The sequence below is a fragment of the Pyrgilauda ruficollis genome, unplaced genomic scaffold, assembly GCF_017590135.1.
Source record: "Pyrgilauda ruficollis isolate IOZ18807 unplaced genomic scaffold, ASM1759013v1 scaffold24, whole genome shotgun sequence".
In the NCBI taxonomy this organism is placed as follows: Eukaryota; Metazoa; Chordata; class Aves; order Passeriformes; family Passeridae; genus Pyrgilauda; species Pyrgilauda ruficollis.
In genome coordinates, this window is record NW_024523648.1 from 7,611,415 (window position 1) to 7,669,244 (window position 57,830).

Here is a 57,830-nt window from a genome sequence, read left to right on the forward strand (position 1 = left end):
AGGAATGATTTTACCCTCTTGTCTAGCAGCAACACGATACAGTTGTCCCTCATGTGCAAAGACTTGTAGCACACTGTGCTAAGTGCTGGCTGTCAGATTCCCTATGGCTTTAATGCTCTCCACATCTCTATTAAAGGCAATTGCACAATCCCTGTATTTCCAAACACTTTTTCAGCAATGCAGAAACCTCACTAATTCTTAATTCATGTTAATTCTTTAGATCTTTCTGCTATAAAGGTGACACTTAGATTGCTCACTTCTAGCTTCTCATTTGTCTGACTTTATTCTGCTGGTTTCTTACATTTGGCAGCAGCCAGAACAAATGAACATTTTAGAGACAGAAGCTTTCACTACTGGAAAAACATCCTCTCTGTATCTCCTTATTGCCATTTTCCTTACCTTGGATCCATTAATATCTGTGGCCAGAAATCACAGAGATGAGTTTATCTACCAGATCTTCTGCCCTCTGTGTTCTTTCATGTGCAGAGCAAGGACAGAATTTATTTTTAACTTGGCTACCTTTCCTCCTCGCGAACTCCTCCCTACCTTACGGTCAGCAGCACCTGCTGTTAGAAGCCATGCACATTATCCATCTGGGGTTGCTGCCCAAAGTTCCCTCTGGCTCTGTGGATCAGGGCTAGCTATGTCTTACTTTTGTTACTTTCTCTGTTGGTGTTTGAAAAGAAAAAATACCTTCCTTGTTTCCCAGCTGCTCATGGCTCTGTGTTGTGGCATTGCTCCTTGGAGCAATTACATTAACTCCTTTACTTCATGCTCATCCCAGTCTTGTGGATGTGCAATACCTTAGAGATGCCTTTTGAAATTTTCCCTTCCTTTGAAGACATCTAAAGATAACAAAATCTTTCCTTTGATTCTTTCCTCTTAGCAAGTAAGTGATATCAGTGATATCATATTAGTGTCTGTTTTCTGACGTTTCCTGATTCTGAAATTTAGAGAATTTATGTTTAAGGGAATTTATTTTAAAAAAATTTGCTCTGTGTTCTGACATTGTTTGCAATTACTTTTGGGGTTTTTTTCTGAACTTACAGTAAACCCAATTTCAAGGGTCAACTTCTATTTAAAAAGCCTCCTACTGTTGTTTATATTTTAACCATTGTGCTAACCAATGTACCCTGAGTCTGAAATAAGATCTGATAAACTTCCACCTGTGGGTGATCCTCACAGTGATCAAATAAATGAGAACAAACACCACAAGATTAGAACTGGAGAGAGATTTAGATACTGTGTGCATCAATGAGGGGAAGGAGGGAAGAAGGAAAGGTACAAAAGGATAAATCAACAGTTTACAAGGATCCTGTCAAATGTAATGCCTTGACAAGTCACATCCTTGTCACAAGACAACAGTGAGGATTGCCAGTGTGGCAGACGAAAGACACCTCTGTTTTGTCATTTTCTTGTGGAAAACTTACAGAATGGCTGTTTTTATACCAGGAACAATTGCTAACAATATTCTCAAGTCCAGTTTTCCAAGATCAGACCCATTTAGACAGAAATCTTTCTTCAGAGCTGCACTGCCATCTTTGAATGAAATGGAACTATGAGTGTTCTTTGCTTTCTTCAGAGCATTCACACCAATGTAGGTGCATTTTAATCAGATTTGAGACAATGAGATTGAGAGAAGAACCAGACCCAAGCCTTAAACTGGCAACAACTGTAAGGAAGGAGTATAGATTTTGAAGGAATATATATAGACCTTTAACATGAGAAAAGCTTGCAAAAGAGTTTGCTGAACTGATGCATGCAAATTTTCCCAAACTGTCCTGGACATGTGTTAACAAACCTTTGTCTACCACAATTAGCTTCTTTGGTTTTGAAAACCAGTAGGAAAAGCTGATCTGATCAAAATCACATCAGATCTAACACATAGTGTTTATTGGTGAGTTTTACAAACTCAGTTAAGACTCACAGCCTTTCAAACCTCTCCATGCAGCAGAAACAGCTGCACTCACCCACTTAGGCATTTTTTTTGGTTAGACTTTTACCACGAGATGTGCACAGTAACCCAGTGACTACCTCAGTGGAAATGGGAGACACAGAAAAATGGGGAAGGTGCCAAAGATGCTGGAGAGGGCAGGGCTGAGCAAAAAACTAATTTTGCATTGGAATAAGGAGAAGACACACTATGTGATAATATCTGATGGGAAGGAGGCACAAGGATTGGTGAGGAGATGCTGTTTGTAGCCAGGGAGTCAGGGGGTATGGAGCAGGAGAGATGAAAACTAAGATCTAGAGCTAGAATGGAAAATGAGGTTAAGATTGTTAAAAATGTGGAGCTAAATCAGGCTCAAATAGCTCTCAAAAGCCTGCTTGCTAGTAAACCCTACTTGGTGTTCCTCTCCTTTGTTTTACCATTCTTTCCTAATCAGTAACTGGTCCTAAAACCTGATAAGCCTGATCCCACATGTAATTGCATTATATCCCACCCCTTCTCCCTGTCACTCTTCAAATGTTTCCCTGAGCTGAGTCCAGCTCCCATCAGCTACTGTCCTTGGCCCATCTGCTTTGTTTCCCTGGACTAACATCAGTGGTCAAGCCTCTTAGAGATATCCCGTGCTTTGCTGTTGTTCACAAGTTGCATTAAAACAGATTCAAGCACAGAAAACAGCCAAATAGCATGGTATTATACTACCTGACAGGAGAAAAACAGCATAGGACAAGCAGGATCAGCTTTAAATATTTCAGATAAACAGTAAAATATAAGCTAATCTGGTTCTCATGCTAGAATGCCTCTCTCACATATTTAGTCCTGCACTCCTAGCTTTATCCCAAACCTTCAATATACTGTAATTTCTACTTAAAGCAGGTAGGATGATGTAGACGTGGACAGCCTCATTAGTTTTTAGAAGCAACTCATGATTCTGTAAACTTTTGGCCTCCAATTGCAGAAGACTGAATTTCATGATCCAGCAGTATTCATTCAAGTCTGTTCTCTCCATCCAATATTCATCCTGCTCCTGCCTCTGGTGAGTCACTAGCACATTTGACTCAGTAATTTGTTTAGAAGAAACACCAGAGAGTTAACATACAAAAGAAGCCATGAAATGGTGCTGCAGTGCAACTTTTCCAAGGTAAAGGCTGCTTGGGAAATACAGAGTGAGCTGATGTTGAAATCAGGATAACACACAGATGAACAAAGTCTGACACCCTCGCTGGATGAGTTTGTGCATGCAGTGTGAGATTAAATGTCTGGCAAGGAAAAACACTGAATTGCTATCTATGATTCTTAAACCTAATGTTTAACATTCAGACTATCCTCTTAAAGCTAAAGTCTAAATGAAATTAAAATTAAGTCCTACTCCCAAATAAAAGAAAAAAAATAAAAAAGAAAACTCTAAGTCAAGGAGATAGCAGAAAAGGAATTCTTTTACAGAGTTAATATCTGAATCTTATAATCATGCTTACCATTAGATTAAATAGAAGTTGCTCCTTATAAATCAATACAAGTATGCATGGCTGAATTTACTATTGGGACTCTAATGTCAAAAGAAATTCAGATCCTGCCCGGACACATGGTTTTCCATGCTTTCCAGCAATATTATTCTTGCCTTTTCTCTAGTAGAGAAAGACCTAACCATTTGAGAACAAAACATATCCTGCAAAACAAGACAGTGCCTTTGCATTTAATAGCATCCAGTAGGAATGATTGAATCTGATTTGGTAATCCATCCAATTCAAGGTTGTTTGAACAGCCACACCAGGGCAAGGGGGGAGCAGCATGGGAGAATGATTAACTTAATCCTCCTGCCTTGTTTGTTTGATGCTGCCTCACTCCAGTGCTAGTCAATAAAACTTTGAGCACCGACACACACAACTTCCAGCGCCCTCCAAGCTGGCCCAAAATGGGGATTAGCAAAGCTGCCTTTCTCCTTCTCTTCTTTCTCAGCTCAGGTAAGAGTCCTTTGCCTTCTGCTTGCCTAGGTAAGGCTGGGATCAGACACTTGCAAGCTCCATGTGATGAAGGTAGGTCCCCAAATCCCTGTGTCTCAGCTCCCCTGGATGATGATGGGTTTGGGGCTTGCTGGGCAGCAAGAGCTGCTGATGAACAGAGTGAGAGCTGTCATTGCTCCAGGGTTGTGTTCCTTAGAGACACCAGAAAAGAATCAGCCTTGGTGTCTGCACGGGCAGCTAATGGCTCCCAGCAAATGTTCCCCATGGCCAGAGACAGGGGCACCCTTGGGAAGCAGCCTGTCAAAGGCTTGTGCAAAGGCGTGGCTCCCTCTGGTTTCAGCAGCCTTTTAGCTTAGGTTTGGGGATTTTTTTTCTGTTATTTCCAGCCACTGTGATCCTTATTCTGATTGCTCTAAAGTTTGTTAATGCTTGTGCAAAACAGAATGGTACAGGAGAGGAAAGCTTGTTCTACACACGTCTGTTTCAGTCTTTTTCATAACTACATTCTTAGCAGTGAATTTTTCATTCCATGTGATAGGGAGACCAAATCTGATCACTGTTAGTTTTTGCAACAGTCTTGGTACAAAAAGGTATTTTTGTGGGAGATGATGCAAAAGTTTTGGAACACATAAGAACTGAATTGGGTTCTTTAGATATATTTCTATGGATTTCATACATATGAATATTCTCTGTCCTGAAAACCTTAAACTCCAGTGAACTGTGAGATTCAGACCACACAGCTTCTTGCGGGCATCTGTATAACCACACTATATGTTATGATTGTAGTAAAAAATACAGTTATATGTGCTAATGCATATATAAAGACACAATAAAATAAATGAACATTTTTACATGTGCAGTTTTAAAACATAAGAAAAAGTAACAGTTAGGAAAATATATGGGTAGATTTTAGCTGGAAATATTAGAGACATGCCCCAGCATAAAAAAATCTGTTATTTAATGCTAAGAATTTTTATCTTGGTTTAAATTCTAGTTTCTAAACTTTGTTTTTGCAAAAGAACAGCCTCTGTAAAATCAAATACCTTCCTCAGTTGAGTAGGAATTTTATATGAGGGACAAAAAGATAAAATTAGGGCTTTTATCTGAAATATTATACTTTTGTTTGCAAATCCTTTATCAAATGGTAGCAAATATTTGCATTTCTGAATAAGATAGTAATACATCTTTCTGAGACTGTAAAACATCATAGGTATAGGGAAAATGGTAGCATGAAAATTTACTGCTTTTTTACTGATTGCATATTTTTCTTTTTATTTTCCTACAAGTAATGCCCTGCCATGTAAATATAACAGAAAATGGGGAAAATATTTTTATTATGCAAATCAATTATGACCCTGTCAATATTTCTAAAATCAAATGTTGTATTAAAAATGACAATATTGTTGCAAAATGTCAAAACAGAACAGAATTAAGTTTGCATGGAAGCTGTACCATAATAGGAATTCTTTACTTGTTTTTCTTTTCCTTGTGGAGAGCATTGCAGCATCCCTATGATATTGTCTTAACCTAGTTTAATGTTTTGTCTCAAAACTAATTTCTTCTCAATGTTTTTGTTTTGAAATAACTAGTAGAATTGTCATTGGACTCTTTTTCATTTATTCTTTTGTTTTCCAGCAGCTATCCTTTTCTTCCATGCATACTCGTGAAGTAACTGCCAACCCTTAGGGACGAGCTCTTCCCAGCGGTTTTTAAATGCAAAAAACCCCTGCAGTAACTTCTGTGCTTTTTGCAGTTGTGTGAGAGGAAGCATAATCTGGCTTTTATCCCTATTTTACCAGCTTCAACTTCAATGCAAAATGACATTTTAATTTATATCCAATTGCAGGTTAAGCTATGTCTCAGGTGAAGGAGTTTAATAGCAGGACACTTATGGGCCTGCTTCACAGTAAAGAGTGTTACTTGGGAAAGGGAGGAGCTGTTGCCTTTCTCAGCTGGAAAGGCATCACTAAACAACCCAGTGGAGCCCCCTCTCACGGGCCATGGGTCTGAGTGGGACAAAGAGGCTTTTTGTCCCTCCTGCTGGCATTGGGCCGTGGCTGAGACACACAGGGGTCAGAGAAAGTGAAAAAGTTTCTCTCTGCAGCATGGCTGTTATTCCTGAGATTCCAGTCATGGTCTGGTTCATCCCATGTCTGCCTTTTATTCAGCAATTGCATAAGGCCAGGCACAAAAGCACAGAGCAGGACTGAGATGTCCTGCAGTGACCAGGGGCCAGCGTGTCTGTTTGGGGTTGAAACCCTACAGAACAGGTAACTCCCAGAGCCAAATGTTCATTAGAAGAGTCATATGCTCTACTGATAAAGAAACTGTAAAAATCATAGGACTCATGCAACTCCATGACCCTGCAGCTGGAAGTCATGAAAGTCACTGTGCTGTGCACTAATTCTGAGATTGCAGAGCTGTTATAGGAAAATACTAAATGCCAAAGTCCTTTACAAGGAGAACTGCTCTGGAACACTTTTTGAGTTTACCATTAAACATAGCTGTACTTTTTAGTATCCTATATATTTGACATGCAGCTGTAGCCCAGAGGTTGTTAGGTGAATTTATTTACCTGTTTAGTGTCTTGCCTTAATTCATTGCAATGGAGCACAACAACTGCTACCTTTATTATTAATTAAGTTCAGTACAGGGTTATTATGAAAATTACAAACTGAACATCTGACAACCCCAGTGACTGAGGGTGGTTTGTTTCTTTTTAGAGTAGCAACCTTTGAAAGGAGGTGACTGGTAAGTCTGAAGTCATTCCATGTGGATAGATGGACAGCAATGGACAAACGTTCCACATCTTTCTTGAGCCCCATTTCTCTGCTTTGTCCAAAGGATGCATGGCCAGTATTTTCTTTCTGAAACACCTCACTTTTTTTGCTCCTTTTGCTCCTGTGCTCCCATTACCTTATACCATAGGTTTATGTTATCACTGTTCAAGCCATTTTTCTGTCCTGCCTTACACTGGGTTTTCAGTGATGCTGTCTTTTGCCATACCAGGAAGGCATTTTAGATTTAGCCCTATTTTGTCACCATTAACCAAACTATTCCATTAATATGGAATAGTTCATTACTAAATAGTTTATTATTAAATGGTGATGTCACATGACTAGGTTACAAAGAATTTAACATGGGAGTTTGAAATAAATCAGATTATCATTCCCATTTTCACGCCTTTCTCTTTTTTTCCTTTTAGTGCAAGGAAGCATTCTAGACCGCTATGTGAGAACAGAGGGAGCTTGGTTGCTCAACCCAATGAAGCAAGTTTATAGAGCAAATAGTGAGGAAGAATGTGCAGAGAAATGTGAAAATGAAGAAAAGTTTGCCTGCAGGTAATTTCCACTGGTTCCCACATATATCTTTCATTGCAGGTGATGGAACAATATGCCTGTTTTATCCACAGTCTGAACTTTCAAGGGTTTCCTTATGACTATGTGGGGGTTTGAGGTTTGCTGGAAAAACAAAAAAATGTGCACAAACAGAATGGCTGGGACATGTAGATGAAGACAGAAAAACAGAGAAATTAAGAAAGTTATGTTGAATTTTCATTGGAAAACATTACGATATCTTGATGCACAGCTTGACATGCTGCAAAACAACTTGACATAGTTTTATCAAGACTCTTGCACTCCTTCTGCAACAAGGAGTCATAATTAATTTCTTAGAAAATTAGGACAGCAGTAATAGCATTGCTTATTTTCATTGCATTGGCTACTTTGCAGATAAATCCATTATTCAGAATTTTACAAGAATTTGGACTTAGATAACTTCTATTTACTTTGAGAAGGAGATGGCCACCTAAACCTTAATGATTCTAAACACTTCTTTCAGCCAAGTCCTCTTGCTGCACTTGCATTAAGCAGGCTCAGGGGGCTGGAAAGCATGAAAGGTGTTGATGAACCAGTATTGTTGGTCTTTGCTCAGGCTTCTGCCTCACTGGAGCCCATTGCTCTGAGCCTAGGGCTTCTGGATCTCCTGTGCCAAAGCCTTGCAGCCATTTGAGCTCCAGCAGTATAGCAGGAAACTGGGGCAGTGAGGAGAGGTGTCCTTTGCTGCAGTGGGAGGCAGTCTGCACAGAGGGGGCAGAGGTGTTGTCTCTTCCAGTGTTCCACTTCTGCAGCATGCCTTTCTGAACTCAGCAGAGTGATTGCCTGCACTGCTGTTTCAAGCACTTGGTTCTACTTAATGCTTTTATTCAAGGCAGGGATACAATGCTGCTGACTTAGTAAATGTGCTTTGTAACTTTGTGTTTTAACTCAGATGAGAAAACGAGACTTTTTTAAAAAAGGTGTAACCCTGAAGGATGACAGAGGTCTGCTGACTGTATGAAATAACACCAATTCCCCTTGATCCAGCTTCACTCTGAAAACCACAAAGAGGGCAGACCTGCAGTAGCACGTGGTTCAGGAGAGTGGGGAGGAAGGCAGAGAGTGCAAGTCTGTATATTCAGATTATATATTTACAGTTTGCAGGGAATGAATGTTCTCTTTTGAGGTATATTCAGACACAGTATCATTCCTCAGCTTCTGCCCCAGGGTCTAAGCCTGCCATCACTTGGCACTGGAATGACATCAGCTTAATGCCGCCTTAATTACTTACTTACATGAGATCTATTACAATCAAGCAAGAACAGGTGCTGTCTGGCAGAAAGGATTTGAGGGATGACATCAGGTTAATGCCTCCTTAATTACTTACAAGAGATCTATTACAATCAAGCAAGAACAGGTGCTGTCTGGCAGGAAGGATTTGAGGGAAGAAAGATAAATGTTGGTTAGAGCTTAAGACCAGGCCAGCACTGCAGCATCCTCATATTAATGCTTCAGACCAATCTGTTCAGATCAATACTCCAGACTTATTATCTCTCCTTAGACGTGGATTGGGCCGTGCTCCTTAGTTACTTTCCTACTTGCAAATTTAACATTACTGACAGTTTAATTGGCTTAATTTGGCATAACAACTTTATTGTCACCCCCTGAAGCTATTGCTCTTTTCTTTTTGGTCCCGAAAAGCAAGCTGTAGGAACTATTTACCCTGTCAGAAGGTTTCCTTAGATGGTATTCTAGAGGCTACGCCATCTGCTTCAGTTTGCAGTTTACAGCCTAAGCACTTGCTGAAAAGACAAAAGGCTATGACTTACAAAGTGCTTACTCTCAGAAGAGTTACTACAAGATGAGTTAAGGTCCTGGACTGTGTTTGACTCCTTGAATGACCACTAATATTTTCAAAATAAGGTCAAGGTGCCTTGTGTATATATCACCTTCAGCATGGTCTCTTGAACCTCTGGCAAGTTATAAATCCCTTGTTATAATTTCTTATTGTTATAATCTTCTTCTATAATTCCTTTCTGCCTAGGTTTGTTATGAGCACTTAGAAGTGAGAATCACTGCTGAAAATGTGAGCTGTAATACTCAGTGATTTCAAAACATTTCATAGTCTTAAATATCACTGAACTCTAATGTTTGATAAAGTGACAACTGAATACTCAAAAATGTTTTCAGGAAAATAAGCACATATTCAGTATTGTTTCTTACATTGCTCTCTCCTCTTAAATTTAACAGGGCCTTCTTATTTACCAGTAAGGACCAACAGTGTTTAACATTGACAGAGAACACCAAAACAGCAATGATATTCAGAAGAGCAAATGCAGTTCTTTACGAAAAAAGAAGTATGTCTATATCTTTTTTGTATTATTGGACTGTGGTTCAGATTAAAGTTATCTATTTTTATAATATTTGTATATTGTTCTATGATGTTTATACTCTCCAGTTAATTAATTTGGTGGCGTTGTTATCCCATTCTTATTTTTATGATGTAATTAATTGATGTGGTGAATTTTTGTGTTCCCTTTTTTACATGTTTTATTAATATTTTTGTCATACATGAGGATTGTTTGACAGAAATGGTCTCTAATTCTTTCTGAAAATAGGAAGTGTGTCTCTGAGGAATGGCAGCAGCTATCCAATTTTTTATCCTGTTTCAAAAATTATCACCTTATGCCAGATGCAGGGAAACAGTTGGGTTTTAAGACTATTTTTGAATTACATTATTGAGCATAGAGCTCTTGCTGTATACAGGGAAGAAGGAATGTGGTTTATTTTTAATGTAGCATAAATTTCTTTGTGCTGTTCATTGACTTTAGTAATACAAAATGAACCAGGTTCTCAGCTGCTGAAGATCAGTAAGTGGTTTTGATGGGCCAGTTTCTAAGCAAAAGGCAAGAATCTCAATAACTTGACAGTAAATACCCGTGAGCTCCAGAGAAATTCGTCTTTACTTCTCTGTTGACCTTGGTGGCTTATCCCTCCCTGTGGGCTAAGACAATGCTGTTTGTGCAGCAGCTGCAAGGAGATGTCAGATAGTAGTTCAAGAGCTTTAGCTGGATTGCAGCTGAACATCCAAATGAGATTTTGTTCAGGCATTGTGGATAAGTGCCTGATAAGGAAGATAAGGAGGTAATTTTTCACAGAAAGGTGTGTAAGTACTGGGCCACATTGCCCAGAGAGGCTGAGGAGCCTTCACCCTTGCAGGTATTGGCTGGACGCAGCTCTGGGCAGTCTCACTCACCTTAGAACCTGAATGTGCTATTCTGGGGCTATGGACCAAAGACAACTGAGCGTCCTTTTCAACCTAATAGTTTCTGAAACCTTTGGCCAGCTGCTTTTTTTCTGTAGGTAATTTAAGGTTTAGAACATTAGTTCTTTCATTATACATAGAAGCAGGTGGGAATTTCTATAAATCACTATTAAGTAACGCTAAGAAATCTTCTGCAGTTCTTATTTAGAAGGAAAACTGAGTGGATCAATTAACAAGTAACAAAGCTAAAAGACTGAATGAGCAAGTTATATGTAAATAGTCATAGTGGTTTTTCTTATTGTGATCAGGAGCTAGATTCTGATTTTGGTTTATTTTTGAGACATCCCTTGGATTTACTGAAGTTAGAACCTGGTACTGCAATACTCATTGGGGATTTGTTACTACGTGTTTTGGGGCCATAGACATGTGTTTTAGTTTCTTGAAATAACAGAAACACACCACTAAAACAGTGAAAAACTGTTGTTTGACAAAATAAAATTTCTGAAAATTGCACCTCTGTCTGCAGAAACCAAGAGATGGACCTTGGTACATAAACATCAAAAACACAGCCTACTGTGTGTGTGAGATGGTGTCTCTGTTGCTAATTTTTGTATTTGCAGTAATTTTTTCAGTCTAAGCAATTACTTGATGAGACCTAGTTGCTATTTATCATTGCATTCAACAAAAAGGATGGCAATTACTATAAAACTGACAGTTTCAGAAGTTATTTTTTCTATAGTATGTGCTATAAAAGAGAAAGTTAATCTTCTCTGACTTACAGTAAAAAGTAGGAAGAATTAAAGCTGCATTTGGGAATTGTTACCTACATAACTGTTTGGAAATAGTTAACCCAAGGGACACGGGTTGAGTTTGGGGATCAAAGTTAGTAATTTGTCATCAGAAAGGAAAAGCCCTAAAGGTTATATAAACGGTCAAAAGTTTACACAAACAAGAAGAGTCAGCACTTGACTGATTCAATGTTCAGTGATTGAGGGGTTTAATGTTATTTTATTGCAAAATTGTTTGAGAGATCCAAATGGCTTCCAGCTAAAGTTTCTAGGGTAAACTTGCCTCTATATATACATTGAAATAAAAGCATTCCTAAGGGTGCATCTATAAATTCAGGTCTAAAATATCAGCCCTCAGAAATGCTGAACCATATTTTGGAATCAAATATTACTTCTTTTCACTGTGGGCAAGAAGGTCTGTGTAAAATGGCATTATTTCTCAAGATTTCTGTTAATCTTCTGCTTGTACATCAGCTTTGTTACAACTTTGATGCTGAGAAAAACTTGCAAAACTCTACTGAGTATTCAGTTTGGACACTACTTAAAAGACACTGAGACAAACCACATCACAACCTAAAAGACAGATTGCTTTCCCAGGGAAATAGTAAATGAGTTTCCTACTTAGATTTCTCAGCCAGAGGACTCGTTGCCTAACAGTGACTGTCCCTAAACTGCAGCTGTCTTGTCTTCAGCTGAATTCGGGCAACTGTCTTTAAAGAATAGATTTGAATTACTGTGCATAACTATAATCATCTCATAGGAGGTAAGAAAATAGAATGTGTTTTTATTTTTTATAGTATCTATTTAAATGTTTAAAGCATATTTTATTATTTAAATCTACTGTGGCCTGTTCTCAAAATAACTGGGTTGTGTTACACTTATTTCCCTGGAATGCTGGTGTAGAACTTCTTTTGCTTTCACATACGTTTTTCAGTCCCAATGAACTCAACTTAGACATCAGCTATCTAGCAGGTTTTTTACAATGTACAGTGTCTAGTTTTGAGAACATAAGAAAGTCAAAATATGATCAAACATATTTAAGTGTGCTGGCATGAAAATGGATTTTGTGTATGTTAGAATCCAATGGATGGGCCGTGATACTGATTAAGCACATATCATTTCAGTTTATCTTCTAGAATGCAAGGAGGGAAAAGGAGTGGATTACAGAGGAACAGAAGCCAAAACTCAGAAGGGTGTGCAGTGCCAAAAGTGGGCTGATAATTCCCCACATAAACCAAAGTAAGGTCTTTTTGTATCTGTTTATATGTTTTTCTGAAACTTTGTTAATCCATGCATATGTGCTAATTTGTCTTGTAAGCAATTTTTTTGATGTTAGAAAATCTCCTTATAAAATATTTTTCTATACCTATCTATAAAAAGACAAATCTCTAGTCTGAGTTGTTACTCAGAGACCTCTTAGTGGCGCTACATGATCAACAGAGACACTGTCAGCCTTGGGAGTCACATTTAAATTTTATGGGCTTTACATGAGCAAAACTCTAGACAGAGAAACATCTGGTTCTGCTGAAATCAGAATTTTTCAGTAATCTCACCAGAGCAAGAACTTTTTCTCTTGGCCAAAGGTATAACATGTGGCAGACAAGATAGAGGTGCATCATTTTATCAGTGAATTCACAATTAACAAGGCAGCATTTCTTGTATTTAGTAAAAAACACCAAACTGGGTTTATTTAGTAACCTTCTATTAAGAAGCTATAGCATTCATCTTACAGAGGACTCTCACATTTCAGCAAATACAGTCTCATTGCATCTCCCAGGGAACATATCCCAGAGGAAGCTGTTCACTACATGCCACATGGTACCCTGCCTGAGCAATAACTGCTGGAGACCAATAGTGAAAGAAAATGCAAGTATTAAAGGCATAACTGGCCATAGAGGCACTGTAATTCCTGAATTTATCATTGTAGCACTTCTAATGCTTCAGCAATGGCACACAGTAACTGTTAGGGGCCCTCTAAAGACCAACATCTACAAAATTGTCCTCAGATAAAGATTTTGTTTTTAGAGCCCTTAGCTGAATAATTGGGATGAGCCCTTAGCTGAGTAATTGGGATGCTTTCCTTATTTTGTAATCTCATTTAATTCTGTTCCAGTTACACACCTGAAAAATATCCCAGAGCAGGACTGGAGGAAAACTACTGCAGAAATCCTGATGCAGATGAAAAGGGACCCTGGTGTTACACAACAGATCCTGATACCAGATTTGACTACTGTAACATCCCTGAGTGTGAAGGTCAGGACACACATACCGGCTTCTTTCCAATTTTTACAAGACGTGTTCAAGAATGTGAAGTTATTCAGACACTTTTATTTTCAATTGAGCATTTGTTTCAAACTTGAATTTAGTTCAACGCGAAACTTTCCAAAGCATTTTCAACGTCAACAAGGAAGATATCAAAAGACCCTGAAAACAGCAATACAGTGTCCTCTTTTTCCCCCTAGATAAAAAAGGCATATGGGTGTATTCATATATCATAAAATTAGAATTGAACCAAATAACATTTGCTTGTGCAAAACTCAATAAAATGTGACAGTAGCAAAGAACAGATTTTAAATTATATCTTAATAGGTTCAATTTATCTGTTTTAAAGCCTGTAGTCTGTAATGTTGGTTTGGGGTTTCTTTTAATGGAATACTACAAATGTAATCAACTAGTTAAAGTCATCTTACCAAGGAAAATAAGATTTTACTTTGCCAAAAAAATGGCTGTACTTCAGCCTCGTGCTCTGATCAGGCTCTTGTGCTTCATGTGGGACAAGTGGGAATGTTTCTGGACCAGTTCATCAGGAGCTTTCTGTCTTTCTTGTCCTTATTCTGCCTTGTTCCTACAGTAGAGTGCATGCACTGCAGTGGAGAAAACTACCGTGGAGTAGTTGCAACAACAACATCTGGGCTTGAGTGCCAGCGCTGGGACTCCCAGGAACCTCACTCCCATGGATACCTCCCGGAAAAGTGAGTCAGGTTCTGTGATAGTATCACCAGTCATGGGCTGAAGACCACGCTGCACCAGACAGGATAATTGTTACAGCTATTAGCATATTTTAAAACCTAAAAATCTTATTTTTCTGGTTCAGTTTTCCAGAGAAGGATCTGAAGAATAATTATTGTCGTAATCCTGATGGAGAACCTCGGCCCTGGTGTTTCACTACCAGTCCAACTAAACGCTGGGAATATTGTGACATTCCTCGTTGCAGTGAGTCTGGCTTCTAGACTTCTCCCACTCAGAGTGGTGTGAGGGTCTAGAACAAACAGAAGAGATCCCAAAGATAAAGAAAAGTATAAAAGACAGCTGAATTTTATCTCAAATTAAAAAAAACAATCACTTTAAAATGAACTTCTGATGGCTTTATTGAGGCTAGACATTTCTGTCATAGGCATTTCTAATGGTTTTGTCTGGAGCACATCTCCCTTCCTTGATGGGTATTCCTATAACCAAGCATTTCTGGTGTTTCTTCTGATGTTCGTCTTTTGATACCAAGAAGTTTCACTCTTCCTGAAAATACTCGGGCTTTTGTTTTGCTCTTCCAAATGAATTTTCTACCTTTTCAGTTTTCTTTTCCCCTAAAGGTCTGTCCTTGCCATTATACTTTTCCTTGGGACTTCTCATTAGACCTCATCCTTGCTGTCTCTCACCAGTATGTCTATTTTACACGTGCACCTGTCTGTATCACTGATGGGCCAGACACTTTCACTCCAGTTTTCTTCACAGTATTACCACTTGCTCACTTTCCAGCTCTGTTCTGATGAGGCTGCTAGCATTTTCATATCATGACTTTTATATCCTGGATTGTATCCTGGCTGCTGTAAAGAGGCAGATGCAAGTGCCCTTCTGGCAGCCTGACTGCTTGTGAAAACTCAAAATGGGAGAAAGAAAAGTTAAGAAAGATATCTTTAGATCTTTTATCTGCCTTTTGGACTTTTCAAATATTTTTATATTTAGAACTTACCTGCAAAGAAATCTAAAAAAACCTGCCTAATTATAAAGACCAGAGTGGTTTGTTGGTTTAGTTTTTTACTGTATCTAGAAAGCAGTGATTAATTTCAGTTCCTTTTTCTGTAACAGCAACACCCCCACCACCTCCTGCACCAGGACGCCAGTGTCTCTCAGGAAGAGGAGAAGACTATCGAGGCACAATATCTGTTACTGAGTCAGGAAATACCTGTCAGCACTGGAGCTCTCAGTCTCCCCACAGACACGCTCGCACTCCTGAAAACTATCCCTGCCAGTAAGTGAAACCCCTCTGTTGTTCAGTGTCCACGAGAAATACCAAGTCTCAAAGTTACTTCCGTTTTCTTCATCTGTATTGCAAAGTTCTTCAGTTACACCAGCATCCATCATCTGCTGGATCTCATATTTTCAATTTTTTCATACATTTCTTTTTATTGACTTCTTTGTTCTTCAATACAGGTGTCTTCTCTTCTGACTTTCAAGCTCTTCTTGGCTGACTTTTTCCCTCCTTATGTAATCCTTTTACTGTATGGTTGCTCAGATGAAACCATGTGGAGTAAGAAGGGTACAGTTATGATATTTGCTTGGGGCTAGATTCTTTCACATTCTCTCTGCTGTGCTTCTCTTGACTTCAAAAGTATTACAGTCTCTTCATTCATCCATCAGTCGTGCAGGTATCTGGTTTAGCACATCCAAAACACCAGCAAATTGCAATTATTCGTGTAACAAATAGCATCAGTGAATACAACATTAAACTAGGCAGCAAGAGATTCTCCATTTATTCATAACTTTTAATAGATTTCCAAGGGAGACTTTTATCAGTCAAGTTTTCTGTTCTAGGGGCCTAGATGAAAACTACTGCAGAAATCCTGATGGTGAGAAGAGGCCGTGGTGTTACACCACCAACACAACTGCCCGGTGGGAATATTGCAACGTCCCCTCCTGTGATAGTGCCAAGCCAGAGGCCCCTGGTAAGAACAGGAGACAAGTGGAAGAGAAGGGTCATCATGGTTTATTTTGAAAAATCTCATGTGACTCTGTTCAGTTGCACTGTTGGCATTGCCGTGTCTAGTTGAACTCCTGGGTCTGATGTGGAGCCCAGGCTGGTGTGTTCAGTCTGGTGGCTAAGTGCAGAAGGTTTTTAGTCAGCTGCTGCCTCGGATCAGGAAATTTTGCAGTAAAAGAAGTCTTTTCATTTTGCCCAGTGGTGGTTACCTCCACTGATATATTTTTAAATGCTCCATGGAAAAGTTAGTTAGCTTTACATGCCAGTTCCTTAAAAACTGAATCTGTAGCAAAAACCTAAGATGACTTAGGAGCATTGAACCAAGACTCCATAGAAAACAATGAGAAGAAAACTCTCCTAACACAAGGTAGTCTTGTTCCACACATAGGTGTATGGCAAAGACACAGACAGCCCCCATCCTGAAAAAATTTTGATCCATATGTTAACTATTTGGCTCGCTGTCTGAAATAAATCCCCATGTGGAACCATAAAATTAAGTACAAGTGCTTTTAATCTAGCATATCATTAAATTTTTGCAAGCTCTTTTGAAATCTTCCTTTTGATCTACTGTCTGAGAAGGATTCTGTTACAGAGAGCGTGGTCAGTGAAGTACTTTGGCTTCTTGTTTTCTGTTGTCTTTCTATGCTCAAGTATAAATGTCAAAGTATCAAGATGCAAGCGATTGGTTTCTGTTATTCACTACAGCTGTTGATGTGCCTGAGCAGGCTGAAGTCACTGAGGAGTGCTATCGGGGCAATGGGGTGACTTACCGTGGTACAGCTTCTTTCACTCGCACGGGAAAGAAGTGCCAAGCCTGGAGCTCCATGTCACCTCACCGGCACAACAAAACGGCAGAGAACTTCCCCAATGCGTATGTGTATCTCCCATTTCCAGGTTTCACTGGGCAGTGGTCATTCATGAACTTGTTTTGATTTGCATCATCATTGCACAACAATGATTATAAAGCTGGGAGTGTACTAGATAAAAATAATCCCTTCCTTCTTCTTTTATCATGGAAATATTTTTTATTAATTTCATCTTGAAAGAAACCACAGGTGTCACTATTATACTTTAGACTAATTAACTGTGTGTTTCTACATTGCTCCTAAGGCAATTAATAGTTATAATAAATTTTCCCTTATGCTGAAATGAGCTGTTTCTATGCATTAATTTAATGTATGTGTCCTGATTTCTTTCTGCTGTAAAAACGATTTCAACTGGCCATGACAGAATATATATGATAAATGGCATATGCTAACTCCGAAGCAGATCTGCTTTCTAAAATGTTCTTTTGAGCTCTCCCCAGGGCAGTGGCATGGATAGGAATATAATATGCTTGCATTTGTAGGGGCCTGAGCCAAAACTACTGCAGAAACCCGGATGCCGACAGCCGTCCATGGTGCTACACCACCAACCCCAGGGTGAGGTGGGAATACTGTGACCTGAAGAAGTGTGATGACCAAGGGCCAGAGACTGTACCTAAGCCTCCTCAGACAACACCAGAAAGAAACCCTGGTAAGAATACTTTCAGCTTCCCCAGAAATGCTCATAACTAGGAAGCTGGTTTTTATGGAAACACCTTCAAGAATTTAATGAGGATGAAACACGGAATTTAATACAGTGTTGTATCCACGCTCTTAATTTTCTGAGCATTTTTGTAGAATTTTATAGCAGGATTTCTGCACTGGATTTTAGGCTAATGTCATATATTTTACTTGCTACTTCTGGCAATATTGGAAAAACAAGGAAGCAGGTGGCTACTAGTCTCCTCACTACTGTGGGAGGGCAACTAGCAATGACAGAAAATGGAGCAGTGATGGCATTTTGCTGACACCTGCTCCAAAAACTCTTTTCCTGTGCCATGCTTTCACATTTCTAGGGTTCCACTTACCATCAGAGGACAGCTGACTTTTTTTGATTCAGTTCAGATGCAACCCTGTTAGGCAGTAGATGGTTAGAGTGCTGCAGCTTTCTTTTTGTTTAATTTTTTTTTTTTTGCTGTGACATGTTTCACTGGTTAGAAGGTTGATAATTTTGGCTGAATATGTGTTACTGCATTTTACCTACTGTAAAATGTGGCACTGGACAGATATCAGTGTCTGCAAGGAAAATACTTTATGAATGCATGGTCTTTGTAGTCTTGATTTCTGGAGTCTTGAAGGATTGACTGAATGTAAGTTTCTTTTATTTATGACTTTTGTGATCATGAAGAAAATTTTTAAGATGCAAGGAAATTAAAATATCATTGTTAGTCATCCTTGACACTATGTAGCCCTTCTATCCTCATCTACATAATATGTAGGATGTGTAAATTGTAGTAGTATTTCCTCAAATTTATCTCTGCTTCACCACCATCAAGTATGGACATGGCCCAACAGCTCACAGCTAACAACCATTTCCTTTCCTTCATTTTTCACAGAGTGCATTATTGAAAATGGTGTAGACTACCGTGGCACAGTGGCAAAAACTGCAAGAGGCAGGACTTGTCAAGATTGGAGTTCTCAGAGACCTCATAGCCATGACTATTTCACTCCCACAACTCATCCAAGAGCAGGCCTGGAAAAAAATGTAAACAACTGTTCATTTAATACTTGTTGCCATTGAGCTTTGCCTGTCTTTTCAGGGTCCCTCAGCAAGCATTTGGTGACAGGTGTTTGTTAATTTCTTTCCCTCAGTTCAGTCCAAAAACCTGATCATGATATGACCACGCTGACATGACCAGTGTGGTCACTGTGGGACACAGAGATGCCCAGAAGCTCTAGTGAATGCTTCTGCAGCACATCCAAGGGGCTCCAGATGGGCCCTTTCTTCTCCTCACTACTGAGGGCTAACCAGAGTTGGTCTTTGGGCAGTGCCTCTGTCTCCTCTGACTGAAAGAACACTGGGGCTCACAGGTGTCAGTAGTACCAGGGACAGGTGACGTGGTGATGAATCCAATGTTTGGTGCAAGTTCCTTGAGATACACAGCTGATGGATTGTAGGCCCCCATGCCCCAGTAATTCCCCTTCAGCCCTCCAGCTTCTGCCACGGCCCAGTTTTCAGGGCTATACGTGTACCTGACCATCCTGGAAGGCAATCTCCCTTTCTAACCTTCACCTCCCTAGTCCTAACAAATGTACTCATCACCAGTTCTTTAGACTTGTAACATCCCATTTACAGTGTTTGCCTGATTTGTGACAAGCTTTGTATGTGATATAAAGAGCTTGTTTGATGTTGACAGCTTGAACTATTTTTTTACCAGGTAGAGGACTTTAGAACTTGCTTTAGTCAATTCTTTGATGGCATCACATACCCTGTATTGAATTCCAGATTGGGGAAACTCCCTCTAAAAAGCTGCCTGTCATAAATTCTTGGTTCTTGCATTTGTCAGGGGCTCTTGGTAGTAAATATTTTCTCCTTTTCTCTAAGACATGGTATATGTTTCAGGATAGGGAAGGGAGCTGGAAAAGGTACCTGGTAGCATGCAGTTGTGTGAAGTGTCTGTGCTGAGCAGGGATCAGTCAGTATGCCCAGGGAAAACCTAGAGAGCGATTCAGCTAACCAGCACCTGCGTGAGGGGGAACACTGCAGCCCTGCCAGGCATCACCAGGTTGAGCAAGAGCAGCTTACACAACACTCACTTGTCCCTGAGTCATGCAGCCAGAGTGGACGTGGAAAGACCTCAGGACTGATCCTACTGCTCCTATTAACTGCAGGGAAAGCAGGAGTAGATATTTTCTGTGCCTTAGAAAGCTTCATCCAAAGTCAAGATCTCCTAATTTTTGAGATCTCAGAGATCCAAGGTTGCCCTAGTGAAGCTTAATGTCTGAAGACAGTTGAAGAGGTGTGATTTTTATTATACTTTTCCAAACTCACAGAGCAAATGGAAAAATGAAATAAATTTTGACAAAAGGAATTGGAAATAATTTATAAGAATGGGAAATATTTTTTTTTATTTCCAAACTTTATTTTATTTTATTTTGAAATTTTAGTTAGTTGGCCTTTTTATTCCCTGTTTAATAGCTGGTGCCTTTGTTCTTTATTACAGTATTGCAGGAATCCTGATGGAGATGTGAATGGACCTTGGTGCTACACAACAGACCCAAGAAAAGCCTGGGAGTACTGTGACATTCCCAAGTGCCGTAATTATTCCTTTAAAGACTAGTCTCTCCCTTTCCCTTAAATTCTAGTGTCTCTCTTTCCTGTACCTTTTTATAACAGCTGAAGAATACTTGGTGTTTAGTCTGAAATACTGATCTAAGTGCAATAGATATAGATTAGAAATTCAGGCTCTTGGGAAGTGATGTTCTCAGGGTCTCTGTCTGAAGACTTAGGATTGGTCTTCCTTGAAAGCCCCAAATGCACCACAAGCTATGGAGGCCACTGAAGCTCATGGGGTTTTGCCATGTGTTTCAAAATGGGCAGTTCCAGCAGAAATTTTCCCTGCCCCAGCCTAATCTCCTGGCATAACTCTGTGTGTGGCCTTGCTGAACAAGGCACACTCTTATACCAGCAAAATCTTTGCAGTCCCTGCTCATGTGGCTCTGCTTCTGTTCTGGATGACAACCAGATTGTCCCTCCTCTGATATTGTACCATATCTGGTGTCTGCAAAATGCATCCGACCCTAAACATTTAACCAAATGCCCTTTGTCTTTGTTAGTAGTAATCAAGCTCTGAATGAGGTGTTGCAACAAAGTGTACAATGATAAAGCTTGATAACATTTTGGTTTCCAGTTCTTTCATGTCTATCAACTACAAAAGCTATGCTATGAAGGGAGGTAGCTCTCAAAAAAAGGGTGACTTTCTTGCTGCTTCCCCTCAGTGGTAAGCAGAAGAAAATATGCTCAGATCAAAACCCAAAAAAGGAGCAAAGAAGAAAAAGAAAATTGTTGTTGTAAACACACTGGACCTGTGAAAGTCATACTGCAGTGAACGTGTTGGGCTGGGACTCTTAAAGAAAAAAAGTCACATTTTCACATCACTATTGTATTGTATTTTGATGATCCATTTCTTCTTTAAGTTATTACTGAGGGTTTTTTTGTTGAGAAGGTAATCTAAAGAACAGAGGAAACATGGCTTTTTCCTTTCATTTCTTTAGTTAGCTCTTTTTGCTGACAAAATTCTACATTCTGTGTTGATAAGATTCAGTTCATCAAGGCCAAATAAGAACTACTTTTTTAATAACTCAGAGACATCTGAAATGCCAAATGATCCTGAAATAAGAGTTGACAAAATTTTGTTCCTCAGAGACAGCATTAGAATTTCACGTGCTGTACCACCAAGTTTAGCTTAAAACAACTGCCACTGCAGCTTCTGCATTGCTGACGTCCATAAGAGACATTTAAGAATGTTGGAAGAATTTATTTCTTTTTTGACTCTTTTCTTCTCCTTCCCCTTCTGTTTTTGTTTTGGGTTTGTTTGGGGTTTTTTTCTATCTGACTGTAGAACTACTCATGTATAATTTACTGGCCACTGAGAACTGTATGTGAAAAAAAAAATTTACTAGGCTTTTTTAGGTGTTCCAGATGAAGGTAACCTAACAAAATATATGTGATGTATGGTATAGAATTACTTGAAGAGAATCAGAAGCTGAAGTAGCAAATGTAACAGGTTCACCTTCTAGTTCACTGAGTTCATAGTGAATATATAGCAAATCACTTAAGTTCTTTACAGTGATGTTTTTTCCTTATTCTGAAGCTCCTCCTCAGTATGAATGTGGGAAATCCAAGTTCAGACCAAAACTGTGTGCTCAAAGGATTGTTGCAGGGTGTGTTTCACATCCACACTCCTGGCCCTGGCAGATCAGCCTCCGTACCAGGTATGGTTATTCCATTACATTGGACTCCACATGCAAGGAAACCTTGCCTCTCATACAGTGTTAAAGTGGTTCAGGCATTCTAAACTTGATTTTAATTTAAAAATAGCTCAAGGCTAAACATTGTGTGTGCTATTCTTAAAGAAGGTCATTTAGACAACTGAGAACACACTATTTTGTGACAAATCAATTGTTAATTGTTAATTTCAAAAGCACTTTCAGTAGAAGGCAGAATGACTTTAAATCTGTCACTATATTCTACAATAGAATCAGCTTCCAATGAATGAAAGCAACAGTATGGCTGGTACATTTCTTGATCAGTCCTTCCATGTAAATATTTGATGCTACGGCAAAATTATTAATAAAACTGGGAATCAGGGCCATTTGCAGAGCCTTATGACTGTGATTAGAGCTAGAAAAAGTCAAAATCTCTAAAATGGTGAACCTCACTGCACACAAGGTTTTCCAGTAATAGAAACACTGACCAAGAATGAAGATCTAGGTGTTTTCATACAAAGCCTCCTAAAAATGTCCACAGACTCTTACTGTCATTGCAAAAAGCATTATTCTAGGAAAGCAAAACATTTCTTAACGAAATTGTGGAGTAATGTCTTTAGTTTGTAAAGGCACACATATTAGAAATATTACCTGATAAAATAAAGTAGGATTAACTTCCCCATCTTAAACCACTGCCCTTTTCATGATATTTTGCTCTATTACAGTTATGGAATGCATTTCTGTGGGGGAACTCTGATAGATCCTCAGTGGGTTCTTACTGCTGCTCACTGCTTAGAAAAGTAAGTATCTGTTATAGTCTCCACCAGCAACTGCTTACGTGAAATAGAAAACAACAGGAGAAACAAGAGACCCAATAACCAACCCAGGCTGGTTGCAAACAGCTTGCAAGCAGTTGAGAATTGAGCCAAGTCTATTTGTCATTCATTAAAGCAGAATTTTGACTGTAAAGCAGAGTGACAGTGATAACTCCTGCCAGTTTGATTTCAAGTGCCATTATAAGGGGTTAAGTTTACTCCAAAGCCGGCTATCTGGCTTTGATAGAGCAAGGTGCTCAGTGACATTGTCAGTGGTCTCTGTTCTGGTTGTGTATTCATCAGCTCACCATGTGCAATCATTTCCAATAGGTCCTCACGACCAGCTGCATATAAAGTATACCTTGGATTACACAGAGAAGAAGCAACAGAGCCATCAGTACAAATTCGTGATGTAGAGAAGCTGATCAAGGAGCCACGCAGAGCAGATATTGCTCTGCTCAAATTGAGCAGGTACCTTTTTACCTGAAGCACTCCTTTGTTCTGGTGGGACAAGATAACTAAAAAGTGGTTGCTGGTGTTGTAGAAATTAGTGTTTCTGCATACTCTGTGTTCAGTTAGTGGTTTGAGACCCCCTCTTTCTTCCCTTTCTGCAGAGGCTCCTGGGTTTCAGAAAGGGAAAGGCTGCCTTTGGGAGGGGAGGAGGGCTAGGGACAGTTAGCCAGGCTGGAAATGCACTGGGTGTCGGCTGCTGCAAGGTCAGGCAGTGGCAGCAGAATAGGAGGAGGTAATGCCAAGAGGAGCCTCCAGTCTGTGTTTCTACATGCTTGTACCTTGATAAGGTAATGATCATTGAAACCTGCAACATTAGCATGATGCCACTCCATGCTGTTTCCATGCTGTGGTGGGGAGATTTCCTCTTCCAGCAGGGCTGGCTAGTGGGCAGGCAAAGAATTTGATGTAATGCCCAGTATCCATTTTCATTCATTGGAAATGCCCTCTGTGGAACTGTGCAATCCAAAGGAATTTGTTCATGCAGCTGCAAGTGGATGTGAATGTGTGGTGCTTGGGCTTTCAGTGCTGTGGCTGCAGTGCATGTCTGAAACAGATGCAGAATCAGCTTAAAAATGTGGTCTTCTTTGCTACACCCAAAGGCAAGTCAGATGGACTTAGGTTCTGCTGTGTGCTGTGTCCTGACAGAAAGCGATTTCAAATCAGACTGGATGCAGAAAGAGCAAGCTAACACCTAGGTGTTAAAGGCCACTAAATTATACCTTTTGTAATAGTTCTGTGATTAGGTTCTGTTTGCTGTGTATTAGCCTAAGTCAAAGCATTCTCCTGGATTATTGTTGGTTCTTTTTATGTCATTATCCATTTCAGACTTTTCTCGTGTGTATCACTTTCTGTGGGTTTAGAGCCTAAAAAGCAATTATGCATGTCAGAAAAAAACCTCAACTGAAACTAAGAATTTAAATGATAAAAGGCTAAATATATATAAAACCTTTTTAGAATCCTGAATTAGAACCTAGTATTAAGTATAATTGTGCTAAAGATTTTTCCCCTTTGTTCATTTCAGACCAGCTGTCATTAATAATCATGTAATCCCAGTTTGTTTACCAAAAGAAAACTCTGTGTTAGGAGGAAGAGAGGAGTGTTATGTGACAGGCTGGGGAGACACAAAAGGTGAGACAGCATTAACACATTTAAAAGCTCCATGTTTGCAGACTGGTATATACTTGTATCCAAAGTGTGCCTTCTCTTGTGTCCCACACAAGCTATTGATGAAAAAGTTGTTTCATCAAAATTCATCAGGTGCTCGCTGCCAAATTTCCCACTGTCTCTCTGACAGATTCTCCTAAATTGTTCAATGCCATGTAAACTGAAACCCTCAGTTACAGTCATGTAAACTGAAACCCTTTTTTTCTCATTTTCCTGAGTGATTCTTCCTCCCAGCCAGGATGGTTCTCATCTCACACGAATAAAACCCTCATTTTCAAAACCTCTCACTCTGTCTTGGTTCAAAAGTGCATTGGTACCTTCTCTGCCTCCTTGCCCATCATGCCATTTTCTACTGTTTGCTTCCTACCTAATTTCTTCCACACAAAATTCAGATATAGAGAAATAAAATGGCTTGGGAATGACTCCCAAGTATCTGTGGGTACTGGATCCACATGGATGTATTATGAGAACAGGAAGGTCAATAGTGGGTGGTAGAAGGTGATAAGCATACCATAATCCTGATAATGCTTACTGATTTTGATATATCTTCATATTGGGCCTGGGAAGTGTATACACAGTGCACACTATGCTGATTTTACTGCTTATCCATATCCTGATATTTGTGTGTTGTGAATATGATAATTACCTTTGTCATTCATTCTTTTTTCATTTCATTCTTTTCATTTCATTTTTATTTGCAAAGGTACCTCTGGTGGGGGCTACTTAAAGGAAACTGGCTTTCCTGTAATCGAGAATAAAATATGCAACCGCCCTGAATTTTTGAATGGTAGAGTTAAAAAGCACGAACTCTGTGCTGGGAATATTCATGGTGGCACAGATACCTGCCAGGTAAGAAAGTCTGTCAGCATGAGAGTCGGTTGTAAGCACATTCAGTTCAAATAGGGCATTGCTTTTTTTGGGCTTTAGAGGCCCAGAATTATCCTCAGGATGTTACCACACCACATGTATCTGAGCTGAAAAATGCCCATGTATTCTCTTTCCTTGCTCCCTTGTCTGCTACTGGGAAGTGGGGCAATTTTTCAGATGAGTCTGAACTCCAGAGTGCATGGTAACACACAGCTGCACAAGTCAGGTGTGTGGAAGCCAACTTAGAATGACAAAAGGTCTGGTTTTCTTTCCCCAGGCCCCCTTGCTAGCCTCAACCAGATTACGTCCAATGTCCAAGCTAGCTCAGTTAACAGCATCTCAGTTAGCAGTCGAGGAAGGATGCAGAGGAGCCTGCCATGCAGGCTAAGCAAGGGCCAAAGGAACTATGAACTTCCAAGTATCGGTGCCATTGGATCATCTAGTAACAACAGAAACCCATGAAGACCTCAGAAAAGAAACTGAGGGAGGAAGCACAGTTTAAGTTAACAAGGGTGACCAGATTATTTTTCAATAAATCCCCTTACTTCAGAAATAAATGTAATGCCTAAGTGACATGAAGAGGGCTTTTATTATAAAAGTGTTCAACAACATGCATAGAGAACTCTTACCTTGCTAGAATTACAATGTTTCTTTATAATTCCTGTGTCCTTTGCATGTTGGAGGTACTTCTATTTCTGTGCCTCCTGTGGGAAGGCCGCATGGGTCTGTCCAAGAAGGAATCATCCTGTTCTTTTGCTGTTTAGGGGGACAGTGGAGGACCTCTGGTATGTCTGGATCAAGATAAATTTGTCCAACATGGAGTCACCTCTTGGGGCCTTGGCTGTGCCCAACCCATGAAACCTGGTGTTTATGTTCGAGTCTCCAACTATATTCCTTGGATTAAAAGTGTGATGGAAAACAACTGATCCTGGGTATGGACTGCCCTCTCCTGGAAAGCAGCATGCACGGCAGAAATACAAGATTCCAAGTGCAATATTAAAGCTACAATCATTCATAAGAAAGCAAAACAAATATGATCATCCATTTTAAATTGCTATAAATTAGTAGTCGTTGCCAAGAAGCCCAGCTGCCAGTCTGTTACCCTCTTTCTATATGTTCTATAGTTTGTTTGCTATGTCTGACAATAGACTCTGAAATACATGTTGAAAATTCCAACCTTAACTGTAACTGGACACTTGCATTTTAAATTTTTTTTAGCTCTGCAATGACATTTTCTTTTAAGGTCATCATTTTCAAGATGTTCTGCTTCTAACATATGAAGAAATGAGAATACTTTTTATTTTCTATGAGTTGTCTGAACCTATTATCAATTTGATGCTACAAACCAAAGAAGAATCTCATAGTACATATCTTATACGCCTGTGAAGTTTTATTAGATATACCTGATAGCATTAAATACATGGGATGGGAAAAAAAAGGAAGGAAACACATTTGGTTTGTGTTTTTGTATTTTTTATCATCATGGAAATACATGTGTCACAAAAGAATAAATGTTGTATCAAAGATATAAAACAGTGAATAAAAAAACAGCCTCACCCTGAAGTTAGTCCCTAGTAAAGAAAATAAAATAGCTGTCAATAGGTACCACAAATAGTGACAATGCATCTACATATTATAAAATTGTGTACCCATAGTACCCTTATTTCTTTGTATAACATTATCTGACTACATAATTGTTAGATGTACATTTTTCTCCTCTAAAAGAAGATGATGTATACATGTGGTTATAGGGAGTCTAAGCTTATACCTTTCAAAATTCTTTCCAGGGAAAGCTTGACTGGTACTTGCCAAAGTGAAACAATTGCTGACTATGAACTCCTGCTCACATCCTGCCTCTGGCAGATAAAGCAGGGAGCTCCCCACAGGCATCTGGAGACCCCCAGCTCTGCACAGAGTCCTTCTGGCATCCCCAGGGTGTGCTGAGGCTGTTCCAAGTAACACAGCTTCTTCCTGGGGTGGGATTTGTCCTGTCCATTTTCCCCACTCCCAGACAAGCCAAACTGCACGTCATTTTAAAATTTACTTTATTTTTTTTTGTAAGCTTGCACATGCAGAAGGGATATGTTGCATCCTAGGAGTTTTGGTTTGGTTTGGTTTTTTTCTCCCAGTGCCTTAAAGGGAGATGAGAACTATTAAGCATAGTTAGGTAGCAGGGTGATTTCTGAAGCTTCTACATCTGGAGTCTGATTCTGGGAGATGAAATAATCTGAGGGCATTGCCTTCCTGAGCAGGAGCAGCTCTGATAAAGCACACACCACCCACCTGTCTGGTCAGAGGGATCCACTGAGCACAAATACCCTCCTGCATATTTCCCATATATATCCACTTTGGTCATTAAGCCAGGCAAGAGATTTGTACAGTTCTTCCCTGACAACAGAAATTCTGTGTTGCAGCTTGGACTTTGATTTGTTAAGTTCTTCAGATGTGAACTCTTGAAGGCATAGTTAATACCTGGCTTATAGACAGAGAAAGCATTGGCCCTGCGCTCCTTGCCAAGCTGGATAGAAATGCCTGAATATGCCTGAGGGGCCACAGAAGTCCCACCTCATAACGCTTCAAACAGTGCCAGTTGTGGTCTTTTCCTTCTGCAAGACTGTCAGGGGCAATAAAAATTGCCACTTTTTTTGGTAACCATTTGCACAGACTGGATAAAGTAACCCAGCACATGTGGTGGCAGTGGCACATTTGACCCAAAATAGCACTTCCATATGTTTGTTGGTCCAAGAAACCTCTTTGCCAACAGGAAAACCACAGCTGGCTTTCTGAGGTCACATTGTTTGCGTGCCTGTGGTGGTGGTATGGTGACCCTTTGTCTCTTGTGTACCCCACTTCTGTCACTGTGCCTCTGGGGGACACATGGGCAGGACAATTATAGCTGACAGGGTTCAGGCCATCACTGAAGAGGTGTCTCTCACTGAGTGAGCTGGGTCACAATGCCCATTTTAGTGTCAACACGTGCATCTTAGGAGAACACTGCTGTACCTCCTGAGAAGCTTGTAGGACTTTCCTGTAAATATTAAGCAGGCACATATGAATTTAGAATAACTTTTTTTTTAAACAAACAACCTGTCCTGTGGCCTGCATGCCCACATGCATCGAGCTCCATGCAGTTGGTTTTGCTTGGGGCTCTCTCACACTGAAGCTCATCCTCTGGTACCACCACCTCATCTGCCATCTCTCGCCCACAAGAGTGTAACCCCACCATTACCAGACCACTGGTCATGCACCACGTTACACACCCACTACACCTTCAGGAGGCAACACAAAGTCTCACAGAGATGGAAAGATTTTTCAATTTACAAAATCCCTTTTAGGGATAAGAGCACAAAAGTAATGACCAAATACAAACTCCACATGAAGTTGCTTAGCACTACTAGATTTGAAGTCAAAACATATGCATAGGCTTTTTTCTGCCATCCTTTACAAAACAAATTTTTAAGAAATAAATATATTCAAACTTCTGACACTGTCCCTAGCCATTTTACCTACCAAAATTTATCACTTACATTATCTTTTGAGCAACACATGCAAAACAAAGCATAATCTGAAAGGAGGAAACAAGTCTCTGCATCTCTCATTTCTCAACATGTTTTAGTTGTCCACAAACTGAAGAAGCTGTCAAATATTATTCACATTTATTTGGAAAGTCATAGCTTTAAAAGATCTCTGCGATCTTTCTCAAGCTGCTAAAGTGCTTAAGACACCAATTTTTAAAAAAATCACAAAGAAGAAACACTAAGTGGAAGAGGGTGGTTCAGCTCATCTAGCGTCACATGTGATCTCTTCACCCTGGTTCTCCAAGGTGCCTTCAGTAGGGGCTGGCTGGGCTGAGTTTTGGGCTGGGGAGACACAGCATCTGGCTAGTGCAAGCCCAGAGCTTCCAGTTCAGGGCTGGTGCCTGCCAGCCAGCCTTGGCCTATTGTCTTCAGCTATATACAGAAGATTGTATTGGTCTAGAAGTTTTCTCCTTGTAGCAGAAGCTCCACTTTTGTGTGGTGTCTTCTAGATTAGCTGTATATATTGTGAGATGTTAATTTCGTTTCATATCTCTAAGTCATTACTGACTTTTGCTGAGCATACCTTTGACCTCTACTGTGCCTCAAAGTTAGAAACAGCCTTGAAAGACAGGCCTTTATCACTAACTGCCTAAAGTGTGCAAACATTAAGCTGGGATTATTATTAAAGGTCCTGTTTTCCTCCAGAAGGGCTGGTGGTAAAGGCAGTTGCTGGGAAAAGGCAGGGAGACTTGGGAATTGCTGAAAAACACAGCATATTCCTCACCATAGGAAATCCTGCTGGGCTCCTAGGATGGTAAGACTGGAGCACTGGTCATTCATTTTCACTGGCTGTACCATAGTGCTACTGATTTGTGGTATGAACCTTCCAAACTCAGTCCTGTATTTGCTTGTGCCAAACATGTTTTTTGTGAGCTTACAAGGCTCTTTACAACATCTCGCTGACTTGCTTTTATTTATTTCTCTGTTAGTAACAGGATACCTTTTGAATGCCACATCTTTTAAAGTCCTTCCCTGCAAGAAGCGTATTGTTCACCAGTCAGTGACCAGGACACAATTCTTGACAAAGATCACACAGGAGAAAGGAAAGGCAGTCTGTCCCTGGAATCTGCTTACAGAGCCAGAGAGTTTTTCTGTTACATGTCAGCTTCAAAGGACCAATTAACACTTATTTCCCTTCATAACCAAAACTCCTGGCTCATCCCTGCCCAAGATAGCTGGACATCTCTGTCAAGAACCCACAAAAATTATCCCCAAGACAGAAAGATGACAAATAGTGATAATGAACAGAAGACAGAAATTGCAGGTCATCTTGGCAGTGGTGAGGGTGCAGGAATTTGGTTTGTAGAGATGGGCAGAGAGCATAATTTGCAAAGGAAAAAATCAGCATGCTCTTGAAAGAGGTGTTTGAAAAAGCATTCAACAGAGGAGAGCAGGCAGAAGCCCTTCCCTTGGAGAGATGAGGGGTGTCACATGAACCCCAGCTGTGCTGGGAAAGGCACTAATGGGCAGCAGGACAATCTGTCCTGCAGAGCTAATGCCCTGTGCAGGGAATGACACCTACATAAAGCCCTGGAAAGGTGAGGAGGGCTGCTTCCACATTTCAGAAAGCCCTTGAACAAGGAGGGAAGAAGGGCTCTTGTTGAAAAGGGTCCCTGTGAATGACAATCAGACCAGAGAGAGGTTCTCCCAATGCACACTGCTGATTTCCACCCCTCTCAACCAGGGAAAGTGTCACCCTGATCAGTGTCCTCCTTCTTCAGCCATCATAACTTCTATTGGTCCAAATTCTTCATGGGCACAGGAGGACAGGTTAAAGCAGTCATCCTCTCCTCCTCAAGGTCATCTAAACAAGCACTACCATTTAAATCCTTCCCACACAAATGTAAATCCTAACAAAACAATAAACAAAAGTCTCAAATAGATACAGAAATAAATACAAGGTCACTGAGCTGGACATTCCATATTTTTAAAGCTGTTCTGTTCTCTGTGGAAAACCACAGTCCCTTCTTGCAAACAGTGTACTCAGAAAAAAAAAAAAAAAAAGTATTTATTCCATATTCATAGAAAAATACACTACTTGTATTAAATGTCCTTGTGCTTACAGGAAAACATGAAGTTTAATCCATATTCTGCAGCAAATTTTGAAGCCGTGGCAGGTGGAGAACAAATTCTCAGTATGGGAACAAAGTTCTTAGCTCAGTGCTGTCCTTCAAAAGTCAAATATAAGAGTTGGTGTCCCGGTGTTTCTGTTTCTTGCCACATTTTCCAAAATGACTGTTGAAACAGAAGGGGAGAAGTGTGAAAAATCGGGAAAATATGTAGTTTAAATTGCAGTCCAAGATGCAGTAATGAAACATTATTTTTTTTTCCATAGAAAATTTGCTCTTTATTTTGTTTGTACATTGAATCAGGCAAAAGTTGTTATGTAATATTCAAAGCCTCTCCTTGAAACTCATTTATAGCACTAGGACCTCAAATTATTTAGCCAAGGTGCAAATATTCCCCACATATCTGCAGAGCAGTGTGGCTTGCTGTGTGCCAGGAGTGGGAAAGCTGTGCCTACAACTCTTCAGCTATAAATCCACCTCATATGTGACTGTTAAATGACTTCACAAATTGTGGGATTGCATCCATGATAAGAGGCCCTTCTTCACAGGATGCTTTGACTGAGGTAATGGTTGGTTTTCTCAAGCAGAGAGTTACAGGCTATGCTTTGCAGCACTTCTCTTGTGCACTGTTGTTGCTTTTTGCTTCCAGAGATGCATAGGACAGCTTTGTATCTCTATGAGAAAAATACAGGTTTTACCACCATACATTTTTTAGTAGCTTTCCTTAGTGATATTGCAAAGTTCAGGTTTCTATTGAGAAAAATACCACCTGCTCATAGCATCAACCCAACTAGGGAATTTACTTTGACACTGGAAAACGTCAATACTTGATGAGAGTTGGTAAAGTTGGAGGAGAACATCCTCAGGAAACCTCACCCAAGTATAAGTAAGAAAATACATCTCATACCTTGGAAGCTGCTCCACATCCTCCACAGTCTCTGGTAATGAAATTCCCTTTGTCTCTGGTAAAAGCAATACTAGGAGGCCACAGACAGCTGCAAGAATACCTACAATGGACATTGAAGAAATACAAAAGCAATAAGGACATTGTTACTGTTTTTATTTTCAGCATTTATCCACTGAGAAGTTTATTCAGATTGAGTCAGCTATTTCTGATTAACCTATTCTAATCAAATACCTCATTGTTACATGAATTTAGCCTATTACAAAATCACTTGAGGGCTAGGAGCTCATTTGCAGCCTGACCTCTGCAAAGGGAGATGTTAGAGGTCAAAAACCTGAGATAAGTGCACATGGGCAAATGTGTAAAAGCAGCATGGGAACAAGGATGGTATTTCTCATGCAGAACAAATCTGCCTTGTCTCAAAGGGCTCTGTCATGTAGATGCATCTGTTTCCGGAAACCACTGAGATTTTCCTGAATACTCTCTTCTTTATCCACGGCCAAAGTAAATTATGTGGTTCAGAATAAAAACTCCTCCTTGGGGAACAGCATTGAGATACAATCTGAATTAGGAATGGATATTTTGGAATAATTTCCTGCATAGATATAATTCACAAAATTTATTAAGTCACAAACAGAAAGGCTGGAGCAAAAAATCAAATGATCCCTGAGTGTTGCATAGTTCACTCTGATCCCCTCTGATTTTGTAGCTGTTTACTTAAGACAGAGGGAATTCATATGTCCCTCAGAAGCAGCAGAATTTAATAATTAGATAATGTGAACACTGTACTTCCACCTATCTATTTTCTTGAAATAATGTTAATCTTTTAAAACGCCTTTTGTCTTTCCAATTTTGTTTTCAGCTAAAGTTGGCACTGGTGCAAATTTCCCCTCTTATTCTATCCTTTTCATTTTGATTTTTTTCCAGTCACGTCTACCTCCTAGAAGTCTGGTTTAGTCACAGACTCCCATGCAATTACAGAACCTAGCTGAAAGGTTTCTCAGTCTTAAAGCACTTCATATAGTTTCTTTTCTGCTCCTTCAGCAGGGTTACCTAAGCAGACCTGAGCTCTTCTACACTGTGCAGAGAACTCACATTTCAAGCATTTGCCATTCAGCCTCTTGCTGTAGGCATAAAGGTGGAGAAGCACTGCTCTGCAGGGGAGATAAGGCCAATACTTTTACCCCAAAAGAAAAGCTCTGTTAGGAGAAGGATATTTCAACCAAAAGTATATTGTAAATTAAATCTTACTGAAAATAACTAGAGGTAGCTCCAACCAAATGGCTGCTAATCGGAAAAGCAGGAATGGGGCTATGATCCCACCAAGATCACACAGACTTGAACACAGGGAAACACCAAAGTTTCTGCAAAAGACAAAAAGTACCAGCTATTAGAGAGGTGCTACCAAACAGAATAACCTGCAGTTTAAAGAGTAGAATGTAGACTTAGCTCCAAAATTATCTCTTCAGTATATGCCTTCCACATAAAGCAGTGGCTATTCAGAGTGGGAAACTCTGGAGACAACAAAGTTTAACCAAAGGACAGCGAAATAGGAAATGGTGAAAAGCACATGGAAAAGCTGAAAGATTCCTGGGAGCTTTTGACATACCTCAGTGTTGTAGGGTACAATTCACTGTTCACTAGATAGACAACTTCAAAAGCTATCGTGATGCTCAGTCTTCCCAGCGTGGCAACTGTTGTTTTGAGCCATGGGATATCTGTTCATACAAAAAGAAACACTTCTGCTGAAGTGTGCTCTGCCACACCAGCAAAGCATTTCTGAGAGCCCCAGACCCTGTCAGTAGAAATTATACCACAGGAACACTGCAAATCAAACTGAAAGGCCACTGCTCTAGGTATCAATCTGTACTGGCATTTATTGCTTTCAAATGTCATGTAAGGCTGCTTTGGAGAATTATAAATCACTAGAGCTGGTTGATTCAAGATGCTGGTGGGGCATAACAGTATGGGTGGGAGAATAACCATCATAAACTTCCATGACCACATCCAAATTGTGCTCCAGAAAGGAGTATTTTTCTATACCGAGATGTTATGCTGTAAGAAAAACTGTTGAGTCGCCTCCCAAAGCCTTCTGACCCCAAGGAAAGCACCTCTAAAGCTGCACAGAATCATAGAATCACTTAGGTTGGAAAAGATTTTTAGGACCATTGAGTCCAACCATTTACCCAGCCCTTCTACTCCACCACTAAACCATGCCCTTAAGTGCCACATCTACACATCTCTTAGAAACCTCCAGGAAGGCTGCAGTAAAATCATTCTCCCTAGAGCAGTCCACCTACACTTTGTGATTTTTCTAGCCACTGCACATTAGACAAACTCCTAATTATGTTAGTCCTGGCCATCCTCCCCTCCCCTTCCATCACACCTGGCACAGGCTGTACCTGGCACTGCCCCATTGGCTCTCCCAGCTCCACCCAAGCTCCAGTGAGCAGCCTGAATACATCAGCAGGAAGCCCTTGTACATCAGCAGGGATGCAGTGGCCACCCACACACAGCAGGGCAGAGCTGCCCCTCTCATTGTGAGCAACCCCTCTCTGGAGATGTTGGTGCTCTCTGGAAGTGCATGACGAGGAACGCGACAAGCACTTCTGTCACGCTCTTGGGAGGGGACAGCCTCCTGCATGGTCTAACCACGACTAGGCAGAGGGAGGCAAGTGAAACAACAAGCCTGAACTTGGCACAAAGGGGAGCTCTGCCACTGGAGAGGGCTCTGGCAGTGATTGTGTTTTTTCAAACCTTCAGTGGAAGAACAAGAAAACATTTCAGTTTTCTCTGAACCAAAAATGAGACACTTGGGTTTATTTCCCTTCCAAAACAACCAAACAAATCACCATCAAACTTCATCCCATGTTGCAAGACACTGCTTTTGCCCTGAAGGGTTCTGTTTTCAAAAACATATAAGAAAAACAAAGGCTGGAAATAACAAAACAAATCCACATCATCTCCATGGCATCCCTTCAGTCCATCAGACTCCCAAGGTGATGGTGACGTCCATGTGGATCCTCCCCCTGCCAGGGACTGGAATTGTGTGAGCAACACAGTGTGATGGGGCTCACAGCTGAGAGCTGCAGGTTTTTCCATCTGTATAAACAGACTTCTTTAAAGCAGGACTTGGACCTCAAGTGTCCAACTGCAAGTATCTTAATCCCAAGGCTGTCCTCTCCTACTGAGAGAAGGCTGTTGGCAGCCCCATGATATACCTTGAGAAACTAAAACCTCTTAGGATGGCCAGGACTGTCCCTCACTTTGATAGGAACAGTTCTGGGAAGGAATAAGCCTTTCTGATGTCCATTTTGCTGCTGGTTCCCAGCTACAGTAAGGCAAAGCATAATCCTATGGTTATATACAATTCAAAGCACCTCCAAATGCCTCCCTAGAGATTAAAAAAAAAACCCCAAAAACAAAAACAAAACAAAACAACCAAACCAACAAACAAACACCTTCAAAAAAAAAAATAAAAAAAAAAAAACAAAACAAAAAGAAAACAAACAAAAAAGAAAACAAACAAGAAAAACAACAAAAATCATTTTAAAACCCTCCAAAGGACCATGGTAAGGAAAACAATTTAAAGAAAGGAGAGAAGTACTGGGAAGCCTTTGTGCAATATCAGACCTTTTCTGTGTCCTTGAAACTGATAAGAATGGCTTAATCAAAAGCCATATCTTTCTCCCGGCCTCTTAGCATTGTCCAAACCCCTGGGAGTGCGAGGGCGAGGCAACAAGCTCTGTGATGCCAACCACAGCTCATACATTGTGTTGTGGTTTGCATTGTTTTATTTGTAAAGGGAAAGACTTACCAAAATGACTCACCAAAATCACTGACTTCTTACATCACTAAGTGTGCTCCAGGTCAGGGAATGTATTTTCCCATTATGTTTGTATATTTTTCCCTTGCATTTGCCTTTACAGAGAGTGCAGAGCTTTTATATACATTTTCTCTAAGGCTACTCCCAGCTGTTGTTCACAACCCCTCAAAGATATGGCTATTCCATGTGCCAGGGAAATAAGGTGTTGTGCTACATGCAAAGGTGTGCTGTTCCATGACTTGGTGCTGCCTGTATCACCAGATGCTTTTACTTTTATCTGCAGCTCTGTGTGGCTCACTATCCTTGCTCAGGGGAAGCCATGGACCCGAAGAGCCCATCCCAGGGAAGGGAATCACCTTCTGGCAGGAAGGCAGTGATGAGGCACGCGATGCTCGCCACGATGTTGCCCATGGCGAAGGGCAGGCGCCGGCCAATGCGATCGATTGTCACGATGATCAGGAAAGCAGAGGGCAGCTCCACGACTGCTGAGATGAAGAAGTCTAGGTAGAGGTTTCCCCCGATAATTCCCAGGCGCATGACAAGCCCTTGGTAGATAAGGGCACTTGTGAACCTAAACAGCAGAGGGAAAAAAAGTGTTGAGAGGCAAACAAATGATTGCAAACAGCTGGAGAGACCCTAAAAGTCACAAGGGAATCTTTCCTCAAGACCCGCCACCCAGCTGGATGACGTGGGCACTCACCAGGCGTACATCAGGATGAGAGTGTTCCTCCTCATCTGGGGAGTCCTCACCAGGTCCAGAAAGGAGGGGTTGCTGACCTCCTCGTTGTTAATAGTGATCTGAGGAGACAAGTGAGCAGCAGTCAGCTGTCAGCAGTCAGGCAGGCACTGGGACAGAGTTTCTGTGCAAATACAGTGTTCAGCAACATTACAATCCAGTGAGCAAAGGTGCTGACAAGGCAGTTTGCTGCTCATAGCACTCCAGAGCAGTGCACAGGTGTTGGGAGAGCCAATAAATTGATATGGCTGTGAGCTTTCCTTAATGAGATGATTGTGCAAAAATCAATTTAAAAAATCTCCAATCTTAACTTGAGAATGAAAAAATTATTTCCACCTTGTTGACCTGGATTTTCTTGGAAGGTAACAAGCAATCATTGTCACATCAGGGCCACTGGGCACAAAATTTCCCTTCTGCCAGGGGTGGCAGGGAGGGGGAGACAGGGCAAAACAACGGCCTAGGGAAGCAGGGAGAGAGGGGCTGATCAGTAAGCAATGGGCTTGGGAACATCACTGGCAGCAAGCTGGGCAGCAGGAAGAAAAGGGGAGTGAGAGAAAGAGATCTGTGACAGTGCTTGGGTGCTACAAAATATTCAACCAGTGAGATTCAGAGGGTCCTAAAATACACACACGCTGTGCTGAACGTGGCTTTTACCCTGAAAAAAATAACCTGCTAAGTATGAATTAATGGTTCTCATACTGCCTACAAAATATAATAAATCTGTTCTCAGCTGCCTCCAATACAACCACAGTGAGACACTCAATGAAATTACTGGTTAGAAGGTTTAACACTAACAGAAAAGAGCAGGATTTCACACAGTCCTGTGTTTACCCGTTGAAGTTCATTGCTGTAGACAGTACAGAGCCAGAATACTAGCAGGGACAAAAAGAGATTAGTTACATTGATTTAGGCTGTTTTTAACTGGCCAGCAGTTTTGAACCAAGCCAGGTGAAAACCCTTCATTCATATGGTCATTTGGCAAGTGAGGAAGACACAAGGAAGATAAGGCAGAGGCAGTTTTAGGCAGGCACCAAACATGATGCTGCCCAAGAACTGGCAGCCACAGCTGGGATTGCTATCAGCTCTCAAAGCAGCTGTGGGGAACAAGGGGTTCCCCTGCTGTGCCATTTTCAGAAGGACTTTAGGCAGCCTTGCTGCTTTAACTCTCCATTATTGACCCCTCCTGAGAGGAGGCCTAAGAGGAGGAGCAAGGAGAGGAGCAAACCCCTCTCTATCATCACAGCATCTGCTGCTCACAGAGTGCAGGAGCCCAGGCCAGAGGAGAGACAGTGACAAGAAAGAGAAGCTGAGGTAACATGCAGATCCATGATGAGAACACAGGTGAAGCCAAAGGCATGGCCTGAGGGTCTCATCAGCTCAGCCAGGGCTGAGCCCAAAGCTTTCACCCTTTATTTGTTTTATTATATCGTAAGGTAGCACAGCTGCTTTTCAGTGAGATTTGGCTGGATGTGTTTACACATGACTTTTTTGTAACTGACTGACACAAAGCTTTGTAAGTAAGACAGAGTAACCCCACACTTGTTTGAACTTCCTTTCTACTCCCTCTCACTTTTCTTCTGTAACCAGAGCCAAAAGTTTTCTTCAAAGCACTGCCACTTGTGCTGCATGCCAGACTCCTTAGCGAGGCAGGCTGAGGTTGCTGGGTTTCTGCACTGCTCTTGGACTCTCTCATAATATGGTTATAAAGCTGCCATGTCTGCTGTTTATAAGAACAGGCTGCCAGCCATCAGCTGTGACTTTGTGCAAATATGGTTTTAGATTTCCAGAGGACTAGAGATAAATTCAGCACAACTGCCACTTGTATTTTTATGTCTTAATAAAGTCAAAAAAAACCCCAGCATGACTGAGCACTTTTTCATAGATGAAGAAAAAAAGCACTATGGAGAGTCAACACTTAGCAGGGGAAAAAAATCCTCTTTTTGTTCTTTGAAGTCAAGGAGAGCTTTGCTATTCACACCAGTGCAGTCAGGAATTCAGTGACAGGGCCCATGTTTCCAAAGATACACTATTTGAAAACCCTGGATGAGCCCTTTATAACTTCCCTCACATTTTCATGTTCCAGCAAAATTATGTATCAGTTTTCTCACAATTATTTTTGTGTACATAGTTCTACACATGCTTAATTCTTCATGGGCCATGCAGGCTTATACATACATGGATGTATATAACATTTACATATGTAATGTAATGATGCAATAAATATATGTGTCTAGATATGTTCTATAGGGTAGGAAAAAAAATCTGTAGATAAAGTGACAGGTTTTGATCCACAATTATCTTAAGAAGCAGCTCTACTCAGAGGGTTGCAGTTCATTCTAGTTTTGGACAGAGACCAAGAATTAGAAAATTAGTTTGGAAAAATTCTCCATGATAGGATAAATATGAGCAACTGGAAAAAAAGAGTTTATAATTTAGAATTAATTGTATAAGTTCTGGTTAGGGTTGACCTACACCAGTGTCATAACTCACAAAGCAAAAGCAACAAATGTTTATCCTTTTTCATATAAAGGTCATCTGTGGTTTCTGCATGCCAACAGAAACCCAAAGCTGCAACATCCAGAGCTGCGTAAGAGACTTGGCTGACGAAATTGATACAGACATACTGGAAAATCTGAGCCCAAGTGCATTGAGGAATAATGCCTCACTTCTTCCTGTGCCTGCAGCACACACCTGCAGCACTTAGCCTGAAATTCTGGAGCTGCTTCATGAAAGAGAAGTCTGATGTCAGTTAATGTGAGAAATACCCTTGATCCACTATCCATGCACTTCCTGGAGATGCTCTCTTTCCCCTGGGCACAGCAAAAGGATGACAGAGATTCCATATTAAAAAGCTCCCATGAGCAGATCCAGTACAAATCTGGATGTGTAGAGGTCAAACTGTTGCAGCTGTGTGTGGCTTAAAGTCATGAGCATGGATACTTTTGAAAAAAAAATAAATACAACTTAAAACAAAAAACAAGGAAGGACACATCTTTCAGACATGATGCTTTGAAAATTCTGATGTTTAGAGAGGAAGTGGGCGTAGGAATGCAGGGCTGAACATGGAGAGGAAGCTGCAGAAGCACAAACTTCCTGCTACATGACTTGGGGCACCTTGGCACTGCATAATTCTGACCTGGATGTGGGAATCACAATGGTGTATATGCCCCTGCAAAAGACTCTAGATTCATAGAATCACAAAGGTTTGGGTTGGAAGGGGCACTAGAGTTCATCTAGTTCCAGCTCCCTTGCCATGAGCGGGGACACTATCTATTAGGCCAGGTTGATCAAAGCCTTGTCCAGCCTGGCCTTGAGCACTATCCAGGATGGGGCATTTACAGCTTCTCTGGGAAACCTGTTCCAGTGCCTCATCAATCTCACAGTGCAGATTTTCTTTTTAATATCTAATCTAAAACTGCCCTCTCTCAGTTTGAAGCCATTCCCCCTTGCTCTGTTCCTTCATGCCCTCAACAAAAGTCCCTTTCCATCTCTCTTGTAACTCTCCCTTAGTACTGGAAGGCAGCTCTAAGGTCTCCCTGGAAACGTCACTTTTCTGGGCTGAACAACCCCAGCTCTCTCAGCCTTTCCTCTGGAGAGGTGGAGAGGTGCTCCAGCCCTCTGATCATTTCACAGCCCTCCTCTGGACTCGCTCCAACAGCTCTAGGTCCTTTCATAATCTCATGTGGTTTAACAAGGGGTTTAACAAGGTGCTGCACCTGGGTCCAGGCAGACCCTGGTATCAACACAGGCTGAGAATGAACAGACCAAGAGCAGCCATGCCTAGAAGGACTTGGGGGGTTCTGGTGGGTGAGAGGCTGGACATGACCCAGCAATGGCACTTGGATCCCAGAGAGCCAATTGTACGGCCAGGGGCTGCATCCAAAGCAGCGTGGCCAGCAGGGTGAGGGAGGGGATTTGCACCTCTGCTTTGCCCTTGTGACCACACCTGGAGTGCTGCAGCCAGCACAGGACTCATGGAATGTTTTGCATTGAAAGGGACTTTAATGATCACTCTGGTTAACCACATCTGTTCTCACTGAACCATAAGGCCAGTGCTGCAGTAATTATGCTCTGAGAGCCAGAGCTGAGGTAGCTCTTGCTACCAAGACAGGACAAGCCAAATGCTGCAATGTCACAACAGCCTTATTTGCATTAAATGCATCAGTCCTTTCAAGTTCTCTCATGACTGCTGGCCAAAGGGACTGTAAGTCTAACACTTATCATCCTAACACTTTCTGAATAGTGGTCTCAGATAGAGCTTCCTCAGTTGTGAACTTTGCAGTGTATTTTCTCCCTGTTCAGATGGAAGCAAATTTATACTGAAAATATAATTTCAATTTCTCTTAGAGTTATAAAAGGAACTTCTAGAAGAGGAGCCAGGAAAGTGGATCATGCTGTCTCCACTCACTCTGTCAGATAAAATGGCAACTGCTATGAAACACCATTACCCCTCAGGTTAGTTTCTGATATTTCCCACAAGTTTTTAAAGTAGGAGTGTTACAAAAGAAAAACCAGATTCCTTGTTTTACAAACTTTTTTTCAGTCCATATATTTCCAGCCAGTTCACTTCTCCTATCTTGCAATCACAAAGTAGCTGTGTGGCTGACAACAAACTGTTCGGGTGTGACTCTTCAAGAATGTTGTCCATCCCTTAAAGAGAATGCATCTTAACACCACTGAACTTCCAAAGCTTAAGAAAGCTTAGAAAAAACTTCTAGCTCAAACGCATGACTGTACCTCTGAGTAATGGGGTGAGAGAAATTTCCCATTGTGTTTTGCAATGTTGCGCATGATTTTCAATGCCTTCTCTCCCTTTTTGCGTGTCAGGAGCCAACGTGGAGATTCAGGAACCACCCTGTAAGAACACAAATGTGTTTTTACCTTATAACATCATAAGTAAACCAAAGTCTTTTATCTTTTACGCTGTGTTAACACAAAACACAGATTTTTCAGTCTTTGGGACAAAACAACTCTTTTGAGGACTGCTTTTCCAGTCAGCTTCTGTAAAATATTTGATCCTAGTGAGCAAGAAAGAAGAAAAAAAGACTACATCAATACTCTGCAAAGCTGAAAAATCAGAAATTTTAATATTGTATCTGCCCAATGGCTGTCAAAAGTGTAACCAACAAGCAAAGAAGGTTCCTGTAGAACAGCAACAATGAAAGCCAACACTAAAAATGTAGAGTAACACATAGAGGCAGATCAGGAAGCTTCTGGCTGTATCACTGTAAGATGCACACACACAAATATATACTTCTTTTATAAACTAGACAGAAATACCACTGATGGGTGCTTCAGTTTCTGCTAGCCTAGGGTTAAGATGATTCACTGTTTCAAGGCTCAAGCAGGCAGTGTTTAAGGAAGCAGTGTTCGGGAGGAGGCGCCGTGGGTGCTAACTCTCGGGATCCATCCCACAGGACGGCTGCACTGAGACAGGTGTTTAACACAGCTTAGAGCTCTGCTTTCTCATCAGCTGTACTGCCCAGCTCAGGGATCCTGAGGGCAAGGTCAAACTTTAACTAAGTAGATAATGGGAGGCAGAAGTGGGGTCTCATGGCTGATGGGAAAAACCAACTTTGGTCAAGTTAACCTTATAAACAGCGCAGGGTTCTGCGAAGGGTCAGTTGTGGCTGATCAGAGAGGGAAACTATGGGCAGAAAAACTAGAGTAATGTATGTCTGCGATTCACTAAAAAGGAATCACAAATTACAAAGTCAATAATGTGCAAATATCTTCTTCCTAACCTACATCTTCCACTCTGGAGACTTGGAGCCACAGCAGGACTCCCAAGGTGCTCAAACAGCAATAGCAATAATGACAAGAGCAATGACTGCAACATTACCAATAGTAGAGCAGGAAGAGGAAGTTGGGCAGTGAAATGGCCAGCTGGATCCCCTGCCAGGTGGGAATCAAGTATGCAATTCCAGGGAGAATTATAATTCCCAGGGTAAAGAATATCTGAATCACAATTCCAACCATCCGCTGATCGGAACCAACGATCTCCGTCACTGAGCAGAGACAAAGCCACAATAAATAACACAGAAACAAACCCAAGTTGAAAATAAATTATTAGAGGTGAAATACAAGGAAGGCTATGCTGTATCAGGCCACAGTTCTGTCTAGCCCAGCATTTTGTCTTCAGCAGAGCAGGCATGTCACTGAGGCTGTCCAGGGCAAACACGAGTGACATCTCCTCATCAACTCACCCACCCTTCTCCAGCCAGAGGGGTTTCTATGTGATTCAGAAGTGAATCACATAGGGCTACAACAGGGGTTTGAGATTGCATCATGATCGTGCTTGGCGGGAAATCCTGAGCACTCTCCCTGGTGCAGTTTCGGCACATGCCCCAGACAAGGGCATCCTTCAGGCAGAGGCTGCTCACAGCAGGTAATATGGACAAGGCATCTGTGGGGAAGAGAGTTTAACCATATAATGCTGGTTGCCCTGAGGGTCAGGTATGATCCAGTCTGGTTTGGGTTTTTTTTAGAAAAGTTTTAGTTTTTGTTGTTTGGTTGTTTGTTTGTTTTTTAAAAATCATTTGGTGGATTTTTATTTTGTGGATGTGTCTATTAGCTCTGAAATCTGTGCTCATTTTTCAGGCAATATCCCATGGCCATGACATCCACAACTGAGGTGAGCTGTGCATGAAGAAGTGTCTCCTGTTTGTTCCAAAATGATCTCCATTGCAACACCTTCAGAATAAAAGGAAAGGGTTTTACCTTGGTTTGCAGCACACAGAAAACATTTTATTCTAAATTTATTTATTTATTTTGCTAAAGGAGGTACCAATTTACAAGCAACAATGGTTTGTTTTGGCTGTCAATGCAGAGAGATATGACAGCGTGACCATTTTTATTGATTATCCATCACCTCTGCATAGCTCAGGGGCAACTCTGTTGCCTAAAGATAGCTGATTAGCACTGCCCCCAAAAGAGCTGGATTGTATGTAAAAGCAGAGGGAGGTTATTGGGGCAGCCTGAAACACAGATCAAGGGCTTTGGGAATGTATTAATAGCATCCACCCTCCTGGTGCAAACAAACCTATGATCTGTATATGTATGTTTCTTAAAAGATGTTAGGTTGGCAAATACTCTGGGTGATCCCAGGAGATTAAGAGTCGATCCCTGAAGGGATTTGGAAGGAATCACTCTATCTAAGAGTCAGGCACCTTGCTGGGGCCTGCAAGTGTTCCTGAGGTTCTCAGGATCTCTGATTCTTTCCCTAAAGTCAGGCAGCCTGATCTGAGCATTGAAAGGCATTCCTTTCTGTTAAAGCTCGGCCATTTTAAGGAAGCCCTGGGTCTGTCATAAAACATACTTCTGGTTAGAGCACTTGCCAAAGTCTCAAGATAAGATCTCAGTTTAAAATTAAGCCATGTGCATGGAAGTAAGAGGAAAAGCAGCTTCTGGTCCTTTCCCTGGATCTTGGACAGGAGCTGCTCAGCAGTGTAACTTAGCCCAGACAAACAAGGTTCTTTTGGGCTTTAGATGCTAAAAGGGCTAGACTGGTATGTTTGCACATAGATCACCACAGTGCTCCCAGGTCTCACTGTGAGTGTTTATGTCTGGTTGCAGTTCTGCTCCCATTCATCTAAGTTCCACCAGAAATTTTAAACACTTGTCACAGGCCTCATAGAGAACAGCAATGCTACAAGGTTTTGCCCTATATAATGATGTTATCAATATGTTTTGGGTTATAGCAGTAGATCACCAAATGGCCGGTTTTAAGTAAATCTGACATCCCGTCTCTTGCAGGATACCTTCCTCAATGTCTGGCTTTTCCATGCTTTATGACTGCCTTACTGAACCTGGCAGTCATTCAAGACACCACAACAATATCCTTTCCTCATCAAAAGGAAGATTGCTGTGCAAGGAACTTCATTGCTATAGACTATAGACTGATAAATTATAATCTACCAAAGATTCTGTGTCCCTGCTGCTTTGATGCTATTTATAACAAAGATTTCCTTTCTTTTCCCATTTCAGCCAAACAATAATCCTAATATGGACCCTGGAGTCCAGCCTGGCACTAAGCTAAAGAATGAAAGCAGCCAGCCAAGCTGTCCTCCCAGTGAGGAGAAGCAGCTAACTCCTCTGAGCATCTGTGTAAAACATTCAGACTGCCAAAATAAACCATGTCCCTGTTTGTGTATCCGGTTTGTTTGGGGCTTGCTCTGTAGATTTTTTATCATCCTGGTGATCTTCTATGTAATAACAAAATCTTTATATATAAATAATCCATTCCCTCACCTCTTAATCATTGGAGGACAAATGCATTAACCAGAGTGGATTTGGGTTGCTCTTTGTCTGCTGACTCCAGAGCCAGTGCTTTGTTCCCAAGAAAAAAATAGTATGACAAGCAGATGCAGCCAGAGTCTTTGTCTTTCAAAAATCCCTCACTTTCCCTAACCAAGTGAAAAAAGAGGGTAAGAGTTCTCACCAATCACGTAGCATGTCATCCAGGTTCCCTTGCCAAACATGCCTTGGAGAAAACGGAAGATCAAAAATACAGTAAAATTTGGTGAAAATGCCACTATGATACCACATATCCCAACGCCAAGGCAGGAGAGCAGGTAGATGATGATTCTGCCGTATCTGTGGAAAAAGGAAAAGAAAGTGGAAATCATAAATGGTGCCTATTAAATATCCTTCAGTAAACATCAGTCACAAAGCTCCGCTGAATGCTTCCTTTTTGTTTCTGTGGCTTTCTTCCCTTTCTGGGTCCAGATGTGCACAGAAAACTTTGGAAACCACAAGAAAAGCTCATTTCATGGCATTTTAAGCTCCAAACAGGACTAGTAAGTACAATTGCTAAAGTTTCCAGCCCAGATCAAAGCAAAGATTACATTGGCTGGGTTTTGTTAACTTAGTTTGGAGATATTTATCCCAATAGAAGTACACCTGCAAAATGTTGACACATGCCTATTGCAGGTGATACTGAGAGTGGTTTCACTTCCCAACAAACCAAAGGACAGCAGAACTCATACCTTACCTGTCAGCAGCATAGCCCAAGATGAATGCTCCAGCCAGGAACCCCAGATTGAGGATGGCCTGTGAGAGATCCACCATCCAGGCATTGCCACACACAAGATCATACTGTGGGAACAAGGGAGAGGCATAAACACCCAGCTGGGTCATTTGCCACCCTCAGGGTAAAGCATTACAGAACTGCATTGGTCCACACAGGAAGGGAAAAAGGAAGGGGAAGGGGAAGCTCAAATTTGCTTGCTCAATAACAAGCACTAGTGGGCCATAGCAACCACTCTTAAAGTGGTCATGAGCAGGGAGAGCTTCTCCTTGCCAAGAGGATGCTGCCTTTCATACATCAATTGTCCAGATTTGGAAAGCAAATCGCTCTTCTACAAACATCACTGTTAAATATGGGGCCAAGGCAAAGTCCTGACTTTGTTTGGTGCAGAATAAGGGTCCACAGCTCTTGCCAGTGAAAACAGCGTCTTATAGAAATCTATTAGTTTAGTTATTCTTCTTCGTGCCTTCTAGATAAAAGCAAAACCATGTAGTCTCCAAGGAAACTGAAAACAGATCTCAGGTCAATTGCAGACACACTGAATATGTATTTTCTCGCTGAAGCTTTCCCAGACTTTCTATTCCTTATACTGCAGCATCCATAACTCCCTAGTACTACTAGTAGGGATGGGGGTGGGGATGAGAGAAGGCAAAGGGAAAGGGAAGGTGGTTGAGAGGAAGGAAGGGACTAGGAACTAAAACTAGAATTAAACTAAAACTGAAGTAATTCTATAGGCAGCATGGCATGGGAAATTACTTCAGTTTTTCATGGAGAATAAAGAAATTTAACCACTGCGGACCATATGAGATTTGGGAGGTTTCAATCCATACCTGGACTAATCTTTGCAACAATGAACCTCAGGACCAAAGGAAGCCACAGACAACAGCGGCTGCCAGCATTGACCTAGAGAGATTATTTTGCTTTCAGATGGGAGCTATAAGAAATTTTTTAATTGTCAGCAAGGTGCTGGTTGCTGAGGCACACACAATGTGCCACGTTTGTGCTCACCAGCACATGACAACACCAATGCTCAAGCACTCTGCTTGAGCAGAGTGGGCACAGGGTGGGCTAGAGAGACAGCAGCCTCTTCAGACATTCACAGTTCTCCAGACCCTAAAGTGTTGTGTCATGGGCCTGAGCTCCATCCCAGCCCGTTTGCATGCTGTAATGCCCAGAGTATTTTCTGGGCCTGAGATCTCAGAGGTCTCAGATCACACAGGACATACAAGGGGAACCTCACAGGTCTCCAGCCTAGTAGATATCCCACCTCCACTGCCTTGAAAAAAATCGTGGCTTTGATGTCAACTCCATTACTCCAGGGAGCCTGACTGGCTGCCTGTCAGCCAAGTCAAGCTGTGAGCACCTAGCTTCCACTTCTGTAAATCTTGAGCAAGAGCTGCAGAAACCTCTGAGAAGAATAAAACCTGCTCTCAGCTGTCATACTTCAAGGGCAATTGCAATGCCTTCCGAAATTAGACTGAACGTAGAGCAGCACTTTCAGATTTCAAATGCCGCTTAACCTCTTGCTTTCTGAAGCTATGGCAATGCTAGCAAATGGTATCAAAAGATGTATCTTTGGAAAACAGTGGGGATTTATGAGAATGGCCATTAAAAGAAGATCTTTTAAAATCACAATGCAATTGCCTGTGCTGATGACAGATGCTGGGACTCTCCTTGACCCCTTTTCAAAAACTGAAAAAACCCCTATTTTTAAAAAAATTATTTTATCTCTCTTTATTGTAAACAAGCAAGGAATAAACTATCATGAAAAAAGGCAGGAGAACAAATACATGTCAGAAAGGAAGGGGAAAGTATCTTTAACAGAGAGGATTCTTTCATCTGTACAGCAATTTCCTATTATTTATGTAGCAGCTGCAACTAGCTCTATACTAAGACTATAGTGAAATACTGTATATATTCTGGGAAACAGTACCATACAGGAAACTTCTAAGGAGCTACAGGCTCTTTGTAAAGATTAGTGACAGTACACTAACTGTTCTCCTAAGTTAGCCCTGCACTTTGTCACTTTCTAAGTATTTCAATAAATTCTGATAGAGATAAGCACTTCTGTTTGCTTGACCTAGCATTGAAGTCATCACGCTGCTAATGTCTTTTTTTTTATTTGCAAACATAACCTTTAGAGGGGAATGTAACCTTTAAAACAGAATTGAACACCCCGCAGAGACCTTTTCTTTATCCAGGCTGCCTGTCAGACCCACTTCACTGCTCCAGCTGTGACCTGGTTTGGTTGGGCATGAAAGTTATCCCTGTATGCATCCCATGGACAAAAATCATCTGCAACAGTTTACCCAGGTTTTGAGACTGCCTCCAGTTAGCCCTTAGTCCTCCTGTATGACACCCCTCCCAAACACCTCCCACGCTCCTTGCTAGCAGCCCCCACAGAAGGTAGTGGCGCGGTGCCTCCTCTCCCTTTCTGAACATTCGTACACCTGTCCATGCACAGGCTGATGTTTGCACTTCTAAAAAGCTAAAACATTTATTGCAGTGCCAGAGGGCAGGGAGAGAAGGATATGAAAACGTGAAGTAAAGCCTTAGGGTTTTCTTCCCCTGATCTTAAGCCTATTTGTTGTTCTGTACAGGGCTGGCTACACCCCAACAGACCCTGTTAGAGCTTGGTAGCCTCAAGGTAGTCACCAAGCGAGTCACCTAGCTCAGCTGGCCAGCCCCAGCTAAGGGCACATCCTCCTCCTGGCTTTGCTGTGCTCTCAGCCAAGCCCCTCACTGCACTAGTGCAGGCACTCCGCACAGCCCTGCAACTCACCTCTGCATTCAGTCCTGGCCCCACCTACAGGATTTCTATCCACTGTAGGACACAAGCCACTGTGCACCTGAACACACACCCTTTCCATTTAGAGAGCTGACTAAAAACTGCCCAAATTGGGAAGCAATCCATTTCCTCACTGCTTCTCCCTTAGCCTTGACAATGAGCTGCCATTGTAAGCAGAAATGAGGTGCTGCCAGCAAAGACAGGAACCAGCTCCTTCCAGACATTCCTCTACAGTGTCCTTAACAGATAGAAAAAACAGTTCTGTCCTCCCTGCTAGCCTTGCAGTCCATGCAGCCAGCCACTGCTGGTTGGAAATACATCCCTGTCATGCACGTTGGCTTGGACACCAAGGAGATGCTCAGATTTACAGGAGCAGTGCTGTGACTGGAAGGAACGGTGCTGGGTGCTTCTTTGATCTGTAAAGGAGCAGCAAACCACCTAAGTGAGATCTCTCTGGGAGAGGAAAGAGGCTTTGTACTGGCTCCCTGTAGCTCATTAGTGGTGCAATCACTGTAAGAAGGAGTGGCAACTGGATGAACTTGTACATGACTAATGACTGGGAAATATGGAACTGTGGCAATTTCTCCTTTCTTCACGGCTTTGGAACAAAGCAAACATTTCCCATTTCAGTTTGACCTGCAGACTAACCACAAACTTGTAATTCCTGGTACTTGAGTGATCTTTATTCACTTCAGCAGACATATCCCTGTAGAAATATATTGTTTTAAATCACAACATGCCATTAAAAGCTCCTCAAAATGTAGCACCCTTGGGGAGGAGCTTTGAAGAGCTTTACTGCCTGTTACAATTAAATTACAAACAATGGATTAAACTCTAGGGTCAATAAAGAATGTTACAGTGGTTCCCCAGCCCAATTGCAGCAGCATGTCCAGAACCCAGGCACACGTTTTAAATGACATTCATACAAGTGACCAAAAGAGTTTGGTATACCCTTTCACTGCCAGTGACAAATGGTTCAGTGAGATATTCATAGTTTAAGAAAACATGGGGAGATGCTGACTGTTGCTACATGTTCCGTAGTTGTTGCTGGGCAGTTCTTCTCCTCTTCTCCTGTCCACTGGCCTTTCAAACTGCTATCTTTCCTACATCCTTGCTGCATCAAACCCCTCTGCAAGTGCATACAGTGGTAGAGGGAGAAATTATCTTCTTTTTTTGCTTTCTGTTAAAGCTTCTGGCAGAATGCTCAGGGATGAAGCAGCTGTCCTTCTCCGTGTCTTGTTCCAAGCTGAGCACTTACCAGGACAAGAGGAGTCAGCCACTACCCTGCTGCCAGGGCACTGGGGCTCAGAGCCTGAGGGACAGGTTAGTTTTGAAAACTTTGTAAGCTTCCCTCCTCTCCTGTGCACGAGCAAAAGCCCATGAACTTTGTGTCCCTGCCACTGGGATCACCTGTTGAGTGTCCTAGCACAAAAGGCCTTTTCTGTGCTTCTCCTTTTTCTCTGTCTCTTCAGAGACAAAGCAAGAAGGGGGTAGAGAAATTCTTCATCTCCTAATGGGGGAAAACCAGCAACTGTCCTCAAAATAATAAGAATAAAAATTGAACTCTCAACTAGTACCAAGGTTTGATGGCAGTGGAAGAAACACAGCCCCATTGGCATAACCCCTGCAAGCGACTGCTCCAGCCCCTCTCATACAGAGAAATCTTAGTCAGAGTTTCACAAGAAATTCAGCAGTTGCTGCTTCCTCTGCTCTCTGTGTGTCCTTTCCCCTTTTCCCTCCCCTAATTAATATTAATCCTACCATGACCATGAAAATAAGACAGGATATACTGCCATGCCAGTAACAACAGTCACACTAGATCAACAATTTGAGGGTAAATTGAGTTGTTTATTCCCTTGGAGGAGGATAGCATAAGGATCAGCTGTGCTTTTTCCACCCTGAGTTTGACTGACATGTTATCTCCTTCTCTGAGGGACTAAAAACCATGAGACAAATATTATTTTTTTTCTTCCAGGTTTCTCTGCAAATGTTGACTGGTATTTTATGAGATGGATGGCAAGCAGAGAAGGAAGAAGATTGATTCCCAGCAGGTGCAATAGGCTATGCTCAGATGACCGTTTGTCCACCTCAGACCTCACACTTCGGCAGCAAAGTATTGTTAGGGCTCAAAATGGCATCATCTACAGTGTGAAGATTTGCTGCAGACAGGACGTATTGAAATCTGTCCCTTCTGTGGGAATCCATAAAATCAGAGAGTTTTGAGAAAACTACAAAAGGCAGGCCTCATAGACAGCAGAACTGTGATTAGAGCTGAGCAGTAGCCATACGATTGCTTAGCAGAAAAATTATGTAAGTAGAAAAGTAAGGACGAATAGAACAATGGTCTCTGTATTGACACTTGGCAAGAATAACTCCCTAAGGTGCAGAAAAGTATATCTAGCGAGATATTAGGATGTTCTAAGCTTAATAAGATACCTTCTGCTCAACTCCTGCCAACAAAGGCTGCCTAAAATATGCCCCATCTGTGCTGTAGCTGCTGCTGACCACACAGATCTCCCTCTTCCTTTCCTCCACCACGTCAGGCCATTTCACTGCAGTCACAATTGTAACTCGTGCCCATGCCTTGAGGAGTCACCAATGACAAAAATGTCTGAAGAAAATGGTTCTTCCTTTGCACGCTATTTCCAGCCATTCTGTCACAAAGTGCTTGATTTGTCTCTCAGGGATAATGGTGCATAGTGCCAAAGCCCAGCAGTCTTAAAGGTCAGTGACCCCATCTTCAGCACAGTTTCCTGGAAACTTAAGTTTATTGACTTCTGTATGTCCTGGATACGTGGGTCCTTCACAAGGTTCACCCAGCAGGACCTGGCAGACAAAACACTTCTGTTTCAAGTGCTACAGAGGTCCGGGGGTGACCTGAGCTCCCCTCCAGACCTCTGGGCCAGAACATGAGGCTGTGACCCCTCCAGTCCACTGCACTCCCAGCACATCAGTTGTTTCTCCATCTCCATCTGCTGCACAAAAACACAGCCCTTCCCTTCCCTTCCCTTCCCTTCCCTTCCCTTCCCTCCTCCCTGTGAGGAGCTGCTGCTGTCACCAGCCCTCCCTCCTTAGCAGTGCCAGCCACCTTCTGGGACCAGCATCATTTCAGATGGCACCAGCTGGTGTGAGTCAGGAATTGATTTACCTTGATTATTTACCCTGTCAGCTTCCCTCTCCAAGAAAAATCTCAATAGCCTCTGCATTCCCATCCTGTTGCTGATGCAGATTCACAGGGAGATATGCAAGACACACTCAATTAAACCAGAGCTGATTGCACTGGGCCAAGGTCCTCTGCACAGCTCCACCACATCGACACAGCTATGTCTCAAAATTATATCTTGAAACCTTTATGTCAACCCAGGTCTTGTTTGCTCAGCTCTAACACAGTGCAGGTTTGTGTGTGCAGCACCAGTGACAACTTTCTCAAATCTGGATTGCCCTCACAGAAACACCTGACCTAAAGCAATGGAGCACAGAGATCCTTGGCTATGTCACTGTAGAAGTAAGAGGACCTATTCTTAGAGCCCACTGGACCCCAGAAGATCTTAAGAGGGAATCTTTAGCAGAACAAGGTAACTGGCTTTGCCATGTGTGGCTCCTGTGACGATTTCTTAATATAATTTGCTCTTCTCCTCAAATGCTGAAGGAGGAAAGTCCTGTACATTCTCCCAGAACTTCACTGTACTCCCAACACTGAGACTTGGGAGTCCTGCAGCAGCAGGTGATGTAGCAGGCACCCCAAGTAGGACTTACAAAGAAGTGTGTGCTTTGTACCAATCCCCACGCCCCTGTTTTCCTTTGCTTCCTTCTGCTGATGCTACTGTGAACACCTTTGCATAAGACAACGAAGGTGAGAGAATGGCCAGTGAGCAATGTGAGCAGTGAAGTCAGGTACCACAGAGCCATTTGTTTCACAACTCCTGACAAATCAGCCACGTGATTTAGCTTCTGAAGGGTGCTCAGAACTTACTGCAATAGCCTGTGCTTTGGCTGCCAGACCTCCTGTGTGATATGACAGCTATCCAAAGAGAAGTTTTATATGCCTGCTTTTGCCCTCTGAATCCTCTGTCACACTGCAAATCCACACTGGACCTGTGCTTGCCATGAGCCTGGAAAGAACTTCTTCAGTACACTGACTTTTCCCCCCCTCCTCTCTCTCTTTCTCCCTGAACACACATCCTGAGACTGTTTTGCAACTCCTCATTTTGACTTTGTCTTCCTGGTCACTTCCACTGCTGATTCAACAAGTCATGCCAGAAATCTTTAGCTGAAAGAAACATTTCTGCAATCATGGACAAAATGAAGCATTTACAAGCAGATGGGTAAGAAAATAAGTCTTTGGTGAGCTAATTAAACAGAGCCTAAACTGAGTCACGCTTTGTTAGAGACTCTGCTGGGCAAAAAGAGACTAAATTAAATCTGGCATATAAATTCTCTTTGCTGGATATATAACTCATTAATAAGATATCAAGCCCCTTTTAATAGCTGATTTCAGAGCAATTGAGTCAGGACATGCATGCCACAAGCCTCCTTTTTAGATTAAGAAATTGAGCCTCGTGGGATATGATTTGTCCAGAAAATGTTGCAAAACTGGGAAGAGGTTCCAAGTAGCACAGGTCACAGCCCAGCAGCCTCCATCTGAGGTGGACCTGGCCAGCGAGAGCATCTCTAGGAGTCACAGTGACACCAGTGGCAGGACCTGCTGCCCTGGCACAGGGGAGAGACAGTCCCAACCTTACAGACTGTTACTCCAGGGTTTTCCCAATAAGCACCTTTGAGAGCACAGGTGGGAGTGCTTGCCCAATCATCCCTTCATCCCTCCTCCCTTCTCTGCCCCTGAAAGCTTTCCTCAGCAGAGAAGAGCAAGAAAGTGAAGATGGATGAGGTATTTGCCTGAGAACATTGAACCTTTCACTCCCGTTTATTGCTGCAAGACAAATACTAGTTTCCTTTTCCCACAGCTGTACCCATTGCTGCTGGAAAGTCACAGTGGCTCTGTTAGATACACAAAGTGCTGCCATAAATGGACTCTGAGCATGATCTTATGGACACAGCCCACGTGCCTTCACCTGTGGCAAGGCTGAAGTGGGGGAAAAAGGGGCAACAACAGAAAAGGAATCTCTATATTTTTGTTTTTAAGGTCTAACTCCTTGCAGTCCCCCAGCAGAGGTGCCTTAGAGGCAGCAATATAAACTTCCCACCCGCTACATGTCCTATGGATTGTTCCAGAGCCAGGCTGCAGCTCCCAGGCACCATTTGTCCTCCCTCCCTTCCCATCCAGCCCTGCCTTACGCTGCCAACGTGGGCAGAGACACATCATTATTAGGGACCAAAGTTTGACACCAACTCCCTGCATGCCATTTGCAGCCCTCGGAGCAGCCTTGATTTCACAGATCGTACACGAAAGCCAGATCTGAACCTTTGCTCGAGGGTCAGTCGCGCGTTCTGGTTTCTCTTCTCCTGGGCACAGACCCTGCCCTAAAGCTGCTCAGGTTGCACACTCAGGGAACAAAGCTGCTGCTCGGGACAGCTCCAGGCCTGGCAGAGGATACAGCAGCTCCACCGGGATGGGAGAAGGATGCTGAATTGGAAGGATGGGATAAGCATCTCCTGTGTCAGTGGTTGCTCAGGGCTTTGCCTGCTGTGTCCTGCTCCCTGTTTTGGAGCACACAGCTCCAGTGCAAGCACCGAATTAAAGAGCACAGCAGGAGGCTCACGAGACAGGGAGGAACCAGAGCCCTCAACTGCACATTTTGCAGTGCACCTTGATTATTTCTGAGCCAATCCCTCTAAGAACACTTTGGATTTTTCATCACTGCATGAGTGACAATTGCTGACAGAATGACCCTAAAATACACACTCCTAGTGTGCAGACTGTATTTTGGAGCCAGACCACAGCACACCCATGGCACAATTACAGATTACACAAAGGATCTCCTAGGAAAGCATCTTCACTGGCCTTTCGCAGCTTCATTAAAAAAAAAAAAATCACTGTATTTGCAAGTGCTTACCACTAGTGATAACAGCCTGCTGTTCTCTGACACCGATATTCAGGAAAAGCTGAATGTTAGCTTTGGAGAAAAACGTGTGTTTGTTTTTTTGGTTTTTTTTTCTTTAGTAAGCACAATCACTTCTGCTGACTCCTGCCAGATCTCAGATAGGCAGTCTGCCACCTGTTGTTTTTTATTACCTGCAAACTTACATGTTCAATACTGAAAATACAGAGAAGAGATAATCTACATTGATCCTCGTTATAGAGTACACTTGGAATTCACACCACCAAAGCTGCTAGCCTGAAACTGAGCACCTGAAGCCTCAGCTGCAAGGATTTAACCATTTTTGTTTTAATCTGACATTCCTCTACAGATAGAGCAATATCTCTGCAGGGTACTCGACTTTGTATGGGCTCTTGACTTTGAACAGCCACCTCTCATACCAGTTCACCTTTCCCTAAAAGCTTCGTGCCAGCACTTGATCATACTCATTGCCTGGATTTGCTTGTGACTCTAAGTTAAATACACTTGGAAAGGAAAACCAGCCGGCAAAAAACCAAAAAAAAAAAACCATTGGCAATCCTATTTTACTACTGCAATCCCAGAGCAGGACAGACAGCAGCGGTCAGAGGGTGGGTGTTTCCTTACCTCGCTGACAATGGATGCGCGGGGCTGTTCATAGACCCAGCCGTGGTGGCACGGGGCGAGGGGCAGCCTGCCCGAGCTGCCATTGCCATAGCGGGCCAGCGGGCTGGCGCAGCTGGCAGAGGCGTCCCAAGTGACATCCAGCCTCTCGCACTCCCCAGTGACAGACTCGTTCCCCAGGTGCAGGGGCAGTACCGTGAAGTTTCGTTCCTCTTCCAGGGTCCAGCCACATCGTTCACTCAGTTCAGCTGCCCCGGGGATCCTGCACCAGAAGTTGCCTGGTGCCCGCCCAAGGAAAACTACGCTGGCGAACAGGGAAGAAAATGTTATGCCTGTCTGGCTAAGGAGGAAAAAGACTCTCTTTTGAAATCTTCCAAATTCCCCGGCCTCCTTCAAAACCTCATCAAAAGATGGCATTATGTGAGGTGGTCTGTCCGCTTGCAGCAGCCCGAGAGACGGCAGAGTTTTCCCTCACACTTGGCACCGGCTGCCGGCACTTCCTACGAACGTGACGGTCTGGCCTCCCCACGCTCCTCTCCTCTCACGTGCACAGACAGACAGACAGACAGACAGGGGCCGGCGGGGCATGAGCGGAGGCGGAGCGGGCCCGGCTGCGGGCGGACATGCGGGCACAGCCGGCGGCACGGCTGGCGCTGCCCCGGGCAGTGCGGGCTCACGGGCTGCGGGAGAAGAGGGGCGTGCGTTTGCTATCCATCCCGAATGTTAAACAGATTATGTCATGAACCCCGTTAACTCCTTCGGGACGGGCGAGCCGCAAAGGGCAGCTCCCGCAGCGGCTGCGATAAGTTAATGGGTAAAGCAGAGTTAAATGGGAAAGAGCCCAGGAGCTGCTGCAAAAAGCATCAGTGAGTGATGCAGGCTCTCTGCAGGATGGCAGGGACAGAAAGAAAGTTGTTTCAAAAGATCTATAGTCTTTCCTTCCAGAAATAGAAATTAGTTCTCTGGCAAAGTCTGATTACTTCTCCAAGGCACTGCTTCAGCACACCTTGGTGTGTACATCTGTACACACCTAATTCACATGGGCCTTTTCCTTCTGTAGCTTAAATAAACTAAGGGTCACAAAGTGCAACAACCCAAAATCCAAGGGTTTTTTTTTTTTTTTCTTAAAGTTTGATCTACCTCTTCAAGAAGGCTTTTACATGACCTGGTTAAATTCCACAAAATCTCTCAGATATTTAAAAGATAAATGACAGTGTTTCTTTCTCAAAATGAAGGGAAAACAAGTTATGTCAGTTTTCTACTCAGCTGTTTGAGGAAGGAGGAGAAGGGAAGAGGGAGCATTTTGTGTGCATGTGAGCATAACTTGTGCAGAACAACATCAATCAAATCAGAGCTTCAATAGTGGGATTTTGGTCATGACATCCATGGCAACTGTATTCTCTTGGGAGAAGGAGCAGAGAGACATCATCTATCAAAAGATGTCCCCTGCAAACCCTTGTCTTTGGTTACCTACAGCCTTGACTATGGGTGTCTACGGTTTTGAAACAAAGTACAATTTTAAAAACAGGTGCAAATCGAGGAAGACTTTGATTACTATTCAGGCTATCTGGCATGAAAACTGGTGCTGTGGTGTGAGCTACTGCAAAGATGCAGATTTCTAGGTGGGTGCACTCCTGTGTTTGCATCAGAATATGCTTTTGAGGGAATTTGGATGCATGGTTATGCTATTTTGTAGTACTCAAGCTTAGAGGCCATGAGTGCATCACTTTGGGTCCAGGTGGAGAGGAGGAACACTCTGATGACTGGTTTCAAACAAGAGAAGTTCTTTAATTCCAGCAGGACTAACTGGGGAGTCAATCATGCTGAGAAATCATAGGTGATGTTTATTCCAAAAGCTTCCAGTGACTGAGGAGGAAATTGTCTTGTAAGGAATGCCATAAAGACAAGAAATAGGGACAGACCCTGATATTCAGACTGTGTGCTGCTCTCACAGATCCAACCAAGGGTGTATTAAATACCCACTACTCTCCAAGCCTTACCACAATTAAAAAATATTGGTTCTGTCCCTGCTGAATATTACCATAGAATCGCAGAAAGGTTTGGGTTGGAAGAGACCTTGGAGATCATCTTGTTCCAACCCTGCTGCCATGGGAAGGGACAGCTTCCACTATTACATGAGAGAATATTAGCTCAACTCAGAATCATGAGGGTTAGCCCCCTGAATGCCATGCACCAACGTAGCTGTGCCCAGCATTCCTCCTTTTTCACAAACCCATTGGTGTAATTACTGGGCCACCTCTTTGCCAAACAGTGGAGCTAGATTCAGTTGAGGGAGAATTCAGTTCGCTGTTGCAACCTTGCTTTTGGAGTTACTTTCTTCCCTAAAAGAAAGCATGGTCTAGTAGCCCGCTGTCAAAATTTCACACATCCCTGTCCATTATGCTCTGGTCATGGACAGCACATGGATCACAGTCTGTCAGACCAGAAACCAGAAAACCTGAGAGACCAGTACTGAGGTCAGGGCAGAGGACATCTGGGATTCTCCCTCACATTCCCTGCAGCTACACTGCTGGTCATAGAGACACGGATTCATTCAGTGAAATCATTGCCACCCCCTGGCATACATGGTGTCACGGCAACCTTGGTTTCTCAGTGTTAGCCTGTATTTTAAGTTCTCTGTCCAAAAACAGCGTATCAGTATTTGCCACGATGTCAGTGTACTGCAAGACTCCAGTTTGTCAAAGAAATCTAACTTATCACAGTGACAGATGCATGAGAGTGTGCATTACTGCATTTATTCTACAGCAAGCAATTCCTGGCTTCTACATTCTTTTCCTGGAACTTCAGCTTCACTTGCTGTGAGAGTGGAGCACATCTAAGGACAGGAAGATGAT

General features: G+C 42.1%; 2 protein-coding genes across 2 annotated transcripts; one reads left to right on the forward strand and one right to left on the reverse strand.

The window, feature by feature from the left end:
- The first annotated feature begins 3,860 nt into the window (after positions 1-3,860).
- Positions 3,861-28,605, forward strand: LOC121354960 (plasminogen-like). The gene is made up of 19 exons (XM_041470062.1): positions 3,861-3,909; positions 7,115-7,250; positions 9,477-9,583; positions 12,404-12,518; positions 13,393-13,532; positions 14,131-14,251; positions 14,374-14,492; positions 15,363-15,525; positions 16,089-16,219; positions 16,960-17,125; positions 17,603-17,769; positions 18,674-18,822; positions 20,282-20,375; positions 21,932-22,052; positions 22,772-22,846; positions 23,192-23,332; positions 24,396-24,502; positions 25,242-25,387; positions 26,170-28,605. The coding sequence occupies exons 1-19, from the start codon at positions 3,861-3,863 to the stop codon at positions 26,329-26,331; spliced, it is 2,409 nt and encodes an 802-aa protein (XP_041325996.1). The 3' UTR covers positions 26,332-28,605.
- Positions 28,606-28,705: 100 nt separating this feature from the next.
- On the reverse strand, positions 28,706-55,597 carry LOC121354961 (solute carrier family 22 member 3-like). The gene is made up of 11 exons (XM_041470063.1): positions 54,979-55,597; positions 45,511-45,614; positions 44,959-45,113; positions 42,361-42,526; positions 41,256-41,373; positions 36,483-36,580; positions 36,139-36,353; positions 33,566-33,674; positions 33,208-33,320; positions 31,960-32,059; positions 28,706-31,218 (listed from the first exon to the last, which is right to left on the reverse strand). The coding sequence occupies exons 1-11, from the start codon at positions 55,390-55,392 to the stop codon at positions 31,161-31,163; spliced, it is 1,650 nt and encodes a 549-aa protein (XP_041325997.1). The 5' UTR covers positions 55,393-55,597; the 3' UTR covers positions 28,706-31,160.
- Between the last annotated feature and the right edge of the window lie 2,233 nt (positions 55,598-57,830).

What these genes read in the sequence shown, in the direction of transcription:
- LOC121354961 (XM_041470063.1), bottom strand. Translation starts at nt 55,392, where the DNA reads ATGCCATCTTTTGATGAGGTTTTGAAGGAGGCCGGGGAATTTGGAAGA. An exon ending in TTGTACCCTACAACACTGAG is followed by an intron (nt 33,321 to 33,565) that starts GTATGTCAAAAG and finishes TGTCTTTTGCAG; the next exon opens with AAACTTTGGTGTTTCCCTGT. An exon ending in GATGTGGAGCAGCTTCCAAG is followed by an intron (nt 31,219 to 31,959) that starts GTATGAGATGTA and finishes CTGTTTCAACAG; the next exon opens with TCATTTTGGAAAATGTGGCA.
- LOC121354960 (XM_041470062.1), top strand. Translation starts at nt 3,861, where the DNA reads ATGGGGATTAGCAAAGCTGCCTTTCTCCTTCTCTTCTTTCTCAGCTCA. An exon ending in GAAGAAAAGTTTGCCTGCAG is followed by an intron (nt 7,251 to 9,476) that starts GTAATTTCCACT and finishes TAAATTTAACAG; the next exon opens with GGCCTTCTTATTTACCAGTA. An exon ending in CAGATCAGCCTCCGTACCAG is followed by an intron (nt 22,053 to 22,771) that starts GTATGGTTATTC and finishes GCTCTATTACAG; the next exon opens with TTATGGAATGCATTTCTGTG.